A 72,089-nucleotide genomic window follows, 5' to 3' on the forward strand; every position below is an offset into this window, starting at 1 on the left:
ACACGAGCGATCGATACATGAAGAAATATACGTAGATCTGTGGAGAGCCGCTGCAGCGACGCTGGAGATGAACGGCGGCGCTGGGGAGACAAACGGGCGGCGCTGTAGATGGCGGCGGCGGCGCTGGAGACGAACGGCGGCGCTGGGAGACGAACGGGCGGCGCTGGACGATGGCGGCGCGGAGATCTCTGCTCGACGAAGACGAAGACGAAGGGAACTGCCCAGATCCAGGGCGCCGGCGGCTTATATAGGGGCGGACCCTTTAGCACCGGTTCGTGCCAGGGACCGGTGCTAAAGGGTCCAGCGCGCGCTAGGGCGGGCTTCTGAAAATATGTCAGGACCCTTTAGCACCGGTTCCCACTATGGGCCGGTGCTAAAGGCCCATTTTTTAGTTTAGGGTTTTTCAATTGTTTTATATATACAGTTTATATTATAAATTGTATAGTAAATTAAATATTTTGCATAATATTTTTAAAACAGTGATATATATTGTAATTTGTTTTAATGTACACATGAAAATTTTTTAACTTAAATATCTTATTGTATTTTTATAATTTGCAATGATTTTGTAAGAAATATTTAGTATTTTGTTAATGCAAAAATATATTATTCCAATAAATTTACAAAAACTATATCCAATGAACTGGAAATTTATTTTCACATCATATTGACGTAAAACTTTTTATTTTGTTATTTATTACTAGGAATGCTAGTTGGGTATAATTTTCATCAAATAAAAAATCATATAAAAATATATATCTTGATGAACACACCCTTTGACCGAACCCTAGATTGTCCCAAATGGAAAAGTCATGAATACAAAGTTTGCTACACTCATCAAGTTCTACATTTTGTCTAATGGTCAACTTTTCATTTAGAAAAGTTTGAACCACTAAATTTTGAATTTTCATAGAACTCATAGCCACGCAGCGGTTTCGGAACCCTAGATGATCTCGAATGGAAAAGTCATGAATACCAATATTGTTCCACTCATCAAAATCTACATTTCATATATAGACCATTTTTGCATTTGACAAAGTTTTGGGAAGGTGTAGTTGAAAATCCACAATTGACACATATAGTTTCATATAGTTTGTGTGAGATTCAAGAATTGGTGGGTATTGTTAACTTAGACTTTCTCAAATGGAAAAGTTGTGTATATAAAAAGTTTAGATCTTGAAGATATCTAACAACTTGGTATTCAAAATATTTTCATTTGAAGTAATTTAGTTTGTCATTTGACCAAGTTTGACCAAGTTTGACCAAAACCCGTCTTGTATTTTATAGAAATGTAATTAGGATTGGCTCAAAATTATCCAAATGGAAAAATGGACAATATATAAAATATAGATCTTGATGATCTCTAACAACTTTGTATTCAAACTTTTTTCATTTCAAGTCATCAAATGGGTTATTTGACCAAGTTTGACCAAAGTCAAAGCATTGGTTTTTACAAACACACCCTTTGACCGAACCCTAGATTGTCCCAAATGGAAAAGTCATGAATACAAAGTTTGCTACACTCATCAAGTTATACATTTTGTCTAATGGTCAACTTTTCATTTGGAAAAGTTTGAACCACTGAATTTTGAATTTTCATAGAACTCATAGCCACGCAGCGGTTTCGGAACCCTAGATGGTCTCGAATGGAAAAGTCATGAATACCAATATTGTTCCACTCATCAAAATCTACATTTCATATATAGACCATTTTTGCATTTGACAAAGTTTTGGGAAGGTGTAGTTGAAAATCCACAATTGACACATATAGTTTCATATAGTTTGTGTGAGATTCAAGAATTGGTGGGTATTGTTAACTTAGACTTTCTCAAATGGAAAAGTTGTGTATATAAAAAGTTTAGATCTTGAAGATATCTAACAACTTGGTATTCAAAATATTTTCATTTGAAGTAATTTAGTTTGTCATTTGACCAAGTTTGACCAAGTTTGACCAAAACCTGTCTTGGATTTTATAGAAATGTAATTAGGATTGGCTCAAAATTATCCAAATGGAAAAATGAAAAATATATAAAATATAGATCTTGATGATCTCTAACAACTTTGTATTCAAACTTTTTTCATTTCAAGTCATCAAATGGGTTATTTGACCAAGTTTGACCAAAGTCAAAGCATTGGTTTTTACAAACACACCCTTTGACCGAACCCTAGATTGTCCCAAATGGAAAAGTCATGAATACAAAGTTTGCTACACTCATCAAGTTCTACATTTTGTCTAATGGTCAACTTTTCATTTGGAAAAGTTTGAACCACTAAATTTTGAATTTTCATAGAACTCATAGCCACGCAGCGGTTTCGGAACCCTAGATGGTCTCGAATGGAAAAGTCATGAATACCAATATTGTTCCACTCATCAAAATCTACATTTCATATATAGACCATTTTTGTATTTGACAAAGTTTTGGGAAGGTGTAGTTGAAAATCCACAATTGACACATATAGTCATGACAAATTTTGCATTTGATGATCTCTAACAATTGGAAAAGTCATGAATACAAAGTTTGTTACACACATCAAAATTCACAATTCTCAAATATAGTTTCATACAAAGTCAAGCCGACACAACAGTGAACTTCTTCTTGACGTATGACCCTTGGTTATGATCCTGCCGTAACCATGGAGTATCCTCATTGTTTAACAGAATGCTTGGGTCTTTGTTGACTATGAAGGGCGGAATTCGATCATCCCTTTCGTAATCGCCTGACATGTCTGACTTGTCCTCAATTCCGACAATGTTTCTTTTCCCAGAAAGGACAATGTGGCGCTTTGGCTCATTGATGATTGAGTGGTCATCATTTTTTCCTCTCTTTGGTTTCGTAGACATATCTTTGACATAGAACACCTGACTCACGTCTGCAGGAAGGACGAATGGTTCGTCTTTGAACCCACTATTGTTAAGGTCCACGGTTGTCATCCCATACTCCTTGTCGACTGTTACCCCACCTCCGGTCATCTTCACCCATTGGCACCGAAACAAAGGAACTTTAAAATTAGCTGCATAGACTAGTTCCCATATGTCTTCTATGCGTCCATAATATGTTTGTCTGTTCCCATTTGGATCCGTGGCATCCACGCATACACCACTATTTTGGTTGGTGCTCCTTTTATCTTGGCCAACTGTGTAAAATGTGTTACCATTTATCTCGTACCCTTTGTATGTGAGGACATGCCATGATGGTTGCCTGGCCAACAAATAAAGCTGCTCATCAATGTTTTCATCACCTTGACATTTTTTGCGCAACCAATCGCCAAAAGTTTCCATGTGCTGACACATTATCCAAGCTTCATTCTTCCCGGGCCACTGGGACCGTAGGAAATCTTTGTGTACCTCAACATATGGTTCCACCAATGAGGAGTTCTGGAGAACTGTGTAGTGTGCTTTATTGAAGTAATCGTCTCCCGTACCAATATATGTTTTCTTCCCAAGTGTTCCCTTTCCGCTGAGTCTGCCCTCGTGTCGAGATTCAGGAATGCCAATTGGGTCAAGGTCTGGAATAAAGTCAACACAGAACTCTATGACCTCCTCTGTTCCGTAGCCCTTGGCAATGCTTCCTTCTGGCCGGGAACGACTATGGACATATTTCTTTAGGACACCCATGAATCTCTCGAAGGGGAACATGTTGTGTAGGAACACAGGACCGAGAATACGAATCTCTTTGACCAGATGAACTAGGAGGTGTGTCATGATATCGAAGAAGGATGGAGGGAACACCAACTCAAAGCTGACGAGACATTGAACGACATCATTCTGCAGAGTAGCTAGTTGCTCTGGATGATTGCCATCTGAGAAATTGCATTGAGGAATGCACATAGCTTTACGGTGGCTAGACGTACGTGTGGAGGTAGAATTCCTCTTAAAACGACCGGCAGCAATTGCGTCATTAGAACGTGACAGTCATGGGACTTCAAGTTCAGGAATTTCTTCTCTGGCACATTAATTATTCCCTTGATATTGGAGGAGAATCCAGATGGGACCTTGATGCTGCTAAGACATTCAAACATGCTTTCCTTCTCTTCTTTGCTCAGAGTGTAGCTAGCAGGGCTTAAGTAATGACGTCCATCATCTGTCTTTTCTGGATGCAGGTTGTCTCGTTCTTTCATGCGCTGCAAGTCTTGTCGTGCTTCAAGTGAATCCTTAGACTTCCCGTAGACACCCATGAATCCGAGCAAGTTCACACAAAGATTCTTTGTCAGGTGCATCACGTCGATCGCGTTGCGGACCTCTAGGACATTCCAGTTCAGAATTCAACCTTTAGCACCGGTTCAGAGCAAAAACCGGTGCTATAAATGGGCAGAGGGGAGGAGGGAGCCGGCCTATAAACCGGACCTTTAGCACCGGTTCAGAGCAAAAACCGGTGCTAAAGGCTTACCTTTTAGCACCGGTTTGTAACACAAACCGGTGCTAAAGGGTTTGCCTCGGCCCGTGGCTCTGGCCGGTGCTAAAGGGACCCCTTTAGCACCGGTTCTTGTTAAAAACCGGTGCTAAAGGGTCCCTGCCCCGACAGCACATGTCAGTAGCCGTTGGGCAGGACCCTTTAGCACCGGTTTGTAACACGAACCGGTGCTAAAGGGGTCTTTAACCCCGGGCCGCAAAAAGGCCGAGGTTTTTGGCCATTTTGGGCATCGACCAATGCCTCATTCTGTAGTAGTGAAGAAGAAGAAAGAGTGGAGGAGCACTTGGCATTGGAATTCATGATACTGTTCCCCATGTACCCTGTACAAATGGTGTGGACAAGGTTCTCACCATGTTGGAGGTACACATATCTCACTACTAGTGCTCAACAAAGCTCCTTTATACTATTACACAGTGAAGCAGTGAGAAGAAAACATAGCGCTAGCTTAGGCCGGCATATGACTGCGTGAGAGGAGAATATAACAACAGCATTCCATTTCTCTTTTTCTTTTTCAGCTTAGCTTCTTTCTCGAAAGCAGCTCCATACAAGGACACGGTACAGGACAAGAGACTCCAAACGTATCATGCACTATGCTTTGCCATGCATCATGCTACGGGTACATATGATGATATAGCTAGAGGTACCCTAGCTAGCTAGCCTTGTGACATCCAGCTCGATCTCGATCTTTTATCTGAACGTTACAAGATCGCGGGCATTTGACGGCATACAACGATTTTTACTAATCAGGCTAACTTGCACCTTAGCTTACCAATAACTAGCTAAAAACTACTACTGCAAACTGGATCGATCGAGTACACTAATCTGCCGTAATAAGTGGCGGCATGCACACACGGCCAGAGCCATATATAGCTAGCGCGCCGTCACAGGCCGTGGCGGCCGCCGTGGTGCCTGCGGTGGTGGTGGCGGAGGAAGAAGTTGATCATGGGCGACGGAGCCGGAGCCGGGGCCGGCACCGGAGGGAAGAGGAGCCCGCCGGCGGTGGCATTGAACGCCGTCGCCGGTGTCATGGCGGAGGGTGCCGTGGCCATTGGTGGCGGAGGCGTGAAGGCCGGAGCCGCCGGCGGGGCAGTGAGGTGCGGCGGGCATTGGTAGCACTTGGCGAAGAGGCCGAAGGTGTTGACCTGCTGCACGAAGTTGGTTATGCTTGCCCAGCCGCCGAAGCCGAAGCCGACCACCAGCACCCACGCCACCACGAAGGAGTTGATCACGTACGCGCCCGTCCACCCGCCGGCGAACCTCGGAGGCCGCTCCACAGCGTTCTGCAGTTAATTATACATCATATATAATGGGCAAAATGAAATGAAATGAAATAGCTTTTCTCTTTTAGGAAGAAAAAGAAGACATATATAATGAGGTATCCATGCATCCTAGCTACTGATGTCAAAGTGAGGTGTGTCTTTGGATCGATGTGACTGCTGAGAGCTCAGCAGAGGCTCTCTCAAGTGTGTGTTGCTTCCACCACTGCTTCTTTTTGTTGTTTCTCACACATGGTGGAGAGGAGCTAGCGCCTGCTTCATGCATTCATGCCAAGAGCTCCCAGACACCACAAGGTACAAAGGCTCATGCTCGTCTCTGCCACACCCTCTTGTGTTGTGCGCGGCTTTCCAGTACGCTAGCTGGTTTTATTATTATCACCACACACACCACTTGTGCGCTGAAAAAGGGAATTGCGTGCTGTCGTCGCAGCAGTTTTGTCTTGCCTTCAGTGACACGACGCTGACTGCACCAGTATATATGTACTAGAAATGCATAAGTATATTCTACTCTAGTACTAGCTTGTTATATACCAGTACTCATACCCTCATATATGATATGGCACGACCACCCATGGCTTATTTGTAAGTATGTATAGCTAGATCGTCGATCTGTGGATGGATGTTACGATCGAGATCTCGCTACAGGTTTGCATGGACTCCAATCAGTGTGTGCTGTACAAGTAGTAAGACAAGTCATGCATGGCCACCGACGCGCCTCACCATGCATTCAGTCTAGCTAGCTAGCTCATCGATGATTGGTCGGGTTGCGCATACAGCAGCAGCTAACCCAGGTTATGGACAGGGTGGGCCGTATGTGTTTTCTAGTAGCTAGAAAATCTGAGCAAACTGCATGCAGACAGTTTTAGCTGTCCTACTACTAACATCGACAATGCATGGCGACTGCAACGTTAAGCTGTTGGCGACTGCATGCATGCGACAATGGCGACTAGCTAGCTATCTGTTTGCATGGACCCCAGTGTAGCCATGCACGTCCAAGAAACTGTCGCGTCAAGTTGATGGCCGATCGATCAAGACAGCCCGCAGCATGGATGCATGCAGTTATGTACTATATATATACGTATGTGTATATATATATATCGAGAAATGGACAAGAATTAAAGCTGCACAGTGTGTTGTGTGTACTACTAATACTACTGTAGTACACACATGCATGCATGTCGTGGTGGAGTATTAGTATGAATGAGGCAATTAATTAGTACTGTACTAGTAATAAGCAGCAAATTAACAATCCGTATACGTACCTCCCTGGACTGTGGCGACCTGAATGTGACCATGTGCGCGAGCGCCGGTATGATGTAGACGGTGAAGCTGACGAGCAGCGATCCGACGGCGGAGTTGATGGGCCCGAAGAAGGGGAAGATGATGGCGAGGAACCAGATGGGGACGACGACGGGGAGCCTCGCGGCGGCGCGCTTGCAGAGGCTGCGGCAGTCGTGGAGGCCGATGAGCTTCTCCCAGACGAAGTAGAGTGGGGTGCAGGCGAAGCCGAAGGTGATGAACTGGTGGATGAGCATGAGCACCACGGCGGCGTCGCGGAACCGGGTCCGAGGGAGCAGCGCCAGCGCGTTGGAGTGCGTCAGCAGCTCGTCGCCGAACGCCCAGTAGGCGGCCGCGGCGGATGGCAGCGTCAGCGTCAGCACGTACAGCGTCGCCAGCAGGTAGATGGCCTTGAACTTCTGAGGACGCCACATCGCGTGCATGATCTCGCTGCAGTTATTATTAGTAATCATTTCATTTAGCGAATTAAGCTAGCAATTAATATATGATAGTAGTAGGAGTCAAATATAGTATGGCAGGCAGGCAGGCAGGCATACGTGCTGCATCTGCTGCATGGGTCGTCGTCTCGAGAACGAGAAGCAGGCAAGGAGTCATGGGGCCTCGTGGCAGGGTGGGACCCATGTGTCGGTCGCATGCATGCATCTCAGTGCTGTGCATGGGTGTCCATACGGGACGGACGGATTGTTGATCCGTCAGGTCAACTGTGGATGGAAAGAGCCGCTGGTTGGCCTAACCGCACGCGGATGATGCATGCAACGGTCCTGTCCTTGTTGGGGGTCTGTAACGTAGCACCCAAGTGAGAACCGAGAGCAGCAGCATGGGCATGGGCCACACACTAGCTTGCTCAGTCACTGCTCTGTGCTTTGTGCTGTGTCCATTGTTTGTACTAGCTAGATAAGCTAGCTAGCTAGCTAGAGGGAACACTACAAAGGCAGCAGCTGCTACATTATATTTCTTTGTTGTGAACGTTCAGTCCTTGATGTTACAAAAGGAACTAGTACATCTGATGATGCGCGCTACTCCTATATAGGTGTAGTAGTGAATAATATATGACACTATTAGCTAGTTCTAGCTGAAGATGCATGCACGGATAATGTTGAAACAAGTACTAGTACTCAACTTGCTAGTACACCACGAGTTGGGTTTGTAGTACTGATGTGGTTTGGACGGCCCCAAGATGAATCGATCGGCTAGCTAATTAGAGTATAACTATTCTGACGTTTGTCATTTTTTTAGCACCATCATCGATCGCTTTTATCTATCTTTGTCATGGCCAATTAATATAATCCCCCATATGCATGCATGCATGCATGTCAGTGGTCCCCCAGAAACACATGGGGGCCCGCATCATTCCCCGCAGCATGCATGCATGTGCCGGTGTGCGGACAATGTGCCGAGCCGCGAGGGCAGAGCGTGCAGCGTGCGCGCACGGCGCACGCACGTCGCACGCGCGGCAGGCGACCAAAACCATCGCCAGTGACCGTTGCTTTCTGTTAACTACTGCTAGGATATACTACCATTAGGAGTAATCAAGAGATCGACAGATTATTAATTAATAGTACTAAACTACTACTAATGATGTACTGTACTTAATTAAGCAGCAGAAGCTAGCAAGGCAGCTGATATATATATATATATATATATATATATATATATATATATATATATATAGAGAGAGAGAGAGAGAGAGAGAGCGAGACTGGTAGTAACTGAGATGAACTAGCTACTCACACTGTGACTGCGTGTCCCCCGAAGGTGTAGAGTATGTTTGTTGCTCCGGTGAAGTAGAGCACGATCCTAGTGGGTCCCGAGTGCTGGACGCCCTGGACCTGGCCGTGGACGAGGGAGGCGACGGCGATGTACCAGGCGGTGTAGGTGGTCATGACGAGTCCGAGGAAGGACCAGACGCGGTAGTTGTGGAAGGACGGGATGAAGACGGTGGTGGCGCAGCAGGCGCCGAAGACGTAGGTCCACGTCCGCTTGTCGAGCCGGTCGTTGACGTAGTAGATGTTGCTGGCGCAGCCGATGAGCTGGATGACGGAGCCGAAGAGGAGGAAAGTGCAGTTGAAGGCGAGTCCGGCGTTCCGCCAGTGCCGCCCCAGGAGTCCGTCCAGCACCTCGAACCACTGGATGACGTGGTTCCGGAAGTCCACCTTGTCGCGCTCACGCCGGGTGCGGTACTCGAGGTACAGGATGCTGATCAGGTACGCCGTCCAGCTCCCCAGAATGCCGTAGAAGAGCTGGAACAGGATGCCGCTCACCATCCCCAGCTGCGCGAACGAGTAGGGCAGCGTCAGCAGCACCTGCGCCACCTGGTTCGACGCGCAGCTGAACCACGCGTCGTAGGCCGACCCGCCGTGCCACAGAAGACCCGACAGACGGGACTTGACTCCGCCGCCGCCGCCCTTGGTGGTGGTGTTGTTGCTGCTGTTGTATTCCTCCTCCTCCTCCGGCTCCATCGTCATCATCTCAGCCGAATCGGCAGGGGCCTGCTGCTTCTCGTCGGCGATGCCGCCTCCCGCTGCCATTGATGACAAGCTTAATTAATTAGCTTGTGTGTGTGTGTGGTGGTGGTGGTGGTGGTGGTGCTCGCTTGGTTGCTTGGTTGCAGCTCTAGCACTAGTGTGTGTTGCGTGGATTGGATTGCAGGGGAGGGGGTGGTGTCGTATATATGGAGAGATCGACGGAGAGGGAGGCGACGGCCCGCGGGGAGACAGCACTCCAGCAGCTGGGGCATAAAGAAACCCAGCGCCCTTTCTTTTCATGCCGGGGTCCTTTCTGGGGCTGGGGCTGTACTACTATTACGTGCAGTGGCTCCTACCGTACCCTCCTCTCTGTTTTATTTTATTGTTAATTATTATTGTTTGGGTTCACAGCACATATATAGAAGGAGTAGAAGAAAAAGAAAACGAAAGGAGGAGCGACGAGTGATCAAAAGACGGGGTGAAAAAATCTTGTGGAAAAGTAAGGAGGAGAGAGGAGCACTTTGCATTGCGATCGATCGAGCATATACGGAATGAAGAAAGTGTTCTGCCGCCTGGACACATTATAAGTGGTGGTGGTCCGGGGCCGCGCCGGGCAATGTGTGTGCGTGGAGCCATGGACATCACTTTTTTGGGGCCGGGAAAGTATATGGTGTGCATCACTTGAGTGATGTCCCTAAAAGATCCGACTTAACGTGTTGTCCGTTGGATGCATGTTTCATTTCATATATAGCTTAGATATTCTCACCACATCACCATCTTTACTTGTTTTTATTACCACTACATATATATATTTAGGATGCAAGAACTACTTGGAATATATAAGAAATTATATTGATAAATGATTGTTTTCTCTATATATAATTATTATGGTTTGGTACTTCTTGCATTGCATTATTCTACACCAGAGGGAGCATATGCAAGCTTCCTTTCTTTTTCTTTTGTCAAAAAAAAAAATATGTAAACCGGCCAGACGCCAGCCTAAAAATCTGCTCACCTCCAACGCAAACCCATCTTCTCATCGGCGTCTCCCATCCTCTCCTGTCTTTGGCAACTCACTATTGCTAGCTGGGTCTACCAATCAAATTTCGGCTCCCAGCTGATTCATGTATGTTAGGATTCAAGTGTGTAACTTATATATAATTGGTCCAATAATGTCATCGAAGAATTGCATTTCCACAGCCATGGATATCTGACCCATATATATATATATATATATATATATATATATATATATATATATATATATATATATATATATATATATATATATATATATATATATATATATATATATATATATATATATATATATATATATATATAAATATATATATATATATATAATACTATCAAATATATATATATATCTCTCTCTCTCTCTGTCTCTCTCTCTCTATATACATATATATATATATATATATATATATATATATATATATATATATATATATATATATATATATATATATATATATATATATATATATATATATATATATATATATATATATATATATATATATATATATATTATAGGACACCGTGTTTGATCCGCAGTGTAGTGAAAATCCATGTGACAGACCATTGCATGTATATAACTAATTTCTAGTAATAATATACAACATTTATATATAACATTTTTTTTTAAAAAAAGAGCACGCACAAAAATAAGACATGAAACATTCTCTTCAGAACGAATATGTCCTGGTACAATTAAAGGACATCCTGATAAAAGCAGCGATCGATGGTATGTACTAGCTAGCTAGTAGAGATTAATTTCTTTCTTCCATATAGAAAAAGGGTAGTTGCTGCTGCTAATGTTGTCCCGACTTCGTATATTGTATTGTATGCTTACTGTAGGTAGGCCGGGTCTCCAAGACATCCAGCTCCTGCCATACCATTAGCAAGCGGATGGATGCGGGCTCGGAGGAGCATGGCTCTTGGAGACCGTACAAAAAATAATGCAAAGCGCGGGTGCGTGCGTCCCATACCCATACGCGCGCAACGCTGTGAGCCCGCGCGCCCGGCCCCGGCGTGGTCTACGACGCTGCACCTGCGCATGCACGAGCGGGTGGCCGGGAGCGCTCCTCCGCTCGCCCGCGCGCACTCGGGTCCCGCGACCGCGCTCGCGCCGGCAAGCCGGCCGGCCTCGTGGCCCGCGATTAGCGTGTTGATTACAGCGGATGTTGCTGTCCACTCGGGCCTAATTAATTACTCGATCTGCTTAGTGCTAGTAGTAATAAACAATCACTTAATCGCATCTGTTGTCTTGTCTGTTTGCCCTTCCCTCCTCCCTCTCTGGCTTTAGTTGGGGGAATTACGGCAGAGATCAGGTAGGAAAAGGCTGCTGATTATGTCGTCTCATCTACCTTTACTCGCACGTGATGAGGCCGCCAACGGTCGGTTTGGGTCATCAGATTTGTATGTTTTCCCTAACCTGATCGACATACGCTCGCGTACCATATATCCCATCTCTTCAGTATCTTTTTCTTTATACTATTTGGAGAATGTTATTACATATATAGACACTTAATCCCTCTTTGTTACCTATACATATTACCAAGTGGTCAATCCCTTTCTAAGTTTTAACTCACTACTACATAAAGTTCATCACCACCAATTCTAAGACTAGTCTCAATGCATGTTTTATGAGAGTGCCATGCACATTAAATAGGGTGCCACATAAGCAAAATTACTGACTTGGTTATCTAGTTTAAATATGGTGCCACATTAAATGAAGGAGTTTTATTAGATGAGAGAGGAGTTTCATCCCCATAAAACTCATGTGGCTCGGTTACCTAGTTTATAGTCTTTGTAACTTTGCCATGAAACTATGCAGTGAGACTGACCTACCCCCTCCCCCTCTTGGTTATCGTCATTGGTGATGGCCTCGGTGATCACCGCTGCCACTGGTTCAAAACCGACGGTGGTAAACTTCATCACTATCAGATCGGCATTCATCACTATCAGATCGGCATTCAATCGGTTCAGATCTAGCGATGACGATGCACACGTTAACGTCGATCAGTCGTACCATCCAGCAACGATGATGGAGACATCAACGTCGATCTGGCTTATGATCCGAGGTTGATGTATGTACCAACAGTCTGAGGTTGTTGTCTGTACCAACGGAGCCGGTCAACGTGTGATCCGACGGTTTTGATGACAACATCAACACCAGCCAAACATAATATCCGGTGGTATGTCTTGTCCGTCACCGCCACTATTGAGTTTGATCCGGTGGTATTGTCTTGTCCATCACTATCGCACTTGACTTTGATCTGGCGGTGATGTCTTGTCCATTACTATCGCTTTTAAGTTGGATCCGGCGGTAATGTCTTGTCCATCACTATCATGCTTGTGCTATATTTTTCCAATAGTGTTGCTACTATCATCACCGCCGTTGATGGTTGATAACGTCAATTTTTATTAGAACTTTTAGGCTCAAAGGAAAACATGGAAACACATTTGTCTAGGGTTTAAACTGACAATTTCCACGAGTTTTGCATATTCTGTGATTTTCAGGGATTATTTCAGAAAGTGCTGAAAAGAGGGATTTAAGTGCTATTCGACTACGAAACTTATCCGCGGCGGAAGGACGACACCAGAGGATTCAGGAACACTCCAGGAGACACCCGACACAACAGGGGAGCCAGCAACTGCCAGGTGGGGCCGGCCGGCCCCACCCTAGCGCCGGCCGGTCCCCTGTGGCTAGGGTTTGCCCCCCCCCTTCCGGAAGCTTCCTCCACCGCCTCTGAGGAGTCATCTCGGCCGCTTGTTAAGTCAGTTTGATCCAAGGCGCGCGTGCACTCCACCAGGCTATAAATAGAGGGGCAGACCCCCCTCCCAGAGACACCCCAGATTCAGTTCATTCCTCCTACTTCATTTGTCAAGAGTAGTCAGAAGTTAGGGTTTCGAGAGATTAGAAGTAGAGCTCAAGTTCTTCAAGTTCTTAGTATAGGCGTCTAGCAAGGTTCAAGTAGAGATCGGGCGCTCCGCTCGGGATTTCAGACCTGTCTTCTAGAAATTTGGTAATATTATCTTGTATTTCATTATGACTTTCCTCTACTTCAATATATTACTATTTATTCAGTTCTTAGTTTATTCTAGTTGCATATTCGATATAGATGTGGTTTATGATGATTGTTGTTATATGATCGTAAAGCGCCTCATTCAGTACTCGAGTGAGCCAGGTGGTGCACATTATGTAGATGTGGTGTCTAGATATATTGTGTACCCACGGAGGCACCCTGATGTGCCGCGTTGTGTGGTAGTCCGCGTAGGTGACAGCTGCGTTGGTTCCTCTGTAGTCCACCCCCCCCGTACGTAGGACTAGCCAAGCGCGGTCGCGAAGGAGGTGACGGTTGCATCTTAAAACCCTCATTAGTTGATGCTCCTTATGATGTTTTCTGAGTTTATCACACTATAGATGAAAATGTGTAGTATGGCGTAGGCTGTAGACTTTATATTAGTAATTACATAGGTTTTTTTATTTATTTGAATATCAAGATTGTCTTGCTACATTAGTGAGTATTTATTTTCTATCTCTGGAACAACATTTACTTTATTACTCCGTTATCATTTATCATTTATTATATTTTATTGATTAGTTATGGCTAAAGCATTAGTACTATTGGTTATGATAGATTTACATAATTAGTTTTTCCTTAGTTCATACAAGATCACCTAAGCCTAATGAATAGAATGCTGCTTTATCCTTTTGGCATAAAATAAATCAACGATACTCGGAATACTTCCTCGGTGAATTGCTACAACGGAAGAATTATTTGTGCGCTTACGGATATATTCTATTTAGAGTTATTGTGTGTAGATTATTTTTATCCTTGGCTTTGGCATCATGTTAGAGATGACAACTTAATATAAAGTGATGCTAAAAATACCAACAACTGCAAATTAGTTTCATATCACCATTGATTTGGATAGACCAAATAATAATAATAATAATAATAATAATAATAATAATAATAATAATAATAATAATAATAATAATAATAATAATAATAATAATAATAATAATAATAATAATAATAATAATAATAATAATAATAATAATAATAATAATAATAATAATAATAATAATAATAACAATAATAATAATAATAATAATAATAATAATAATAACAATAACAACAACAACAATAATAATAATAATAACAATAACAATAACAACAATAACATGAAATCGATTCAGATAAGCATTAGCAAGATACTCATAATTCAAAGTGACTTTTTGAAAGGTCTCAATATGGCTAGAGGGGGGTGAATAGCCTAATTTAAAATCTACAAAACACTAGAGCACAAGTTAGATAAAACAGTAAGCGAAGGTTTTTGCTCTAGCTCTACCAAGGAGGTTGCAAGCCACCTATATAAGCAATTCTAGTTGCTATAAACACTAAGCTCACACTTGCTAAATCACTACTTACACTAGTGAGCTACCGAAAGTGTCTACACAAGATAATAAGCTACACTAGTTTGCGGTTAGTAAAAGAGAGGAGTGATTGATATACCGCCACATCGAGAAAGTCAACCAATCAATAAGAGACAGTTGAATCATGAGGAGAATACCAAAGATGGAAAGAGACACAAGATTATTCTCTTGAGGTTCACGTACTTGCTGGCATGCTAGTCCCTATTGTGTCGACCAATACTTGATGGTTCGACGGTTAAGAGGTGTTGCACGAACCTCGTCCTCACGTAGGACACTGCAAGAACCTACCCACAAGTGAGGCAACTCATTGACACCCGCAATCTGCTAGAGTTTCCTTTGGCTCTCTATCGGAGAAGACACAAGAACCCTTCATAATCACCAGGAGGTGCCCAAGAACAAACGCCAACTCTTCTACTGCTCCAAGTTATCTAGGTAGCAGCAACCTCCAAGAATAACAAGAACTCACAGCTCAAATGATCCCCAAGTGCCACTAGGTGCAATCACTTACTTGGAATCACTCCTAATCTCACTATAATGATAGTCAATAATGGAGATAAGTGAGAGATTGAAAGCCCTAGTTTGGTTTTGGATAATTGATGAAACCCTAGTACTAACCTCTATACTAAGTGTGTGTAGACTTAATGAGGTTGGTACATGCCAAGTGATGAAGCAAGTGATGATCATGGTGATGATGGTGATGACCACAAGATGATCAAGTGCTCAACTTGGAAAAGAAGAAAGAGAAAAACAAAACCCTTTGGAGATCAAGGCAAAGGTATTGCTTAGGGTTTTGATTTTGGTGATCAAGACACCATAGAGGGTGTGATCACATTTAGAATAGATAGTCGTACTATAAAGAGGGGAATTCTTTGGCTAAGCGGTTATCAAGTGCCACTAGGTGTCATTGTTCTTGTGCATGCATTTAGAACCTAGTGAGCTAACTTAACTCCTTCGAAGAAAATGTTTGTGAAAATGCTAACACACGTACACATGTTGGTTTACACATTGTGGTGTTGGCACACTTTGAGAAGGAAGTGGAGTTTGAAGGGTTGAGAGAGGATGCGCTTTTGAGAAAATGAAGTGCATATTTTCTATTGCTCCGGTGGGAAATTTGAAGAAGTCACGGGAGTGTTCCTTGCAGAGAAACACTCACCGGACGCTGACCGTTGAGGCACCGGACGCAGAGGGTGTGCGTCCGGTGTGCTGTGGTGCTAGGGTTGAGCACCGGACGGTACTCACCGGACGCAGGGTGACTCCTGTTCTTGAGTCCGGTGCTATCTGACTTCTGCCGAAGTGTCTGTCTGGAAGCACCGGACGCTCTAGGAGCGTCCGGTGGTGTGCGTCTGGTGACCTGTGCGTTTTGCAAACCTCTCTAAGTTTAAGACCGGTGAGCACCAGACGGTCCGGTGCTCAGCGTCCGGTGCTCTGCAGGTTACCGTTAGACTCTGACACGTGGCTGACTTTGGAGCACCGAACGCAGGTGTTGAGCATCCGGTGCCCCTTTAAGAGCGTCTGGTGACCCCGTGTTTTGCCCAGTGAAAGAGCCAACAGCTCTATTTGTTTGAGGGGCTTATAAATAGTTGTTGGCTGGCTTGGGGCTCACACTCTTGGCATTCTAGCATACTTGACATCCTTGTGAGCCTAAGCAAACTTCTCCCACTCATCTCCTTCATAGATTATTCATCTTTGTGAGATTGGGAGTGTTTCCAAGTGCATTTGCATGAGTGATTGCATCTAGTGGCACTTGGGGATCGATTTGGCTGCGGTTTTCTTGTTACTCTTGGTGGTTGCCGCCACGTAGACGGCTTGGAGCAGCGGAGGAGCATTGGCACGAGTTGGTGATTGTTCGTGGCCATCTCCCGGTGATTGTGAGGGGTCTTGTACCTTCCCCGACGGAGAGCCGAAAGATAACTCTAGTAAAGTGCTCGTGTCATTGAGTTACCTCACTTGTGGGTAGGTTCTTGTGGTGTCCTAGTGAGGACGAGGTTCGTGCTACACCTCTTAGCCACCGAGCCACCAAGTGTTGGTCGACACAACGGGGACGTAGCGTGCCGGCAAGCACGTGAACCTCGGGAGAAAATGTGGTGTCTCAATTGTGTTTGCTTGGCATTCTCCCGGTGCTTGATTGTTTATATTGGTGATTGGTTCATCCCCTACACGGTGGTATAAATATCTCATCCTATCTTTTGTTACCGCAAACTAGTGTAATTAGTTTAGTTGCATACTTTTCCTTGTGTAGCATAGTTCACTAGTGTAACTTGTAGAGACTTAGTTCTTGTGTGCATAGTGTTTGTAGCAACTAGAATTGTTGGGTAGGTGGCTTGCAAACCCTCTTTAGAGCTAGAGAAAAAAGCTTCGCTCTGTTATTTACTAACCATTTGCTCTAGTGAGTTTGTAGAATTTGTAAATAGGCTATTCACCCCCCCTCTAGCCATATTAGGACCTTTCAGAGGTGTTTGCTTAGGCTTACAAGAATGTCAAGTATGTCAAAGTGCCAAGAGAGTCATCCTAGAGATGACTACCACGTATTTATAAGCCTCTCTATTGATAGTCCTGAACGAATGTCAACAATATACCTTCAATTAATGCACAACATAATGGCACAAGAATTGTTAAAGCATAGTTATAGGGATTATTCTAACAAGTTCCACAAGATGTGTTGTTCTCACTTTTTTGTAGGATTATTGATATTTTACCACATAAAAATACCATAAATGATGAAAATAGAGCACATCATTATGAAGAGCTCGTCAAGATGATCAAAACAGACATATCATTTGCTATATTTTGAGTCCGAACAAGAGAGTCCCCGATGGATACGACTAAGAGTCCTCTGGAATGTTTCGGAAGAATCACCAAACAAGAGTTTTACAGACTAACATGACAATTTCCATAGCTTTGGTGATTTGTGAATTTTTAGGGATAAAAACAGAATAATCCAAGGAAGAGTAGGAGCCAAGAAACAAAACAAAATCACGTCAAAATTCTGCAAGAATTGATGGGAAGGTTCCAGAGGACACCAAAAGACACCAGAGCAAAGGAGAAGGTGACCTGGCTCTGAGCCAGGCCAGCCGGCTTGCCTGCTAGGTGGGGCTGGCTAGCCCAGATGGGTCCCACCTATCGTCCAACTTTGCATGATGGTTTTTAACAGGTCTCTATGACGCATCTTGACCATTGTTTTAAGTCAGTTTGATCCAAGGGCTACGGTTCACCCCCACCGGACTATATAAGCAGGGGTAGACCCCCCTGAGGCATCAATGGTCAGATATCTCATTAATTGATCTCTCATTAATTCAGAAGGCTAGAGAGAAAACCTAGAGTTTCCATGGAAAGATTAGAGCTCCACTTCAAGTTTAGGGATAGATCTAGTTAGATATAAGTAGAGTTGAGCGCGGCCTAGGATTCCAGATCGATGTCAGGAGATTTGGTAATATTTATCATTATATCTTGTAATTATGACTTTGTGCTACTTCAATATTATTATGTTCTTGTTTATTCTTGATGGATTATGAGGACGCTACGCTAGCTAAAAACAAAAAATTCGACCTCATAAACCAAGATCAACTGCTAGTTATAGATCACAGGATTACCACTAGACGCGAAGGTGTAGTGGAAGTGACTCAGTGTAGTCGTGCACGTAGTAGTAGTGCTATGCAGTTGCATGGTCATTTGTCATGTCAATCCCACTCGTGCGGTTTGTCCTTGTGCTCTAGATGTAGTACCTCTAAGGTATCCCACACATACTGTGAAGAAGCGTTGCACCTCCAAACTGCTAGGTCCTCGAGGAACAATAGGCGCGAGTGTGGGTGAGCGGCAGCGGCTGCCAAATGATGTGTGTCAACCCTAGCCGCCCCTACCCTCTCTTTTATAGGCATCTCCTAATCAAGTCTCGAGTTGGAGGCCCAATTAGAAAACCCTAAGCCTTGTCTAATTCGGGTCCAACCCGAATTAGGCTTCCAGCCCCTTAAGCGTGTGAGCCTATGGGTTCACATACATATAGACATGAGCCAAGTACTCCTACTCGCCTAATAGTTGACAGTGGCCTCTAGCAAGGCGTGACAACTCCTATATGCATGCAAAGATCATATCAGATGAACCACTACAAAACACATACATGTTATTCTCTTGCCACATGATATTTGGTCCAACTCATGGGTTAACACTTAACCCAAGCATGGCCATGCATTTGTTGATCCAATCACTTAAGTGATCCAGTGATATCTCTCTCTCACATAGAGAGGGGCAAGTTCCATCTTGATTATCTATGTCTCATAGTATGTTTCCCGACAAACCTGAAGACCAACTATCCTATTATGGAGTAGCGTTTAATACTCTCTAAGTAGGTTGTTTCATATTTTGAGAACATATGACAATCTCAGGTCTAAGGACATAACTTACATGATGCATAAATAGATAATAAGAACATCTCATGTTGGGTCAGTCTAGCCCTATGTCATACATGTGCCCACATTATTAGTTTGACATCACTATATCTATGACTTGTGAAACATAGTCATCAACTAATACATGTGCTAATCTAATATTCATGTGTCTCCTCACATGAACTTTGATCAAGGACAACTTTAGAATAACCATACAAGTAAAAGATTTTCACAAACAATTCACATAATTTTCAAACAATACAAGTTTGTCTATAATGGATATTTATTGAACTCATAATATATGTCATGGATACAATCATAATATCATCAGCTTTAAGATTACCTCTATGGTATAAATTAATTGCACCCTAATAATGATTATAATCAGATTATCCGCAAGCGCACAGATATATACTGATCAACACTACACCAAGATTAACCCAGTTTTAATATCGAATCCAAAGGAATAGTAGGTGATTTATGACTTAGCCTATAATTTATTAATCTACGGGGGCACAAACAATCTAGAAACTATTGATGATGAGAAAATACTAATGTAATCTTGTTCCAATAACCGGTAAACTTTGTATAGTATCGTCTTATCAGGCAAGTAACCTGAATATGGGAAGAATCAGAGTAATCCCCTATCAGGCACCTATAAGCCTATCAATCCTATCAATGGGAAATAGACTACAGAGGAATCAATGCAGCTATAAAGTCACCTACGTGAACTACCACTGTCCGGGTGATCAGGGGACATTCACAAGCAACCATAGCCCAGACACCTCGTCTACGCTACGAATCACTACTCTGGCCTAGGAGCTACCCAAATCATAGTACTCAATATAATATGAGCTGCAAACAAAGAACGAATACAAACAAGTTGCTAGTACCTCAGAACACGGTTCTAGGCGAGGGAGCCGAATCTAGACAAATACAGCTCCTAAGGAAGCTCCGATTGGCCGGGACTCCTCCAAATCTCTACTCCTCTACTCTATCTCTCTCTAATCTCTATCTTGATTGCTAGCCTAGATCTAGTGGATCTCTATCTAATGCTCTGACTCTTCATCTCTTGATTTGGCCTCCTCCAGGGAGGTCTTGCATTCTATTTATAGCCTGGTGGGGTGAAGACGCGCTGTTGGATCAAACCGACTTAACAACCGGTCGAGATGGCTCCTCAGAGGCGGTGGAGAAAGCTTCCAGAAGGGGGGGAGCAAACTCTAGCAGCAGGGGGCCGACCGGCGCTAGGGTGGGGTCGGCTGGCCCCACCTGGCGGCTGCTGGCTCCCCCCATGCGTCGGGTGTCTTCTAGAGTGTTCCTAAATCCTCTGGTGTCATCCTTCCATCGCGCCTAAGTTTCGTGGCCAATTAGCATCTAAATCCCTCTTTTCAGCACTTTCTAAAATAATCCTGGAAAACACATAATATACAAACTCATGAAAATCGTCAGTGATAACCCTATTCTAGTAGATATTCATTTATAGTGGAGAAAAAAATGCTAATAAATTTTGTAAGTTAACAAGTGTCAACAACCTCTAGGGCATATTCCCAACAATTATGCTCTTAGCTTATTCTAGTTTTGTCTTTGATATAGTCTTGATTGATAATAAGTTTAGACATATGCTCGTAGAGCGCCTAGTTCAACTTCGGATTGGATTAGGTGGTAGAGGTAATGTAGACATTGTGTCTAGACTATATTTACCTACGAATGCACCTTATGTGGTAGATCACAGATGTAACAACTTTGTTGAGTCCTATGTAGTCCACTCCTTGAATCTAGGACAAGTAGAACTCGATTGCATGGGGATGGACTGCTATGTTCTTGAATTTCCTAAAGTAATGTTCCTATTGTTTAGATGGAAGATTTATTTTGCTATAAATGATAAAGAGTAGAATAAAAGCCCTCAGACTTACTAGATAGGACGTAAACCTACGAATTAAAATCTCTAATCGTATCACTTTATTCTACTTTACTTGATCCTACAAGTCATCTCTAATTATGGATTCCCTATCAATATCTCATTATCATTTTTATCACCATTATCTGCCTTACCCCTGTTTAGATAGAAGTGATTAACTGATTTGTATATAGAGTATGTGTTTGTAATTCTTATAGCCATATCAATTTTCTCTTCTAGACCCCTTCTAGAAGCTCCCAGTGGTAAAATTATAAATAACGATACCTGGAACTTTCCTAGGTGAAATGCTACAATGGGAGTATTTTATTTGTGTGCTTATGAATAACTTTTATTTCATATTTTATAAGTGCCATGATTATAAGTACAACCACATTTTTTACGTCGTGTTAGAGATGACAAACTAGTGAGTGCGGCGTAAGAGATGCCAACACTCTCAAACAAAGAGAGCCGTTTGCTCTCTATCCTCATATAAATCGACGCTACTAGACATGCTAGTTAGACTGATCGGACATAGGCTCCCAGCATGTGGTCCACAGATTGCTGCCATGTGTCCTCTGCCTTTCAACATCACGTGTTAGATCTCAACGGTCAAGTTCTCATCAGACATTCTTCATAAGATGACTAGACTCTGGACCCAAGGTCCGATCGCTACTTAGAGAGCTCCAAAAATGTGATTTTTCCACCAAATGTGTCCAATCCCTAGTGCACTGACTTAGTCTAGTGTCAGGTCCTTCCTCTTATCCATGCATGCAAAGCCATGTCACCACAACCTGACAATCAACAATGATCCGCTAGAGTCTGGCTGCATGCGTCTGATCTAGGTTAGAGAGTGACTAGGCGCATAGACACAACGTCTGATACTTACCCTCATGAACAATCTTTGAGTGTTGATGGAAAACACTGACTAGATGCATGACCAGTCTCCAGTCCATTCGACGCTAGTGTCCAGTCAGTGTTTCTTAGCGAGAAACACATTCGCGACTTCACCATCTTCCCAACCCTTGCTCAAATGTTCTAACCACCAAGTGTATCACCTTGTAAATGTGTGTTAGCACATTTTTACAAACATTTTTCAAGGGTCAATGTTAGCACATTAGGTCCCTAATGCATATGCTCGCACCTAGTGGCACTTGATAATCGCTTTAGCCATGAATTTCCCCTCTTTATAGTATGACTATTTATCCTAAGTGTGATCACACCCTCTATGGTGTATTGATCACCAAAACGAATACCCTAAGTTATACCTTCATCAACCAGGTTTTGTTTTTCTCTTTCTTCTTTTCCAAGTTGAGCACCTGATCATGTTGTGATCATCACAGTCATCACCATGATCATCTCTAGCTCCACCACTTGGCATGGAACCATCATTACATGTCTACACAGTGGCGGAGGGAAGGGGGGGCTGAGGGGGGCCTGGCACCCCCCAACCTTCCCATAAATCCCTTAATACACCCCGTAATTAGATGCTTAATTGTATAATTAGTTAGTTAAGGATATTATATGTACTAACAATTTTATTCTTATTTCACATTAGTCTCTAATATATAGTTTCTTATACATATAAAATCTAGATCTTTCTAATATTTTCTTCATATCTTTTATTTTTTATTATTGTCTATCAAACATTAGTTTGTCCCCTACCACACACTCTAATTAGCTAGTCAATTGAAAATCAGTGTTTACCTTGTTTAATCCTTCTGAATTGATCTCCAACAATGGGATCTATATTATTTAGCATTAGTCTTTCTATTATCTCTCTTATCTCCTATATTTCTATCATTATTCATCTAAAGTCTAAATGGCCATTTTAGCCCATGTACTCAACTTTTAAACACTAACAATGGAATGGTGTTTCCGTTTAACCTTCTATTTAAATGATCATTTTACCCATTTAAGTGATCGTCTTGTTTGAGGCTAAACAATATGTAACTGATTGTTTGCCATTTGATATTAGGATCTAGTACTAATTAATTTTGCCCCACTTAATTAGTTGTTTTTATTGTGGTTCTTTTCCAGGCCAAAGAAATAGATTGATCAGGTGAAGGTTAGATGCTTCAGACTAATTAAATTTCACTTTATTTCTAGTTTTTCTGTTTTTTTACTGCAACGCAAACGTTTATTTTGGTGTTATATACATCTTTGCCATGTAATATTTTTACACATATGATTGTTCTTAGTTTGCACGGCCCCCCCTATGTTCAAATCCTGGCTCCGCCCCTGTGTCTACACACTCAGCATTAGGATTAGTCCCTAGGTTTCATCAATTATCTAAAACAAACTAGGGCTTCCAATTTTGGATATGATTTCTTGGATGCGAGCTTTATGAGACTTCTATTGGAAATCCTTTTTCCACAATACTCATCCTCGTCGTCACTATTTTAGTGTGTTGCTGGCTTCTTCTTTTTCTTTTTGGACCCACACTTCTTATTCGAATTTTTAGTTACACTTTGGTTTTTTGAACAAAGGTTTGCTGTTGGATTTATCCTATCTTCTTTCTCTCCACCTGCTTCTTTAACACAACCAGTTCATTTTCTTCATCACCTACCCTTCCAAGACTATCATTTAGCCTCATGTGGTAGAATGATAACCATAAGGATTAGGCACCAATATCAATTGAATGGATCAACTAGGCCTAAGGGGGCAGAGTGGCTAGTCCCTAAAGATTCAAAACAAACTATGAAATTAAAATATGGATGAGAGGTGTGGTTTTAATCGGATATCCATCATTCAAGGCCTCTAGGTGAAGCAATAAGATATTTCCATGTGTAACCTACAACAACAAATGTCTTGTACAAGTAGACTAGGGATTCCTTCCAAAAGTCAACCACACACTAGCACGAGGATGTATAGGACAAAAGAACATGAAGAGACATAAGATTCAACCCAAGGTTCGAGCAATCCACAAAGGAATGTCTACATCCTTAATGTTGAGAAAGCCTCTAGGGCTTGGTTCATTCTCCTATCCACTTCTCAACCAATTCACCAAGATCAAGTTTGAGTTCTTACTAGAATAGTTGGAGTGCTATAGACTTCCTGGAGCACTCTACAAAAAGGATGGATGCTTCAATCGCGCAACTCCTTGATAGATTGGATTCCACAAATTCAATAGTAACAAACTCAAACTCATGCCTTGAAGGAGTTTGTGAATGTTCAATATGATCAAAATTGACTTCTTGCGCTCAAATCTCTTACCCCAAGATTTCCCACTCACATACACTCTCCAAATCTCAAATCCTACAAGTTGAGCTCAACGGGGTGGACAAGAGGGAGGAATGACTACAATGGATAGATTGCCTCAAAGTGGCTAAAGAGTTATAAGGGAGGGAAATGGGATTATCAGATATCCAAAAACTTGCCATTATTGTGGAGGTGCATGCACTATTGTGTCTCTGGTCAGGTGACTAGATGTTCAGTCCTAGACACAAAAACATGCATAGAATGAACACCAAACTGGACCTCTAGCCAGAGACATATGTGTGATGAACTAGACATAATTCACAAATCGGACCATATGTCTGATGAACTAGACAAAAACCCCAAATCGGACCTGACACCTAAAACATTATTCCCACCAGACCTCCGCTCCGGACCAAATTCCTGGCCCCTATGTGATAAAATCAGCACTGTAAGACCAAGAATGAGTTAGTATCTTATAAATTTATGTTTGAGATCCTCGATCTCTGAGCATGGATACACCTACAAGAAGTGTGAACTTGAATCTCGCTTTATAGTGTCATGCATTTTCTATAGCTCAACATCAAAATAGAAAGACATTTAATCCTTCTACTCTTCTTTCCATATGTCGTATCTCATCTCATAAAGGAATAGGGGGGGGGGGCTTGGGGTTCGATAATTGTTAACAAATTTATTTCATACTTCATCTGTCCATGAAATAATCAATTCCTAGAATCCGTGTCACTCCAAACTTTTAAAAGTTTGACAAACTTTATAGAAAAGAGTAATAACATCTATGACATAAAATGCACATCTTATAAAAATATATTCTATGATAAATCTAATGATACTAAGACCTTGTTTAGTTGGCAAAATTTTGGGATTTTGGGTACTGTAGCACTTTCGTTTGTTTGTGGTAAATATTGTCTAATCATAAACTAATTAGGATCAAAAGATTCATCTCGTGATTTACAGGCAAACTGTGTAATTAGTTTTTGTTTTCGTCTAAATTTAATACCCCATGCATGTGCCGCAAGATTCGATGTGACGGAGAATCTTGAAATTTTTTGCGAAATAAACAAGGCCTAATTTGATACCATAAATCTTAACATTTTTTCTATAGATTTGGTCAAAGTTCAAAAAATTTAACTTAGTATAACTCTGGAATTGATTCTTTCATGAACGAGGGAGTACTTCATACTTGTATAGCCTTTCGAAGCGCTTAGTACGAGTGTTACCTCTTTAACTGTTTGTCATTAATTAGTCCACTAAAACCTAATGCAAAGGTAGATGCACTTTTCTAGTGCATTTATCTGAACTATAGATTTTAATATATTTTCTGTAAATTTGATCAAAATTAGAGTATTTTGACTTTGATAAAGCTGATATAAACTATAATTTAGAATTTTTTTTAAACGATCGGAAAACTATAATTTAGAATAGATAGCGTAGTTGAAAAAGAAACTGCATGCCTGCGGTATTATCACTGACAGTAAAAATGATGGCATATTATATATATATGCTTGAGAAACCATGGCCGGGGGCCCGGGGCCGACTGCCTTTGTATATACGGTGCTGTGGTCGCTGCCCTGGAGATGATGTATTATATGTATACTCAAATCAAACAAGCTAAGCCTTGTATTATATATCATTCCGGTCCCCCTATTAGTGTATTATTATTTATCTGATTCCGTCTCACGAAACGGACCGTAGTTTGGCTTAAGAAGGCCGACTTCATATATACACAGTACGTAGTACGTGGCAGCTGATCATGTGGCTGGCTGGCGTGTCGAGCTGGAAGAAGAAATGTCTAGTGTGTACGTGTCCGTGCTGCACATAACTACGTACTACACAGTAGCAGTAGTGGGGCATCGACGAAACCGGCCTGGCACGCCGTGAGACAAGGCTCTTTTTTGCCGATGACTTGGAACTCATCAGTTTCACGGCGTGCAGTCTGGATGCTAACCTAGAGGAGACAGGTGCCCACGCATCGTAATGATGGGAAGCAAGGGCATCAGCAGAGCAAAAAGAATCTAGGCCCCTCAGCTCCACGTTAGCGAATGAAAACCCCTATTCCAGGCATGCTCGCTAGCACATCGATCTGAAGGGAACTTGGAACGTGTTCATGTCCTCCACTCGATCCTGTTGTTACGCAACGACGACCGCCCGCCGGCTCTGTTGGAGCTTCTTCAATTCGTTCGTTCGGTTCGTACATCAAGGATAATTTTTGTTCATTATTCATCTTAGTTTCAGGTCGTCATTTTGCAAACCCTGAAGATTGTAGTAGCTAGATGTTCTAGTGAATATGGGATATATATATATATATATATATATATATATATATATATATATATATATAGTTGCTAAGCTTATAAGTAGCTAGCTCTTGGTTTGCCAGATCGACTATCCAAACAAGAAGAAAGAGGGAGAGAGCAGTGCATTGGAGCGAGGACCGGATGGCATGGAGAGCAGAGAACCGCATCATTGCGAGCGAGCGTGTTATCAGCTTTTGAGACAAGTGCAATGCCATTTAATTTCCTCCTTGTTTATCTTTCTTGGACTTGTCCGCCGGCCTCTGCGGAGTCCGGAGTCGAGTAGCACCCACCCCACCGTGGAGCATCTCGCGCGCGCGCGGCCTCCGCATCTATCCAATGATCCGTGCCAATGCCATTGCCATGCATGCTCCAAACTCCAAAGGCACTTTGCACACATGGAGAGACCAGTGACGACGACGACGCTAACACACTCATGCCTTGCACGCAACAGCTAGCCCGTCACTCACTGGCACCGGGCCCGGAGGCATGTCTGTGGGCCCTCTTGCTATTCATGAAGGGGGTAGGGCCCAAGCGTCAGCAAGGGAGGGTCCACGGTAGTCCAGGCGACGAGCGAGGCAGGACCCCCGGGGCCACGCACGGCGGCATCGATCGCGTCCTCCTGGAGTAGCCGCCTAGGGCGGGGGACATTCCTTCGCTGCGCTCGCCACAGTGTCTCCGCTTTCCCTGCTCTCTTTTGGCCCTTTCGATGCAAATGCTTGGAGCAAGTAGAATTTGTTGTTCCTCGAGCCTACACCGTTTAGATTCCGCAGAATATATTTAGCGCCCACAACCACGCAACACACTGCAACTTGCCCACTTTTATATTTTCTGGCACAAACAGATTACTAGTATTATTAGTTGCTTCTTGCAAGGGGTTTTAGCTTTTCTATCCCAAAGATCTGTGTCAAACCATGAGTACCAAAACTTAGTTACACAGATGATTTTTATGATCGCCTACCTTCAAATACTCTTACATTTTATGATTTGTAGCTTATAAAGTAAAAAAAATTTAAGAGTTTGACACAAATGATTTTTAGAAGGCAGACGATCATAAAAATCATTTGTGCCAAACTCTTAATCACATTCCTTGATCAAAACTTCTGGAACCTATTATTCTGAGAACTATCATAAAAATCCACCACGTCTCTTATTGTCGTGACTCTCTCCTGCATCTCTGCCCTATTCCCCTTCCCTGGTGAAGCCCTCAGCACGGCATGGCTCCCCTCCCTAGCGCCTATCCTAGCTGACGTCCATCTCTAGCTCGCCAATGCTCGGCCTGTGGGCAAGGCTCATGCAATGCGGCTCCCCTCCTTATTGCGAGGCACTCGACAGTGCCACATCTCCCTTCCTTATGTCATGGACCTCCCCATGATATCTCCGATGCTCATCACCACCCTCCCCCACGCCACATAACTCAATCATTTGAAACAACAATGGGTGTAACTAGCCGAATGACAGGTGGGTCTTATATGTCAGTATCTACTAGAATGGATTGAGGGCTATTGTTGGAGTATATGCAAAAAAAAATCCCTCAAGAGTAGGGGGATCCATCAAATCAAAAGTAGGGGTCCTAATTTGAGGGCTCCTAGACACCGTTTAGAACCTTATAGAGCAAGACACATATTCTAGGATTTTGACTTGACCCTAGTTATGAGTCTCCTGTTTTAGCTATGGATTATGTTGTTGCAACGTCTTCCACCACCAAGTGTGGCACTACTTTGCTACTAGTGTAGTGTCTTGTGTTGGGGGTAGGAGTATAAAATGTCTGGGAGAACACAAGTGAAATCCCAAAGAGTTAAATGTTTAATTAGCACACGAACTTGGCAAGTGGATGTACTGGGATGCATCACTTGCAAAATAGTTATCATCTAGTTCACAATCTTGGCTTGTGGGTGTACAATTCATCATAAAGATGACATGTGAGCAAAACTTGATACACCACTAACATGATGTCGTAGGTAATTTGATCTGGAAGCTAATAGGGTAGCTGATGTGCTTATACTAGTCAAGACAAGGGGGAAGAGTGAGCTAGGGGAAATAACCAAGCCCCTCATTTATTTCCTAATTATTTAGCCCTCACATACAAGACAAGACATGCGAGGGTTTAGGTGAATCGAGGAAAGACAAACGACTATGCCCCCAGCGCAATTCTCAATCCTGAGAAGAGTAGTTGCATGAGTATGCAGGCACTTGGTTTAGGGATTTGGGGTGTTGGGGAAGAAGACATCATGTAATTTACAGAATTATGAGAGGATAATGAATAAAATGCAAAGATGATAATGGCATACACACAAGCGCTAGGTCAGCTACCAATGTGCCATTTTTCTTTCCTATATCATGTTCATACGTAGTTTTTCACCCACCTACCAAGTTATTGAACTCTCAAATGATTAAGAGAGATGATGTACTTAAGTGCACACACATGCCAAGTTCATATTCTATTTATGCATATAAATCAAATCCCAAACCTAGAACTTGTTAGGGGCCTTTTTATTTGTTTTCTGATCAAACAACACTAATAATGCCTCTTTGCTGATATAGTAGAGTACAAGCAAGTAGTGCTAGGAGGGTGGATATAGAAACAACAACAAAACTTTATTGTCGGCAACAACAATCATGCACAAAACAATCACCATCACTCCCCACTACAACCATAGGACACTCAAATTGCAATCCTCGGTCACACATCAAGCCTTCTATATTGCCGAGATACTCGACACAAATGTGTGGTCCGTGAATACCATAGTCATGGCTTCATATATTCAAAAATTGAGATAGAACATACCACACCACACAGAAAAGGTTTCCGCTATGTGGGGGCCATCGTTGTACTACCCTTGTAGCTACACAGACCCTATCCAACGAAAGCATACCACTAGATGTAGACTTCTCACAAAGCTATTGCGTAGTCGCCACCATGAGACCACAACACATGATGACCTCAACAAATTCGCCCTTGTAATCCACACCTCACTCTCATCACCTCGAAAGATACCAAAGAACATGGAGGCCTCACAATATCTGCCGCTACACACCATGTTAAGAATCTCCAATAGTCACTAGGTCAAATAGTTCACACGAGACCTCAGTGGCGCCATGCGTGACTTTCGACCTACAATTCATGGTGTCGTGCCACTGCATCTTGGACTAAAAAACAGATCAAACCATGATAGCACGTATCTAGCCACAGGCCTCCTAGATCCACCTCCTCAACTTGCATTTGTCATTGCCTCTATCTCTACCCATGCAGCCCTTGCAAGTGTCGCCATCGTTGCCAAGGACAACATGGGTGAGCACTGCCTTGACAAGGAAGCAATAGAACCTAGTGGCATCAAACCCCATCCATGCACGCGGCCACCTCTGAACCACCAAAAGCTCCACTCTGGCGCAATTTTGGTCGTAACAAGTCATCGCCCATGTATAGATTTGATCCTGACAGACAAACTCTAGGCCTGAGCCCCGTCACCACTTTCCTAGCAAGCCGCATGGGCCTCTAGCAGTGGCGAGGCACAAAAGAGGGAGTGTGGGGCACTAGGGTTGGGGTGTGTGCCTAAGTCGCCCACACGAAAGGCGATCCGGGAGGCAAAGGGACTCAACCTAAGGTGATAGATGTTGGGAGCCATTTTATTTGAGAAATGGGTTATTTGGCAATGTCAAGCATATATGTTTGAAAGTAATTAGATTATCTAGCTTATCATGAATACATGTGTTACAAGTTCCTTTGCATGGTTGAAATTTGAATAGAAAGTGTCAATCTTGTTGATCTCAAATGAAAGGTGCCAATGTGAATATGAAGTTTGTACCTTTTTTATTTGAAGTGAAATAAAGTCACAAAACTAGAAGTTCAATTTTTCAGTCCTAGTATAAAATTGAAATTTTGCTTGGATCCTGATCAAAGTGAAGTTCCTGAGAGTGAAGGTCTCTCTCTCCCTCTCTCTTGATCGGGGAGGTTTCTCTCTTTTGGGGAATATAATGTAGGTTAGAGTCCTAGAGATAAGTATCTACTCACTTGAGGTCACGTACTCATGTAGTATGCAATAGACATAGCTTTCTTTCAGCAAGAAAACAGAATGACCTAAACAATTTGGGATATTAGAGGGTACAATTCATGATAGCGGTCAAACCAAAATTTAAGATCATTATAATTGTTGGCCGTGGACGCTATATATCTAGGCAGCACTTGGACTAGGCAAGCTATCAACTGGGCATTCATACCCCTAATTCTAGGATCCTAGAAATAAAAGGACAATGACGCTACTACATAGTCCCAACCTGCATCTTAAGTTGAAGTGGCACGCATGCCCTATAGTATATATTGGCTATTGAATTGCGTGGGTGTCCCCCTGGCTATGCTAACGACAAGGCATGTTACTAATGTTATGACCGGTCAAAGTGAGAGGTGAGGCTACAAGAGTACAAGGTGATGGAGAATTGGAGATGGACTATATGTCGTTTCCGGAATCCTCTAGCTTGGCTCCCCGCCAATGATGACCGCATGTGTTCAGGCCGACACCCCGGCCGTCTCCTGCCGCTCTGCTTCTAGTTGTAGTTAGCAAGTACCTGGTAGGATTTAATTAATTAATTTGGATCCTTAGTAAACTTTGATGAGCAGCAAGATAGTAGTAGTAGGTTAGTCATTATCAGCTCCTCAACTTGTTATTAAAAATGCATGTCTAATATATATGCATGGTCAATTCCGTAGCATAGTAGCAGCAGTTCATTATTTTGAATTCGAGTTGGTTTGTTGAAACTGATCGAACTAGCTAGCTATATCATTGAGGGTCCGATCAATCCGGCCCCACATCAGTACGCCAGTACGCCGTCTGTCTGATATCATCTCTGGTGGTAAGCATATGCACGTAGTGCCATTTGAAGCTGTAAATCCAGCTAGCCCAGCAGCACTACAGGCGGCAGGGCGTACAGCGGGTCTGGCCGGCCGGCCCTGCATGCTCATTGCACGCAGCGACGATGGATGAGACGAGAGCAGCAACAAGGCGGAGGAGTAGGAGGCGGAAGGGGGACATGATGCCCGCCGGGTCTCGTGGGCTGCCGGCGACATCCTCTCCGGCCGATCGACCGATCCCTACGTACTCGAGACAAAGCGGGTATTCTGCGCCTGCCTTCTGCTGCAGGCTGAATGGCCACATGCCACTACCGTATGTTTCTACTCATCACGAATCATGCATTGCATTGGATGCATACCCTCCACCAGGGGCGGAGCCAGGATTTGAACATAGGGGGGGCCGTGCAAATCAAAAACAATCATGTGTGTCAAAATATTACATGACAAAGGTGTACATAGCACCAAAATAAATATTTGCGACAAAAAAGCAGAAAAAATAAAGAGAAATTAATTATTCTCAAGCCCCTAACCTTTACCTGATCAATCTATTTCTTTGGCCAGGAAAAGAATCACAGTAAAACAAGTAGTTAAACGGGGGCAAAATTAATTAGTACTAGATCCTAACATCAAATGACAAACAATCAGTTACATATCTTTTAGCCTCAGACAAGGCGATCACTTAAACGGGTAAAATGGTCATTTAAATAGAAGGTTAAACCAAAACACCATACCACTGTTAGTGTTTAAAAGTTGAGTACACGTACTTAATGACCATTTAGAATTTAGACGAATAATGATAGAAACATAGGAGATAAGAAAGATAATAGGAAGACTAATGCTAAATAATATAGATCCCATTGTTGGAGATCAATTCAAAAGGATTCAACAAAAAAAAACACTGATTTTCAATTAACTAGCTAATTAGAGTGTGTGGTAGGAGACAAACTAATGTTTGATAGGCAATAATAAAAATAAAAAATATGAAGAAAATATTAGAAAGATCTAGATTTTATTTATATAAGAAACTATTAGAGATCAATATGAAATAAGAATAAAAATCTTAGTACAGATAATATCATTATAACTAGTTAATTAGACAATTAAGCACCTAATTTAGAGTATGTATTAAGAGAGTTATGAGAAAGTTGGGGGGTGCCAGGCCCCCCTCAGCCCCCCCTTCCCTCCGCCACTGCCCTCCACCTCAGCTCCAGCTCCACCTCCACTAGTGGCAGCTGGGAACTGGAATCTCCGTCCGCCGATCGATCCTCATGGCGCAGGGCTGTCGAGTCTATGGTGGCTGACCGGCTGTAGAGCACACAGGGATAGAGTCATCACACAACTGCATCAGCATGCATGCCGGCCTCTACTGCTGTGATGTGTGGTACGCGGTAGTCCTATATGCATCATGCATGTATGTGCGTGCTGTACTACCATACTGCTAGCTCTCCAACCATGCTGTGCATGATGCATGAGAGAAAGACAGACAAACAGACGGAGAGATCGAGGGGGTTGAAATGAGTGTATCCATCACCACACGCACACTGCTCGTGACAACACCCCGCCTTAGCTTTTGGAACGTCTAAGCTAGTAGTACGTAGTAGGTGTATAGATGAGACAACGCCTTTGCCAAAAGCGCCCCCGACTACTACACTTTATTTGTTTGCTGCTAGCTGCAAAAGTAATATATATCGAACGATACGTCAGGGACGACATTGACATATATATATGTACACTTGGTCGTAAAGGTAGTACCATACCACACCAGCTGAGGAGCGAGTGAGGAGGAATCGATCCATCGAGTATTATACATGCAGGCCTGGCTGCTGCACCCAGTCCTGTCGACGACACCCTTGCTAGCTTCTTGCATTGTGTGTGTGTGTGTGTGTACTTTATACTTTTGGGAGATCCTGCCCTGATCTCATTCACATATATTCAGTCCTCGCATGACTCTCACAAAGATATGGAGCGTTATGAGGCATCATGCCTTTGTATCTATCCTTCTCTTCTCTCCTGCTTTTTCTGTCATCGTCTGCATTGTGCATTGGTTTGCAAAATCCTCAAGCAGGTCGCCCTGATGATGATGCATGCATGCATCCTATTCAAAATCCAACTGATGGTAATAACATGCATGCTATACGTACGTTTATTAATCGATCATTCCCTCAAGAAAATAAATTAAATGTTTTTGTTCAGGATGCTGTAATTTGGGGTCCTTGTATTGGTTAATACAATCGACTCGATGCTTATCAAGCAGCTATATATATCGACACAGACTCCGTTTGTTGCCACACGTTACAGTGTTCTCCAAAAAAACATCTTTAGCAAATTGAGCAGCTCTTCAGCTTTGCTGGGCCTGGTGGTGGCACAGCAGGAGCAGGAGGAGGAGACAGCAAGGCCAGCATGCATCGACATCGATCAGAATGTCACATGCACCACCAGCGCCATACACTTGCTACTAGCTGCTTGATGCATTGCAAGGAGCACCTGCACTTGGGCTCCGAATTCTGTCCGTCGCTGCCTCTCTGCCTGTGATCCCGGCCAATTCTGCATGCAGCAGCATGCTCGATCGATCGCGCTCATGCATGCATCATGGCTGGTCCAGTTCCCCTGTCTCTTCTTTCTCAAACTGTGGAACACACACACACACACAGGAATTGAAGAAGCGGCCGGTATAAGCGCGCGCGCACACAAAGACACAGACACAGGAATGCACAGCACAGAGAGGTAGCTACCCTACCTGCTGTACCTGATGGACCGCTAGCATGCAGTAGCAGGCCTGGCCCTGGCATGCAGCTAGTACTCAGCTAGCAAAGCAGGCTTTGCCGCCGTTGCAGCACAGCAACGCAAACGTGCATCATTAGGTGTGAGGGGGCGTTCGTCATCGCCTCTGCAAGACCATCATTTTGCCACCCCTGATTGACACCTGCTTTACGCATGCTTTGCTTCACCCTTCACTGATCCACTACCAAAGGATCGGAGAGCTCCTTTTAAAGGGATGCGTCTTTCTTGTTTTTATTTTAATTTTTAAAACAAATGTCTTCCCGTCAGTCAACGTATATGGTGCGTACTACAATCCACATAGCTCGAAAATAAAATACACATATATATATATATATATATATATATATATATATATATATATATAGGACTGCGCTATTGGGTACCCTGGGTACTGATTATTATTCAGTACCCGAGCCCCAGACCAGGTCGGCGTTTTCCACTGCCTGCGCCCGCGGCAGGACCAAGTTTTTCCAATTTTCTTACGGCTGATTATTTTTCATTTTTCTTTCATTCATTTCTCAATTTTTTTCCAATAGTTTTCTTGGGCTGGATTTTTTTTTCCTTTTTTCTATCTCATGTGGAGCAGTGGTCGGTTTTGTATTAGTCTGATGCCTTTTTTTGCGTTTTTCTTAGGGTTGATTTTTTTTCGTTATACCTATCTCGTGGAGTTATGGTCGGTACATAGCTTGATCGTGTATTATACTTATAAATTTTTGGAAGGTAAATTTTATATTGAGATAGGTGAGACAACGAAAAAAGTCTCCAACAATAAATGAATCATACAAAGCATATTTCAATCTGTAAACCTTTTTTTTCACCAAAAACATATCTTGAGTAAATGAATCATGAAAGATTGAAATACACTTTGTGGTTGAATACACATAGTTTTGTTCCACAAAATCACAGTACAATTTATGGCAACTAAATAACCTTTCATTGAGATCATAAATATTGAGGTTGCAACAACTCACACCAAATTATATTACTTTTTTATCTGAATGAAAGAAAAACAAAACAAAACAAATGCATCCCTCTCTTCTTATGCCCCTCTCTAATGAGGGCCAATTGCTTCACCTGTCAAAAAAAGTGAAACAAAAGAAAACATTACAAAGGAGCTTTCATGCATAGATCTTAATAAGATAGTACGCGAAGGGGACAACATCCACTAATCATTCAGATATGATACAACTATAGGCCCTTCAAGCCAACATAAATAGGAAATAAGTATGCAAAAATAATTCAGTAAGCCAAGAATACATTATAGATGCTCCAAAAATGGTGAAAAATAAACATAGTTACTGAATTAATAATTATATACTAATATAATAAATGGATCCAATGGAAGTCTGGAACCATCGTTAGTGACTTGCAAAAACCCGAATCAAAACAAAAAAAGGCCAAGTATAATTAGGCATCTAGGCGCACACACAGCTCTTGTCTGGACGCCTAGTCCCCTTTGAAACCATGATTATTAGTAGAGAATCCATAAATAATTCCAAATCAATCTTTTATAGCACATGTAATGGAGGATATCAGAATTCCAATAGTTTATTAGAGGTAGGCCATGGGGTGACCTATGTTTGTGGTAATCAATTGAAAGCATCCATCCACATTAGGGTTGTTGCCTGTAAAAAAGGAAAACATAAAATTGGATTGAAAGAGAATTTAGAATGCTAGATGAAGATAATCAAACCAAATAAGCGACAAAAGTTACTCACTAGAACATCCAATTCTGCAGTAGTCCATAGTGGACAAAACAAGTTTTCCTATGAACTCGATCAAGTACTGATTTGTGCTTTCTTAAATAACTGGGAAAACATCAATGGATCAACATTTTTTAATGGGAAAAGGAAATATGAAATCTACCAAAGAAAAGCAACTAAAGCTGGGAGGCACCACCAAATAGCCCATGGAATGGACACTAGGATTCTCTGAACCAGATGTTACTGCATAATTAGAATTTGAACTACAGCCGAATGCATTAAAAGACTAACCCAGCCATGAATGCCGCATTATTTAGGAACACTTCTTTCCTTTAAGGCAATGACGTGTGTGTTCGCCAGGAGAAAATGAACTGCAGCATTGGTAAACGTCCAAAATGAACTGCAGCATTGTTAGTGCATAATTAAAATTTGAAAAAGATCAAACCAGCAACATTGGTACACGTCCAAAATCCTAGAGAACATTAGCGAACTTTCAAATGAAGGAATCTACACAAATGAAGTCAACGAAATTTTATTCTAAAGTACCAAAATCTAAGCTCATCTATATATTGAGCCTAAAAAATTGCAAAAATCATGCACCCAAGGAAAACAAACAAGATAACAGTGAAACACACTTTCCAAACAATCGAAGGGAGAAGCTTGCATAAGTGCTTCCAATTGATTTTTGTCAGGAAGAAGAGCTTCCATAATGGAACAGATTGTGCTACATCAGCCACGAGTGTGAAATGATGATGCATTGCTACCATAGCTACATATGCTCCGCAATCAGAAGCTATTAGACTTGGTTTGCTATAATATATTTATTATGGACTCGAAAGCAATAGTATTAATAGTCAATTATCACTTAATTTGGCCTTTAAATTCAACATAGCTAACTGGACCTTCTCTATGGTTCTTGCTAGGTAAATAAGACAAATAGTGCAAATTCAATTCAAAAGGGAAATTGTTACCGAGGTAGAAATGAAATGGCTCAATTTTCATAAGGAGAAAGTGCCAGTGATCTGCTATGGAAAGTGGGAGCTATTTTCAGAGGTACAATATAGTGCAGTCTTTTTTTTCGAGTGCACTATAGGACTTTGTTTCATTACTAATGCTAGTTTAGTTGTTCAATTCAAAAGGGAAATTATTACCTAGGTACAAATCAAAATAGAGAGCACAAACAACTAAACAAATTATTATAGCAAAGATGTAAGAAGGCAGTAAATGAATGGAACCTCTCTTTTTCCCTGCAGCAAGTACCAGTTCAAATATAAGCCTCTCCTGTTGCCAAGTTCTGCTACATCCTGCGGCTTGCAACAAGAAATGTGTAAAAAATCTCATGAACTCATTCTACAAAAAAGAATAATTTTCCTCAAGCTGGAACATAAACATTACTGGACCAGGGACCTGTCAGACCTGGTATTGTGCATGTAAATGTGATCATTGGAACCATAATTTTTTTCTAAAACTACGAGGGAGAGCAGCGTGTCATTTCATTGAGATCATGTCCAAACAAGCCGAGCAAAGCAAACAAAAGGGAAGACAATCTGGAGGGCCTGGAGGACTGGATGAAGGAGATCAGCACTTTCTAGGCCTACTACGCTAGATCGGTCGCTAGCATAGTGATGAAGGCTCAAGTCGACAAACACAGGAAAGCAGGACATGGCAGAGGATCTGTGCAGAGGAGGTAGGTGGAGCTGGACGTCGCCGCTTCGACGCCACTTGCAAAGGGGGGCAGAGGGCACTGTCACACCACTGAGCAGAGTAGGAACTGCCGTTGCCCACAATGGCAAAAAAGGATGGAACACCCCAAAAAAACCGGCAGGCACGTAGGGGAAAATGAAGTTGGGGTGAATACAAACATGTTATGCTTCATGTAATATAGAGAAAAGAGTTTTGATAGTAAACGAAGCACACAAATTAGTGTGCGGGCACATGGGTCGTTGGCACCGTAAATATTCTTTTTCCAAGTAATGTTCTGCAAAAATTTAAATCATGGAGGCCTCAAGATATGTGTTGGTTTACTCTTATTCATTCATAAACATGGCAAGGTTTTTGCCCAATTATATGCAAAATATAGGATCAATACAAACCCCGAGGCACATAGAGCAACAGTTACACGAAGAACATACCAAAAGATCTATAATAATATCCTCACCTCCGGATGACATGAAGCAAAGTCATCCCGATTAATCTAACGGTTCATTAAATGAGATTTCAAGACTGCAACAAAAATATTCCCATTGAGATACCAATAGAAAGCTTCTCTACCAAAATCAATGGCCAGTGCTGCATATTAGTCTAGATGAAATGATAGATCTTCATGAATCAGGCTTCAACTAAATATAAGACTTCAGATAGCTGACCGCGCATTCAAAACTCAAAAACAGATTTCAAGGAGAAGTAGATCACACATTAGGCTCTAATAATTACCAGCACACTCATAGCAAAGTAGCAATATCTCTATCATTTAGTATTTGTTAAAACCTGAAACTAGGAAACTACATAATAGTTTGTATAAAGCATTCTGACAAAACACATGAAGGACACTCAATATTGCTAAATAAATGTTTCCATGTTTGTACTTTGTGTGAACATTTTACAAACAAAGTTCCTTTAAGTGTTTGCTCTGTCTAATATTGGTTGGACTAGAGTTTGTAATAACAGAGTTTAAACCTGAACATAAACAGGTAGCTTGAACAGAGAAGAACAAACAATGAAACAAAGGGCTTACCAATAAATTGTAGCCTGTAATAAAGCCAACCTGGAGACGCCAATGAATTTCCGCAGCAGGAAGAAGCACCCAACCTCCACAATGACGGGCTCATCAGTGAGTCATCTGAACCGCAAGATACTACTCAGTAGCTGATAGACAGTGGATAACTACTGCCACTATGCCACATGTAATTGACAACACAATTTCAATAGTACTAACAATGATTTTTTATTCAGTAAGAGTATATATAAGCCATAAAACATCTAAATCAAGTGCCTAAACAAATTAGAAATCATGTATAAAATCTATTCAGGTACACATAGTTAAACCAAACTGAATACAAAATTAAATTGCTTATTTTTTCCAAATGGCCGAAGTCCATAATTTGCTGGAGTTGAAGCAAACCAAAATAATGTAGTGGGTCAGACTTACTAGTGACCGCTGGATCCACTGGATCCACTGGAGATGGAAAATCAATGATCAACACCAAACCTGCAGAGAGTGTCCAATAGCCTTGCAGATAGATACCAAGACATATCTAGCTTCACTGGTTGAAAAAGAGTCCTAATTTTAGGCTCCTGTAGTAGATGAAAAAAAAAGAAACTTATCATAATTTTGTGTTTTGACATCGGTCAGACTAATGATACCTACTTCAACTTGCTCTAAACAAAAAAAAAAAAAGCTGCAGCTTCTGCTTTTGTTAGAAGATTAATGATAAAATAACTAATTCTCCTCTAAATTGAATTGTCAACTGTTGCATATAAAAAATAATGCACACAAACAATGTAACAAAAGGTTGGTTTTAATATGAGGCACGACCATAAATCACAGGCAAGTAAAAATGATGTGCCAACATAAAAAGAAGTTGATTTGATTCTACAAACTCTAATGAAACAAAAATACAAACAAAGCCCATAATCAATTTTCTTAACTCAAAAATCCTATGAGCATACAGTTTGCTTCGTGACGTGGAGCAGCTAGCTAGGTAAGTTGAAATTGCCTACGATATCTTCAAAGTGAATATGAAAGGTAAATCCAATTTGGTCAAAAGTAACCTCTGGGCTAGAATTGGAAGATGTGAATTAACTAAGTTAGTTTTAGTCACATAAATTTAGTGGAAAAAACACACGACAATTTTAGTGGAAGAAACCAGAGGCAGAAGAAAACTACCTGCAGGGTTGACGTGGACTATCAGGCATTCGGGTTCTTGCCATGACTATTAGGCACAGCTAGCGTGGGCGGGTTGACGTGGAGCGGGCCAGCATCTAATGATGCCTGGTAGTGCCCAAGCTTTGCCAACACCCAGCACCTGCTGACATGGACCGTGTCCGGCAACGACAAGGCAAGGTGCCACCATCATCTTCATTGAGGAGGATGCAAAGCATGGCGGAATTCAGCCAAAATTTAGCTGTTGCAGAACGTGAACACATAACTAACATTATAAAAAATCACATACACATCACATTCTCATTGATATCCCACATGAACGGATAAGATATGACAAATTTAATCTCTTAAAGAATAAAGATGGTACCTACTATTAAAAAGCAGTCGTTCATAGCAAGCTAGCAGCGCCTTCATAGAATTCGTTAATTCAACATACACCAATAGATTAAGATTCAACTATCCAAGAGCTAATAAATCTGTAAATTAAAGAAAAAAATCAATTACTGTATGATATGTGATAATACATTTACACAGCTATGAAAAGACAGCACTAGTGCATTTCGATAACAGATTGTAACACTCAACCGGTAAATCATGAAATCAGCTGTCATTAGCTATTCTATACCAATATGGAAATTTTCTATTTTGACATTTTCCCCTACACAGAGGAAGACAAAAATTCTCTGATAAATCCAATCTAGTCACTATGTTGCCTATGCGAACCCTAGTTTCGACACACTAGGTCATCAGGAGCCAGAGCTTTCCCATCCCAACAGATTCGGAGCAAAAAGAGAGTAGCAGGGTGGGAGGGGGGATCGAGCTAGCGGACCTGGTACATGGGTTTGGGAAAGCTGAAAAAATCATGGATGATGTCGTTGCTGCAGCAGAAGACGCTGACCGCCGGCGTGGCCGTCTCCAAGTCTCTCAACATGAGGAAGATGGCACGTGGTGACTGGTCGCCCCTGACCGACGCCAGTAACGACGACCCACGGCGCTACGGCGAGCGGCGGCGCGACGCCCTGATGTGGCGCCGAAGGGGTGGGGAGTGGCGCCGGTGGGATGGGAGCGGTGCCAGAGGGGTGGGGTCGTGAGGAGTGGCGGTGGGATGGAGCAGCGCCGACGGGGCCAGAGGCTCGGAGTAGAACGGTGGTGGGGAACCGCCGCTTGTAGGCAGGATAAGCGACGGTGATGGTGGCGAGCTGAGAGCTCGTAACCGGTGTCTTCATAGCTTCTCCCACGATCTAGTCGAGATCTTTTTTTATTTGATTGCCGATCTAATAAATAAATAAATAAACAAAAAAAAGGAAAACTAGGCTGGGTGCATCGGGTTGGCTCGGGTGCTTATTATTATTCAGTACCCAGGTATAATATAGAGAAGATATATATATATATATATATATATATATATATATATATATATATATATATATATATATATAGTAATAGTTCGTCACGTACAATGAGTTTGTAAACCTGTGCAACAAAAAAGGGACATATTTGATTATGCCAACTATTTCTCCTATGGATACACCGCAGGGACGAGCCGGGCAAAAGCACGGCCTGCTGTGGCTAGGCCAGGCATGCCGCACGTTGTGCCACCGGGCCGGGTCGACAAGATGACTAACTCAGGCCTTGTTTAGTCTCTAATTTTTTTTTATTTTGACTACCGTAACACTTTCGTTTTTATTTGATAATTACTGTCTAATGATGAACTAACTAGACTTAAATGATTCATCTCACGATTTACAGGCAAACTGTGTAATTAGTAATTGTTTTCGATTATATTTAATGTCCTATGCACGTGCCGCAAAATTCGATGTGACGGAAACCTTGAAAAGTTTTTTATTTTTAGGGTGAACTAAACAAGCCTTGGGTAGGCTAGAGCTGCAACCGTCGTCAGACAAATACGCCTCAAAATGCTCCTTTATAGAATCTCTATTCAACAATTCATACAACGGATCAATATATTCACATTTCATGCAAGTATATTGTACTAGTACAATTCGCGCGCCCTAGCGCGCGTAGGTAAACATAATACACGTTTTTTACATGAAATTAGGTAAGAAAATTTACAAAGTATAGTAGACAAATATTTATAAATTAAATGTAATATAGGTTTCATACACAAGGAACATATGTTTAATTTTTAGGTTGAAAAAGAACTACGAACAGCATACAAATATATACAAAGATATCTATAGCACAGTGAAAGAGATAAAGAACAGTACATAAGTACTACTGTCTCTAAAAGTTCACCCAAAAAAAAGTGAAAGGAAAATTATGCTTCATGGTGAGCACCGAGGTGGTTGCCGAAGAGACATGGGCTAATGAGTGTGTCAGGCTTCTTCCTACAGAAGTTTAGTGTTAAGTACTGCAAGATGTATTTCGATATATGCTAATTATGATGCAGTTATTGTAACCACAAATTTGCTAAATAGTGTATCTAAAAGAGAATATTTAATGTCATAGTAAGAATGAACGAATTTAGGAATTGTTCTACGAAGGAGACATCTCCTTTGGCAGTTCCATGGAAGCAAGAAAACGCCTAGATATATACTCCTTTAGCAGTAGACTCTAATCAAGTTTTGTGAAGGCAACTTTTTCATCATATTGATGTAAGAATTTTTTCATCCAGAATGACTCTATGCAGTGTAGATACTTTTGTCAATATAGATATAGCAATGTCTGAGAAAAAACATGGACATATAGAGAAGATGCAGTTGAAGCAAAACGAGGAATTGACCAAGATTGTAGCATCATTTATAAAATGAGGAATTGACCTTAATATTCAGAAGTTGCAATGAGGCATATTCTTTGCCGTGCTGCTTGCTAAAAATTGTGAAAAGGTCCCCCATCTACACGCACATGTAAATGTATAGTGCACAAGATTAATGACTCAGAAAAACAAACATGGAAATTAGATTACGACACTATGATGGCTCCATGTTCTCAGATAGTGGCGATGCTGTCATCGATAGAGACATAACGGCTGACAAAAGGTCCTGAAGAGAAGCCATGGAACTATTTCAGCAGGTCCAGAATTCTTAATTATATAGCCTGCAGTTCAAGTTCAGGCTAAAACCAAATTTGGGCAGTACAGATCGAGGTGGTCCATCCCTCCTGCACTTGTGTTTTGCCGCTCTCCTATTCTTCTCAGATGGACAAGCACTTTTCCTCTGCTTCAAAGACACCTCTTCTCACGGCATGGCTCCATCCTTGTATAAGTCTGCGAAACTGCAGAGTTATCAAATTTAAGTGGCAAGGCATGAAATTAAAGGAAACTGTAATGTAATAGATATTCAGAGCCCATCACATGGCCTGGAACTATGAAGTACCAACAGATCAGATGCCCAACATTATCTAAGTCCTCTATATAATTTACATTCCCTTGTTGCTAGATGTTACAAGGCGTCCTATCTCATGTTATTTTCTTTGTCCTTATTTTATGAAGGCAAAAATTTTGTAATGAGGAAGTGGCCTTAAATGCTGATTCTGCAAGTGTACAGTAGGAAACACAAGAGTTATAGAACCAACACATGAACAGGGGTAACATACAAGAGAAGAAATGGAGGAAAACCAAATCTATGGTTAACACCTTGTAGCAGTAAGAACCTTGCAAAGAAGCATTATTCATAAATGCGTTGTAATAATAGGATAAAAAGCAATCAGATGCATACCCAATGATAGACGTGTTAGTAAAAAATGTAAGGACCAGATTAAATATGCCCCAGTGCAATTTAACCTCAATTACTAAACTTGGAAATTGCTAAATCTGCAAACGGGGGGTTTGTGGCATTTTTTTAGGATAAAATTCTTCACAGCGATTCAAAACATAAGAACCACATTAAATATACCACAGTTCAACTTAACTTGGGCCACTGATTTGGGAAACGACGTAATTTGCAAACGGGGGTTTTCGTGGCATTTCTTTAGGATGAAATTCAGCACTGCAACTCCAAACATATCGGTACTGTGGGAGTGCGCTAATGTTAATACTGTATTTTAGAACTGAAATACACATGCCATGTATATGGCATCTACCTGATGCTACGGCCCATGTGTGCTCTATGATGTTACTCAGACGTTAAGGGACATGAGTGGCCAGACCAAGCTTCCTTTTAAAAAAAATTGGTTCAACATTAGAGTAGCGATTTTAAAATGCCTATGGAAATTAAATTCGAAAAAGGCATGAAACGTTACCAGGTATTGTGTGAATTTTGATAACACATTTACAGCAAAATCTATATTGGAAGGACAAAGGCCATGTGTGTCAAACCATTTTATCATTTTATCGAAAATAAATTTTTTAGTGTACGACAACAAAACTTACTGGTTAACTTGGCATCATGAAAGTGATATGTATGACAACAAATTTCTTGTTTGCATGTTTTGTATGTACAGAGCCAAGTGACAAATAATTGCGTCATTGCATTGAATGTGTTACCTTGAAGGTCGACAATGGCATGGCTAGCTATCTCCTGCCAATTTGGGAATTTCTCAAAAAGATATTGTATTAGCATCCCAAACTGCATGATAAGAAGTATGATTTAGTTAGTATAGCAGTTAAAAGTGTCAATCTTTGAGGCCACATGCACGAAACCAAGGTACAAAATTTTGAGCCAGACACAATGTAAGCATAATTTTACTTCTGATAAAATGGAAATGTGTTCATAAGAAAGCGGGTTATAAAAAGAATGTGCAGAACATAATGGGGAATGCACTGACATGAATTGGCACATGGTTAGAAAGTTGCCAGAGCTTCTTAGAGGCCTCAGTAATGTGTCGATCATCATTTGTTCATGAATCTGGAGCTTAAGGGCATGCTAACAAATGGGCCACTCTCCAAAAATTGCATAATACCGGTAAACAGGACATGCCCACTACCTCACAGGTGAACGAACATTAGATCATATCCTTAAGCAATAGATACAGAATTTTGATCATAGGTATATAATGGGCATGCGTTTGAGGTAACAAATTGTGGTGTGTGTTTGGAGAAGGAATTTTTAAGAAGAAAACATTAGAACATAAGCAGACACAGGCGGGAGCTGTGCAAGTAGCCCATCAATGTTCTGCCGCATGAGTAGGTTCCTGAAATCCAAAACAAGGTAGGCAGGGCTGAGAAACTGATAAAAAAATCAACGATGCAAACTCATACCTCTCTAATCAAAACTCTAAAAGGAAATCTACGTACGCTGGCAGTCTGACATCAGTTTTATTGACAAGACCCATGAAAGTACAAGCTGTGAAATTATATAATTCCAAGTATTTCTACCATGAAGATTTCTAAAACCAGCTGAGAAAACAAAAAAGATTGAATACCCTATCTATCCATGGAATGGGCTCTGGTTGGCACCCTACCTTGTCTCTGCTGCAGCAGACCTGCAATGCTTGTTTCTGCTTCAATCCAGGTTGTGGAAGATCAAATCATTTGACAGAAATAACAAAGTGCATGAACAATGGCATGCAATAACTCTTTACCTTCATCGATAATTCATTAAAGAAAATGTATGACAATATGGCAATAAAATATATTACTATAATTAATTTATTTCATTAATATATAGTATCCTATAACACAGGTTCCATTTCCCCTGGTGTGGAAAAGGTATTTAATCTCTCAAACACCAACAATGTGAGCTGTTTAAAAAATCTATGACTGAAACATTACCTGTGAGTCTGTGACCAACAAGCTAGCTAAAAGGGACATGACATGATAAAGAGCATACATATAAATGCATTTGGTGACACAAATCTGTCATGGAGCCAAGGAAACCATGTAATCTCATAAAAAAGTGTATCATAATAAAGGATCACCTAGTGTATAAAAGTTATCAAATATCTCACACAAGGTGAGGTGATTTGAAAATGTAGAGTCATACATTTTTATTAGTAACAATAAATAGCAGAGACAAGCTAATTAGAAGGGACATGTAGTGGTAAAGAACGTACATATAAATGCATTTGTTGACACAAAAAAAAATATCAAACCAGATCAAACCCTGATGTAACCAAATGAAGGCATGGAGCTAGAGAGGGGACAATGTGGGATTGGTTGGGGCCTGCACGCGGCTGAGGCTGAGGGCAGGCACCGTCGTGGCCCGCCAGGCGTTGGCATCGCCGAGAAGGGGAGCGGGCACCGCCGGTGCTACGACGATGGCTACAACCACCGTCTGATGTAACCGGATGAAGGCATGGAGCTAGAGAGGGAAGAAGGTGAGATTGATTGGGGCTTGCACACGGCTGAGGCTGAGGAAGGCACCATCGTGTCCTGCCGGGCATTGGCATCGCCGAGGAGGCCGGAGGGGGTGGCCACGCCGAGGGCCGGTCGCCACTGGTACTACGGCGACGGCTACAGCCACCGTCGGGGCCCAGCCGCATCGGTGTGCGACCACCGTGGTCCATGGGTGTTCGGCAGCTGCAGCACCACATCGAAAGAGAGAGGGAGAGGGAGAGAGAGACAGAGAGCCACGCACGGCAGGGGGGAGACGGAGGGGGCAGCGACCTCGACGGCTCGACCGTGCCGATGCGCCGTCACCCCGGAGGACGGCCACCGCGGGGCAGAGAGAGAAACACAGGGGAAGACTGGAAGAGGGTGTGCGCAGCTGCTGCGTCGGATCTAGAGATAGGGAGAGATTTCTGGAAAGTGCAGGCGAGCATCTGGAAAGTGCAAGCGAGCAGCCGGTAGGCGGAGGGAGCAGCGAAGTGGCAGGTAGATATTTTTTGCCATGGCGTGAGAAGGATGTGGCTGGTATTTTGAGAGCGACGTGGAGAAACAAGGGCCAAGCAAACGTTCTGTGCAAAGCTGGACCAATCCAGAGAGCCGTAGGTGACGTGGCGCTGAAGTGGTCCAATGAGAAGATTTGGGGCGACGTGTACTCCCTATCTGTGCGGCAGCAAACATAGATTTGTAGAGGTAATACGACAAAAACGCAACGAAATTGGGATGATAGGGTTCAGGTGAGGGTTTGGAGTTCACTAGAACATTAGGCACCCTTTGGGCGCCCTATCTTGACTGGATTAACATAGATACTAAAGTATTTAACCAAATTTATAAAAAATAATTTTCTATTTTCATAAAAAACAAAATTAAGAAAATTACGTGTAACATAGTAAGGGGCCATTTAGATCCCTTTATTTTAGAGGAATTAAAATCTAATTAATGGGTCAGGCTATTTTGCTTGGAATTTGACAATCTACAATTTTTTAGGCTCACAAATAAACATATCTCAAATTCATAGGGTGGAGATAGAAATAAATTCTATATATCACCAGCTATATTTATATCCTTCAACCTATAGCACACTCTTTAACTCATTTCCCTGCAACAGAAGTGTAATATAAAAAGTATGACCCTTATATGGCTAACAATAATATGCAAATATATTTCATATACAACTATATTAGCTTAATTAATCTATAACTAAATTATAATTATTAGAATGAATTTAATTCCAAGGATCCAAATGGGCCCTAATATTCTTGCACAATAAAAGAATTAAACCATCAATGTCATCGGATATATTTGAAAACTCTTACATCAGACAGCACTATAAAGGGTCATTGTACAATCTCAATGATCATTTTGGGGCGAGAACCATAATATACTTCGAAAGAGTTTGTCTTGAACTTGGTCGAAAACAAAACTCGTAGAATCTCTAATTAACGTGCAGTTAACATCAATTTATACTCCTAAACCCCTCAACGGCGGCTGTGCAGAGGAGTCACTTAACTGCAACACCAAGTCTTTACTGCATCTTTGTGTTCCTGCTTCACAACTCAGCAAGACCACAAAACAAAGTATTGATGCAAAATTTGATCTGCAAACACAAAGGGCTAATACCCGATTCAAACGTTAATGCGTGCCAGCTCAAAATGGCAATGGGTACCCGAAACCCGAGTACCCGACGGGTTTTACCCGATAAGAACGCGGGTATGGAATGAATTTTGTACCCGCGGGTACGTTGTTGGGTGAAATCCTTTACCCATCGGGTATGGCGGGTACGGGTGTGGAATAGTAGTACCCATACCCGCGTATCCGTGGGTAAGAAATACCCGCAAAATGAGTAAGCAACCTACGCAATTTAGCCCATATAGCCCATGAACTGATTGGCTGAACGTGGGAAGTATTGAGCGTCTGGTGTGCTACTAGTGCTACTATTAATTTGCTGGAAGTTGTTATGTTTAATTTCCTATAAGTTGCGATATTTAACTTGCTGAAAGTTGTTATATTTCTATTGAACTCGGGTATATTTTCGGGTATGGAATACCCGTCGGGTAAGAATTACCCGTCGGGTGCGGGTACGGAATGAATTTCTTACCCGTCTGCTTTCGCGGGTAACCCGATGGAATAGATTTTGACTTGGCGGGTGCGGGTACGGGTGGCAAGTACCCATCGGGTACGTACCCGATGCCATTCCTAGTGCCAGCCGATTTGACCTCACTATCGGCAAAGGTGATAACTCGAACACTTTGGTCCCGACAACAGCGATGTGCCTGGATGTCACGGCCAAGAGGTGCTCACACGGAACTTCAGAATGCGCCGAGCTTAAGTCGACGAATTCCTAAGAACTCGTAGTAAAAAGGAAAATATGACGAAGTCGTCGAAAAAGTAGATGCTGGAATATGAGTAAAAACTTGTATTTTATTTATTGATCCTTTATTACAAGACCCTAGGGTCTACATTTATACCCTGCTCAAAGAGCTACAATCAGACACGACTTGGACTCGAATTCCAAATTAAACAGAATCCGTATACAAAACGAATTTAAATAACTAAGGAAAACATAAAACTATCCCCTTGTAACCGGCCGGGACACCGCCACAGATCAATCGGCAATCTCCACGCTTTCCTTCCGAGTCATCGGCAGACCTCCTGTTATTGCCATCGGCAAACACTAATACTGATCATCGGCACGAACACGTCACCACCTCTGAACTTAGTCATATTCGGTTGTCCCTTCATCGGCAACTTCCCTGCAGACTAGTTACCGTTGCTCCATCTGCCGATCCATATTTTACTGATCCCCGGGTACATGTCCAAAAAACGGTGTCAACACATGCCCCCCAATTTCGGAGTATAAAATCATTAATGCTCCGAAATTCTCTGCATTAATGATGCCTTTCCGCAATTAATTCTCCCAATCTGGTAACCGTTCATCAAATCCGAACAACCTCGGCCCGATTCTCTCGCACATTCCTCGAATTCCTCAACCTCCCGAACCGAATCTCTCCACTTTATGCGCCCATCGGCAATATTACCGTTAGAGAGAGCTACCGATGGACCGACCAGGAGATCTTGTACAGTGAAATATCTCCAAAATCATGACCGCTTGCTGTCAAATCACCTGCGCAATCCCTTGATTACCGTGCAAACAGTTAGCATATCCACCTGAGCACCCTCGGATTTCATGGATGCGGAAAAGAGATAAGTCAGATCTGCCCCGGCCCGTTTTGTCCTATAAATACTCCCTTCTCGGGTACTCCTTCTCCATCTTGTCATTCTGCAACCCAAAATCCACTTTCACGGCGGCGGCACCACCCGAGGACTCCAAGAACTTCAACGAAGGCCTTCTTCACCAATCTCCCAAGTCTTCGATCTTCTCCCTTGCGAGAAAATGGCCATCAACTTCAACGTCCCCGAGGTCAGTTCACTATCCTTCTTTTCCGCACTTCTACTATATTCCTGTTCATCCGCAATTCTTTTACTGAATACTTTTTTCCTTTCTTTTGTCCTTTCTTTTATCCTCAAAACTTTTAGGATTTGGCCGATAAGATCGTAATCCCTACCGATCAACCTCAACTCCAATGTCTTGGCTCGCCAGAAAACCCAGATCCCACCGATCTGATAAACGCAGAGACAAACAGAGTTCCTTTTAGAGCCGAAAACTTCTCCCTAGATCTCTGGAAAGATGCCTTCCGTTCCTGGCCTAGCCCTACCAAGGGATGGAAGGATTGGTTCTGGAGAGTCAGCCACTCAAATGAGGTTCAATGGGGCGAGCGAAAATTGGACCAGTGCATTAGGTTGTCTCTTGCCGATATGGAGAGGAATGAGTCACTGCTGATCGCTGCTTTATACTTTTGGTCAGACACACTTAACGCTTTTGTGTTTGGCCATGGTCCTGCTTCTCCCACACTTGCCGATGTACTTATGCTCACCGTCTTAGATATATCCACTGCCGATAACAGCCACCTATTTGGCACCAAACCTAGTGCTAAGGTGGAAACTTGCGCTATCGGCGGCTGGTCTGGGTACATTAAAAAATATCGAAGAACTGGGCCTGTTAATGCAGAGGAACAGACCACTTTCCTGAACATGTGGCTGGATAAGTTTGTATTCTGCGGCCGATCGGCACAACCAACTTCTGTTTATTTATCGGCAGTAGAAAGATTAGCCGATGGCGGCCGATTTCCTCTTGGCCGATACCTGCTCGGCTCGGTTTATCACCTCCTCCACCAAGTAGCTAGGAAACTCCTGCTCGGCCAACCCATCAACAACTTAGGGGGTCCTTGGTGGTTTATCAACATGTGGCTTAACCTCCACATGCACAAGCGCCTTGAATTCGACCTCCTTGCACAACGCTTCCCCAGGGACATAGCCGAGGATTATGAACTGGATAAAGAAGAATCAGCAACTCGCTCCCCTCTGAACTTTGGTGAGGCTGCCATAGGTTTACCTGGCACAGGTGGTAATGAAGACCAAGTCAGCCGATTCTTCCAAACTCTGTATGAGGGTCTGACCAGAGAACAGCGGGCATGGATGCCTTATGAAGATCCAGACACCAGATTCCCCCTGACTTTCCACCCCTTCAACGATGCCCTCAACAAGGACCGTGACGTGATGATGGCAATTATCACCCCAAGAGCCATACCGGTGAACTTCTTTGGCAGTGGGAAAGCTTCTAATCTGACTTATGAATTTTATAACCCATCGACACTAGCTCGTCAACTGGCTTTCGGCCAACTGCCGATTGCACTTTGCTACGCCGATGTGATAAAGCCAAGGGAGACTATCACCAACAATCTTGAGTGGATCAGGATAGCCCAACTCCCGTCAAATGCCGATACAGATGTCGATCTATCAGCTTGGATCCCAGCTCTCTTCATTACTCAAGCATACAAGCAGTGGTGGGAAGAATGGAAAGAGCATCTTTTCTGCAGATCGGCCCTCACATACCACGGCATGATCGACCCCAAATACAAAGTCCCTGATAATACTGTAAGTACTTCAAAACCGATGTTTCAATCCTTCCACTTTTATTTTCCATCGGTAACTTACTTTCTTTGTTGTATACAGGTCGATGATACGCCACCATTAGTCAGCAGGAGTGGCAGGCCGATTGAACTCCTTCCATCGGGCCCGATTTCTTTGATCGGCAACAACGCTCCAACTTTGGCTGCCATAATGCATCGGGGTGTGCGTCTTAAGAAAGTCACCACCAAGCGGACGAAAACATCCCCGTCGGTAGCTGCTACTACTTTGGCATAGGCCTTCAAGGTAAATTCTCAAATTCTTTAACTTATGCCGATTCCATTCTTATACTTACACAATTTTTCAGGACACATCGGCTAGCATGGGAACCTCATCGGTAACTTTATTATTTTAATTAGAACCTCATCAATACCCTGTTACACTTGTACTCACAAAACTTTCATTATTGTATCAGCACACTGGCCAATCGGCAAAGACCAGAAGTACGACTGCCGTGCCCCCCAGTCCAGCCAACCAAAGAGAAAAGGTTCCAAGAGCACCAGAACACAAGCTAAGCGTTAGAGAACAGCAACGCCTCCCCCTCCTCCAAGGTCACCGATCCCGGTGGAATCGTCTCCCTCTTCTCCAGAAACTCAAATACAACAAGCACCGTCTCCTCTTCAGCCACAAGAAGAACCCCAAACAGAAGAACTCCAGCCAGAAGATCCTCAGCCAGAAGCATCGGCTGATGTACACGAGCAGACCGCCGATCCAACAAGCTTGATCATAGCATCGGTAGTCTCCTCGATTCAGACAAATACTGCACCCCCTCAAGGTAACATACTTTCTATTTATTGCCGATGAGCCCACTTTTCCATTTTATAACCACCTCTGTTAATCTTTCTGCTGACACAGTCTCATCGGCAATTCCAGCCGATCAGCCTGTGGCCCCATCGGCCTCAACTAGTCAGAGGCGAGAGATAGCTCTGAAACAAGTAAGTTACCTGATCTATATTTTTATCATTACCAGTACTTGATAATAAAATAACTTATCTTATCTTCCTTTTCAGGAACAGGATTCTCCCGACAGCTTGTTTTCCTTCGCCATCGAAATCTCTGAGGATGAAGGCGAGGAAGCAAGTTCTTCTCGATCGGTTGGAATCTCATCGGCAGAGATTAGAGCAAAGTTGGAAGATTTGTCAGCCCTCCTTCATCAAGACACGGCTCAATTGGTTGATGACTCCGATCCGGCCAAGGCCCTGTTCAAGACTCTCAGAGGCCAAATTCCTGCCGATGCCGAAGAGATCCTCTTCAAGGCTGCCCACTTAGAGAGTCGACAGCTTCAGTATCAAAAGGCTGTTCAGCGCCTTGCCGATAGAGCTACTCACGCCCAGCTTTCAGAGGAAATGATGAAAGTAAAGCTCCTTGCCAATGAAAAGCATAAGAGCATCGGCATTCTGAAATCTTCAGGAGACGTGCTGAAGCAAAAGATCTCTGATCTATCAGCAAAGAGAGAAGCCCTGTTGGCAGAACTCCAACAGGTGGAAGAAGCTCTGTCCCAAGCTCAACAGGAAGAAAGCCAGCTGCCTGAAGCAATCAAGACCCTTGAATAGGAGCGACACACCCAAGCTCGCAGGGCATTGCAGATGAAGAAGAAACTGCAGCCAGTGGAGGGCTCTGCCGATAAAGACATGAAAGAGATAGAAGAAGCCGACCAGATTCGTCTGCGCGCCATATCGACGATCCAGGCTCTGTTGAACATATAAACTCCTCATCGGCGGCATGTCCTATTCTTCTTCTTTTAAACACTCCTGATTATTTTGGTCTAGCCGATAGGACTGATATCGGCACCTTTTAAAAACATTAAGTCCGGCCCCAGATACACTTTAATCCAGCCGATAGGAATGTTATCGGCACTTAAACTTTCATGCATCGAGCCATATGCTAGGATAATATTTCTTTAAGTATTTGCCATTTAATGCCCTGGGAAATTCAACTCCTTCGAGAGTTTCTAAAATTTAGGCATTACCAGGAGCAGATCGGTTTATCCGATAAGGACCCTCCCAATTGGGAGACCATTTTCCAAACTTTGAACTTTTAGTCCCGATCGGTAAAATTAGTTTACATACTAAGTCTCCATTGGCAAACTCCTTAGCCTTTACTTTCTTATCATACCATCTGGCAACTCTCTTTTTATTTTCTTCTATGCTTATCAAAGCCCTCAGCCGATGCCCTGCTAAATCATCCAACTCGTCTTTCATCAAAGTAGCATAGTCATCAGCAGTCAATTGATCTTGAAAAGATAGTCGCCTAGATCCAGTTTTAACCTCCCATGGCAATACAGCATCGTGCCCATACACCAACTGATAAGGCAAAACTTTGGTCGATCCATGACAAGCCATCCGATATGACCATAAAGCTTCATTCGGTGATGTATGCCACCTCCTAGGATTCTCTTCAATCTCCCGTTTAATAAGTTTGATGATTCCTTTGTTCGATGCTTCGGCCTGCCCATTAGCTTGAGCATAATAAGGAGAAGAATTCAACACCTTAATTCCCATACCGATTGCAAATTCATCAAACTCGCCCGATGTGAACATAGTACCCTGATCGGTAGTAATCGTTTGAGGAATACCAAATCGGTAAATAATATGCTCCTTTACAAAATCAATCATATTGGCCGATGTGACTTTCTTCAAAGGAATAGCTTCAACCCACTTGGTGAAATAATCAGTAGCAACCAAGATGAACTTGTGCCCTTTGCTAGAAGGTGGATAAATCTGGCCGATCAAATCAATAGCCCATCCCCGGAACGGCCAAGGTTTAATAATGGGATTCATTGCCGATGCGGGTGCCCTTTGAATATTGCCGAATTTTTGACATCCTTGGCACCCCTTGAAGTATTTAAAGCAATCTTCAAGTATGGTTGGCCAATAATACCCATTTCTCCTGATCATCCACTTCATCTTAAAAGCCAACTGATGTGCTCCACACACTCCTTCATGGATCTCTCCCATCAAACTTTTAGCTTCACCATCGCCTAAGCATTTGAGAAGAACTCCATCGATTGTTCGATAATATAATTCATCCTCGAGGAGCACATACTTGGTAGCTTGAAACCGAGCACGCCTCTCAACCTTCTTAGATGGATCCTTTAAATAATCAATGATTTCTTTTCTCCAATCATCGACATTCATTGCCGATAACGTATTCAATATGGGTTGATATCCCGTGGCATGCTGAGCCAACCGATTAGCCTCTTCATTATGCAACCGAGGAACATGCTCTAATCGGAAATCTTTGAATTCCCTTAACAGCTGCATACTCTTTTCGTAATAAGTTATCAGGACTTCACTTCGGCATTCATAACTCCCAGCCAATTGATTTGTAACCAGCATAGAATCCCTGAAGATTTCAACAGCGTCAACATGAACTTCTTTTAACAACTCCAGCCCCTTGATTAAAGCTTGATACTCGACTTGATTATTTGTTGATGTGGCAACAATCGGCAGAGAGAACTCATACTTCCTTCCCTGGGGGGAAATTAACACTATGCCGATTCCGGCCCCGCGGTCACATGTGGATCCATCAAAGAAGAGCGTCCAAGGCACAATTTCCAAAGTTTCCACTTCGCCACGATGTTGGGTCACAAAATCGGCCATAATCTATCCTTTAACTGCTTTAGCCGATTCATAACGCAGATCGAATTACGACAGTGCCAAAATCCACTTACCGATCCTGCCACTCATGATCGGCATAGATAACATATACCGAACCACATCATCTTTGCATATAACAGTGCATTCGGCCGATAGTAAATAGTGCCTCAATTTAATGCAGGAGAAATATAGGCATAAACATAATTTTTCAATAGCCGAATACCTGGTCTCAGCATCAACCAATCTTCTACTTAAATAGTAAACCACTCGCTCTTTCCCTTCAAATTCTTGGATTAAAGCCGAACCGATGACCATCCCATCGGTAGATAAGTATAATCTGAAGGGCTTTCCTTGCTGAGGTGGAATCAAAACTGGAGGATTTACCAAGTAACTCTTGATTTCATCTAAAGCCAACTGTTGCTCTTTCCCCATATGAACTCTTGATCGACTTTCAATTTAAGCAAAGGACTGAAAGCACGAATTTTACCACACAAATTAGATATAAACCGTCTGATAAAATTTACCTTGCCGATCAAGGATTGGAGCTCAGTTTTGTTTGTAGGGGCAACAATTTTGTTGATAGCATCAATAGATCTTCTACCAATTTCAATTCCTCTCTGATGTACCATGAAACCAAGAAACTGCCCTGCCGATACACCAAATGCACACTTATTGGGATTCATCTTTAAACCATGTTTCCTTGTGCATTCCATCACCTTTCGCAAATCGGCAAGATGCTTTGTGAAATCTCTAGACTTAACCACCACATCATCAATATAAATTTCCACCAGCTTGCCGATGAAATCATGAAAGATAAAATTCATAGCCCTCTGATAAGTAGCACTAGCATTTTTCAAACCAAAGGTCATGACTATCCATTCAAACAACCCAACATGACCAGGACATCTAAATGCAGTCTTTGGAATATCTTCTTCAGCCATAAATATTTGATTATATCCTACATTGCCATCCATAAAGCTTATGATCCGATGCCCAGCCGCAGCATCAACTAGTAGATCGGCAACTGGCATTGGGTAACCATCCATCGGCGTAGCTTTATTAAGATTCCTGAAATCAACGCAAACCCGAAGCTTCCCATTTTTGTTGTAAACTGGAACAACATTGGAAATCCACTCGGCATACCGACACTGCCGAATAAATTTAGCTTCGATAAGTTTGGTTATTTTGGCTTTAATATCAGGAAGAATATTAGGATTACATCGGCGAGCTGGCTGTTGATGTGGCCAAAATCCAGACTTGATGGGTAACCCATGTTCAACAATCAATCGGTCTAAACCAGGCATCTCAGTATAATACCAAGTGAAGCAATCTTTATATTCCTTTAACAAATCGGTTAACTGCTGCTTACACTCAGAATTTAAATTAGCACTAATAAAAGTAGGTCTAGGCTTATCTCCACTACCTATATCTACCTCTACCAAATCATCGGCCGATGTGAACCCTTGGCCTAATTTTCCATCATCGGCGAACCTATCCATTAAAACTCCTCATCAGAACCGACTGCTTGGATCGGTGGAATTTCATAATCGGCAACTTTGAGGAAGTCCTTCTCCCAAATCTCTCCCGAGATGCACCTAGTCCTTTCATAAGTGTCCGCTTCTGCCGATGCAATTACATAAGAAGAATCTCCCGGGACAATCTCAATCTTGTCACCTACCCACTGTACCAAGCATTGGTGCATTGCAGACGGGATGCAACAATTGGCATGAATCCAATCTCTCCCTAGCAGCAAATTATAGGCACCTTTTCCACTGATCACGAAGAAAGTCGTCGGCAAGGTCTTGCTGCCGATGGTCAACTCGAAGCATATTGCCCCCTTAACTGGAGACACATTTCCTTCAAAGTCTTTTAGCATCATATCGGTCTTAGTCAAATCTTGATCTCCTTTCCCAAGTTTCCGATAGACTGCATATGGCATGATATTAATAGTAGCCCCACCATCAACTAATATCTTGGTCATCGGCTGCCCATCAACTCTTCCTTTGATAAATAGGGCCTTAAGATGCTGCCTTTCATTGTCGGCAGACTTTTCAAAGATAGCCGTCATCGGATCCAGAGCCAGCTGAGCTATCTGGTCAGAAAAATCCAGCTCCTCATCATCACTGGAAGGCGCAAGGAACTCCATCGGCAACATAAATACCATGTTAACATCTGCCGATGGCCCTTTTCCCTTAGGATCCGGTTGCTGCTGATCCCCAGGTTGGCCAGAATTCTCGCCTTTGTTCAGCTCTTCTCGTCTTTCGCGCTGCAGCCGTCTTTTCTGTGTCCTAGTCAATCCTTATGGACACCATGGAGGAAGTTGTGGCTGCCATACCGATGGGCGATGATTTTCCCTTGACTCCACACGATAAGTATTGGCGTCCCTACAAAATATGAACTCGTCGGGAACTCGAGCATTTGCCATCTCTTCAAGTTCCTCTTGATTCTTAGGAAAGTATTCAATACGATCACCAAGCCTATCATGTACGCTGAGCCTGCCCCCTAGCCGATCATGCACTGAAGTTCTTCCCCTAATCGACCCATCAAATCGGCAGTCATTGTTCTGATACTGCCGATCCGATCTGTCATACCGATCATAACCATTGCATTCGGGGCAGTCTCTGACAGTAGGAAGCTTAATATTTTGTTCCCAACAATGGATAAAGAACAGACAATTCCAATGATCTCTATGCCGATTCCACTCCTCTCGGCATCTTTGCTCTTCCCGACGATAGTCTTCTTGCTGGCGCCGATACCGATCCTCACGTTCCTGCCAAGTCTCCCGAGGACTTCTATGAGTTATCACAATACCGGATCGGGGAGGCCTTCCTAAGCTACTTCCTTCCTGGATCAGACCTTTTCCTTTAGCATCGGCAGCAGTGATCTGATGCTGAGGATCCACCGATGCACTTCTTTCAGCTGCTTCTGACGTCAAGACCTTGGTTTTCCCCTTAGCATCCAACATGTTTGTCGGAAAAGGGTGCTGATCAATCTTCATCGGCTTTTGAGCTTTGGAATTGTCAAACTTGATTCTCCCAGATTCTATAGCCGATTGCAGCTGTTGTCTGAAAACCTTGCACTCATTTGTGCCATGAGATGTTGCGTTATGCCACTTGCAATATTTCATCTTCTTTAATTCCTCAGCCGATGGAATCACATGATTGGGTGACAACTTGATCTGGCCTTCCTGAAGTAGAAAGTCAAATATCCTATCGGCTTTGGTGATATCAAATGTAAACTTCTCTGGCTCTTTATGCCCCAAAGGGCAAGACATCGGCTTCTTATTTTTCACCCACTCTGCCAAGCCGATGACTGGCTCTTCATTAGAATCTGAGCTTGCTGGCTCATCAACAAATGACACCTTTTTGTTCCAAGCTCTCTTAGGTTCAAAGGGCTTGATATCCTGGTCAGAAATCCTCTGCACCAAGTGACTGAGGCTCTCGAACTCTTGAGAAGCATATTTGTCCCTGATGTGTGGCAACAAACCCTGAAAAGCCAAATCGGCTAGCTGCCGATCATCTAGAACCAGACTATAGCATTTATTCTTGACCTCCCGCAACCTCTGCACAAAGCTTTCAACTGATTCATCATTGCGCTGCTTCAACCTGACTAAATCGGTAATTTTCTTCTCATGAACTCCAGAGAAGAAGTACTTGTGGAACTACTTTTCTAGGTCGGCCCAAGTGATCACTGAATTGGGAGGTAACGATATGAACCAAGTAAAAGCCGATCCAGACAAAGATGATGAAAATAGACGAACCCTCAATTCATCCCTGTTAGCAGCTTCCCCACATTGAATAATGAACCTGTTGACATGCTCCATAGTTGATGTATCATCCTGCCCAAAAAACTTAGTAAAACCCGGTACCTTGTACCGATTTGGAAGTGGAATTAAATCATATGCAGGAGGATACGGTGTCTGATAAGAGTAAGTGTTGACTTTGGGTTTTATCCCAAATTGGTCTCTCATTACTTCAGCTATCTTATCGGCCCAATAAGCATCGGCATCATGCCGATGAGGCGGTTGTGGATCTAGCACCTGTTGATATGCTTCCACGTGTCTCTGAGGTGCACGATCTGGATGGAACATGGGGTTGATCATCTGACCACCAATCTGTTGACCAAGATTCATCGGCTGGTTAACCAACCCTTGATTCTGGAACCCGGGTTGAACTTGTCCTTGTTGGAACCCTACAGCCTGATGATTCTGCTGAGGCATCTGTGGAAAGACTGGCTGCCCTGTCCATCCACTGTTAGCATTCATCGGCATAAACCCTGCCGATGACTGGAAATTGGACATCATCATTGAATTGACATACCCTGGCTGAGTCATAAATCTCTGCTGCATCGGCATCGAGTCTGCCGATGCGTTAGGCATCTAGAACGTTGGAGCTTGAGAATTCTCAGTGTAAGGTCTTGCAGTAGTAGTTGTAGTATACTGGGGACTCTGATTCATCGACAAATTTGGAGGTGCCGATGCCATAGGAGCCTTGCCTCTCATGTCAGCCGTTTGAGATGTGCCAGGCGTCATCAACATCATCTCTGGGGGCATACCATAACCCCACCAGTTGGAAGGAACAGATCCTGACATTGTCGATGCTAATAGATCTGTGGCAAGCTTAATTTGCTCATCTGAAGTTGATGGATTGGTCGTCATCGGCGTAGATTGCACATTAGTGAGCCCTAATATGCTTGTAGGACAAGTAACCTCCACACCCGCAGCAGCTGTTGTAGCCGATGGAGCTGTAACCACTGGTGATCCCGGCTGATGATAGACAGGGCCCACATAATTTGGTGACAATTGTCCTTCTTTGAAAGTTCTAGCCACGGCATTGAAAACCGTATTGGACAGCACACCAGCTTGATTGATCAAGACACGATTAATAGCATTATCAACCATGTCTTGAAGTTTACCAGGATTGGCTTCAAAAGTAACCTGCCGAGGTGCCGGCAGTGCTTCTTTCTGGATTACTTCGCCGCTCCTGTTGATACTGAAGGACTTCAAACATTGCTGCTTGTAATCCTCCATGGCTTTTGCAATAGCTTGCTTCTGCTCATCTCTGAGATTGGCTTCCGTCACGGGGATGACGTTCTCTAAGTCGAAATCGGTGTTCGACATGTTGATCTTGATCTTGAATCTTGTACCACCGGGCATGCCAAAAGATGTATTGATGCAAAAGCTGATCTGCAAACACAAAGGGCTAATACCCGATTCAAACGTTAAGGCGTGCCAGCCGATTTGACCTCACTATCGGCAAAGGTGATAACTCGAACACTTTAGTCCTGACAACAGCGATGTGCCCGGATGTCACGGCCAAGAGGTGCTCACGTGGAACTTGAGAACGCGCCGAGCTTAAGTCGACGAATTCCTAAGAACTCGTAGTAAAAAGGAAAATATGACGAAGTCGACGAAAAAGTAGATGCTGGAATATGAGTAAAAACTTATGTTTTATTGATTGATCCTTTATTACAAGGCCCTAGGGTCTACATTTATATCCTGGTCAAAGAGCTACAATTAGACACGACTAGGACTCGAATTCCAAATTAAACAGAATTCGTCTACAAAATGAATTTAAATAACTAAGGAAAACATAAAACTATCCCCTTGTAACCGGCCGGGACACCGCCACAGATCAATCGACAATCTCCACGCTTTCCTTCTGAGTCATCGGCAGACCTCCTGTTATTGCCATCGGCAAACACTAATACTGATCATCGGCACGAACACGTCACCACCTCTGGACTTAGTCATATTCGGTTGTCCCTTCATCGGCAACTTCCCTGCAGACTAGTTACCGTTGCTCCATCTGCCGATCCATATTTTACTGATCCCCGGGTACATGTCCAAAAAACGGTGTCAACACAAAGTTTAATTTTATCCAAACTTGAAAAGAAACATCTTACAAGCTATCTAGAAAATTAGCTTTTCTGCAAGCTAGTCCAAAATTAGTGGTAACAAGGCCACTGAAATGGTATACATGTTGTATAGAGTTATAGCTGGGTAGCTAATTTTGCCAATATAATGAATGCTAATGATCCAGGATGTAATTTGTAGTGAGCATGTAATTACTAATCATAAAAATTAGAAATGCAAGCAGCAAGCCAAAAGACATGGTAACAATCACTAAAATATTGCACAAAATAAATTGAGCAAATCTTATATATAACTGTATGATATACACTCTACCGAAGACAGGCTATACACCTATTGTTGTTGTAAGCTAGCATTGGTCCAACTAAAGTGATAACCATTGATTAAAGAATAAGTATGTGCTGAGAAATAGTACTATTTTCTTCAATCAAAATATTGTGTGCTCGTGTCTGAGCTGGTGCAAAGAAACAACTCAATTCATTATAATTGTAATTTTAGAACGGTTCAGACTTCTGAATGCTGGCAAACAAGAAAGAGAATAGAAGTATTAAAATACATTAGGTTATTTTGTCATGTTCACCGGATAGCATTTTGAGTTGATACATGCAGAGGTATAGGGTGAAAAAATGTAAAATTGCATCAGCAATTCAGGGAACACAAAAATACCAATTCTTGAGAACTCAAATCCATCAGGCAAATCCAATGCAGGATTGGAGCAGGCTAACACATTGTGTTACTTGCCACCATGTGAAATTATTGCCAGTTAAATCAAGAAGTCTGAGATCTGAAATATGAAAAACAGCTATCAGAATAAATGAAAACCTAGAATTCAGTGTGAATGCTGAATTAAGCCCCTATAGAAACAACTGAGATACTTCTGTCTTGTCGAGAAGGTACACATCTCTTCTGAATGCAGAGAAAAATATGTAATCAGTGATTGTTATTAACGAAATCTAACAAAATGCAATGATGGTTGCACAAACATTTACTTTTCTGAAAGGAAGCAATGCATTGTGACACTAAAATAAATTACAAAGGCGCATATTCATGCTAGCTGTTATCATGCACTGCACTAACCTTGTCATGGATGCGGCAACAAAGGAGGAACTGGAACCAAGACAATCGAGTCTACAAAAAATTGTGAGAGAACTCAGAAATACATAACAACTTGCTCATAGGGCAAGAACTTGCATCACCTCGACCCGGCAAACGGCCGAGATCTAGCTTGTTGTCCTACTCCTGGCCGCTAGATTTCTCCCCACGCTAACACAACTGGGGCAGCTCGCCAAAGATGAACGATACCCGTTCAACTCCACACACATCCACGGTGCCTAAATCGGGATAGAGGTGATAACGGATCGATGGATGGACCAGGAGCACGAGTGTGTAGAAGGGGTGACACGTACCTGACCAATGAGTTCGAGATGGACATGGCGAAAACTTCCTCGTGTGCAGGGAAGCAACCTTTGTCTGCACCGTGCCAGATCTGGAGTATGAGGTGTCGGCCAGATCTGGAGGAGGACGAAGCTACCGATTCTCATCGCAAGTGGGGAGCCTGGTTGCGTGCTTATGGGGTTCTCGCAATGAACAAGCACATGCGTTGCGGAGGCCGGCGAGTTCCACCTTATCTTGGCACCCCAACTCACGCAGCTTCTCGTGCCGCTGTGTGCATGAATAGCACAGAGCTTGCGCAGGGCCCGTGTTGTGGCGATGGCGGCGCCAGGGAAGCACATGTGGCAAGCAGCAAGGGGTGATGGCATGGACACAAAGGGCGACATCGGAGCTTGTCTGGCTCTCGACGGCAGTGAGGAGATGCGCACATAGCAAGCAGCGAGGGGCAGTGGTAGTGAGGAGAGAGAGATAGACAGGAAGGATAGGGGGATCAGAATGGAGGTCCAGGGTTCACGTCGGTGGGGGATGTGGGGGGCTCTCCTGCAAATCTCTCACGGGACGGCAGGTTAGTTTCATAGAAGATGAAGGGCTTTTCTGAAAAATAGACAGAGACATGTGTCTCCATGCGAATGAGCCACCCATGCTCTGAATTCTCTCGTTGCAGTAGAATCGAGTGGGTTTTAATCAACCCCGATTTCATACGTGCGCATGCAACCGAAGCCTAGTGCTGGACAAGACAAGCGAGACCTCGAGGAACAAGGGCACATGAAACAGAAAAGAGTGCAAGCAGCAGAAGACGGACGGATAGGGATCGGACACAAATGACATGGTTGAGGTGATACTGAGAGGACAGGGAATGTCGGAAGAGACGGGGGAGCGCAAGGGATGTGGCTGATGATGTTGAGGTTAGGACGTTGTGAGAGGTCGGAGTTGAGACATTGAGAAGCAGAGAGAGTTGAGAGTGTCGGAGTGAGAGTGGGGGTGGAGAGGAAATGAATTAGGGTTATGAGTGGGGGTCGAGAGACGCAAAGGCTTGGGTTCAGCCCTCCTGTTATTTATTGGGCCAGACATTACTATATGTTTTATTTTACGCAACGTTTCACATAACGGTTCCGAGGCGGACGTCACTTTTGCCCTCCACGGTAATTCACGGCCCGCTGAAGCCGGCCAGCCCACTAGACAAACCGCCACGGTTAATAATTAACCGTGATGAACATTGTAAGGTAACCACCACAGTTAATGAGTTATTAACTATGGCGGGCATATTAACCGTGGTGGTTGCTTATAATGCCCGCCACGGTTAATAGCTCATTAACCGTGGCGGTTATGTTAAAATGCCCGCCTCGGTTAATGGTTACAACAAAAAATAATTCATCACTTTTTCATAAGAATTCGGATGAAGACAAACTTTATATCAAAATTGTAGCTCTCAACATGATCTACACTTTGTAGTTGAAAGGTTTATGAATTGAAACTGTTTAGGGTCCAAAAATATTATTTTAAGTGTACAGATTTTGAAATTTAAAATTTATAATTATCAAACAATCTCAGATGTTGACATGGTCTATACAAAAGTTATAATTCTCGATAGAATCTACAATTTTGTAGTTAAAAAGTTCTCAACCACGCCACTCGACCTACCAGCCGCTCTGTCGCTGCATTGAGCGAGTCATGCCGTCGTCCTCTGAGCGCGTAGGCAGGCAACCACATGAGCCAGCCATGCTGTCGCTGGCCAAGCACACGAGCAGGCAACTGCATTGAGCTAGCCGCATTGCTGTCGGCTGAGCATGCAGGCAAGTTGTGTAGGGGGAGCTAGGTGCGGTGCTCGACTAAGGGGCGAACACTACTACAATATTTTTTAAGAGGCCGGCAAAAAGGCTTTTCAAAGGCGGTTTTTAGAACTGCCTCAAAACAAAGGTCACGGTTAATCAAGGCCTTTACCGAGGTGGTTTGCCTGCCCGCCTCAGTAAATCAAAATAAAAAGTGAAAAAGAAAAATCCATGGACAGGCCCAGCGAGCCCATGCATAGGCCGACCGAGCCCATCCACAGACACATCGCTATCGCATCCGCTCTGTCGTGCTTTGAATTAGATCTGACCACCATTTCCCTCGATCCGTAGCTTCCTTCCTCACCGTTGCCATGACTGCCTGGATGTTACAGCACACTGCCAGATCTAAGCGACCCTCGTAGCCGCTCGCAAGAGAGAGAGCTCCACCGCCTGAGGGAGAGGGAGGGAGGGAGCATGCCACCACCGGCCATCTGTTGTTGTCCCATGTTGTTGGGTGGGGCTGAGCCGTCGTGCACCAATGAAGGGCTGAGCCGTCGTGCGTGGCCATTGTCGGGAGGGGCTAGGGCCATGGCCGCCCCACGCCGACGCCAGGAAGGGTTGGCTGCCCCGTGCCATGGTCGGCCCATGCACCACTGGGAAGGGTTAGGGCGTCCCGTGTCAGCCGTCCCGCTCGTAGCTGATGGCCGACCTCTAGGAAGGGGGGTATCGCTGGGGAATGGAGAGGAGGGCGTCGTCAGGGAAGGGAGGGAGGGGTGGGTTGGGGAGAGGATAGGAAGGAGAGGGGATGGAATAGGTTGTTGGGTATTCTTAACATCATTACCAAAAGTAGACTGTTTTCTAATTCTAGTAACGGTGCCAAAAATGTCAAACCTATCCCTCATACCACTTAAGCCAAGTTGTCATCCCCAGCATGACATGAGAGACGCGGTATTGAAATATGCAATTGCTCTTCTAAATAAATAATGAATGGGATCTGCAAGCGCACAGATTAATACCGATGTAGCATTTTAACCGGGAAGTATTCCAGGTATCGTTATTTATATTTTTACCACTAGGAAGGGATTAGCAATCATCAATATTGATTAGAATATGAGATTGAGTATCTATCATTGCATATATAATTGAGAACATTTTATTAAAGCTAATTTGATTCTTGATGGCAGTAGAGAAATTATCCATTCTATTGTTTATATTTTCTAGCATTTTATCATTAGATGCCAATTTCTTAGATAGGTTATCCATTAGCTTTCCTTGATTAGACACTAACTCTCTCAGAGGTGGAAAATTATTATTATTGTTGTAAGAATTATTACCTTGATAATTACCTGAGTAGTTAGGTCTCTGTTGATTCCATCCTTGATTTTGTTGAGGACGGTTGTAGTAGTAGTTGTTGTTATTGTTGATGTAGTTCACATCCTCAAGCATCTCAGGGCAGTGATTGCCTGAGTGTCCAGTGTCTCCACACTCCTCACAAGTCATGTGAGAGTCGTAGATGTGCATAACTTCTTTCTTATCTCCAACTCTATCATCGAGCTTCTTCATGAGCAGGTCTAGCTTTGCAGACAGCATGTCTACCTCCTTGAGCTGATGCATACCTCCACCCTTCTTGCATGTCTGGGTCCTCTCTTCATTCCAGCCTTGATTCGACGCCATGTTCTCCACAAGAGCTGTGGCTTGTGATATGGTAAGTGATAAGAATGCTCCTCTGGCTGCAGCATCCATGGTTTCTCGGGCACTGTTGCCGAGCCCATGATAAAACGTCTGTATCAGTAGCCAACTTTCCATTCCATGATGGGACATTCTAGGTTATAGTCTTGAAAGCGCTCCCATGCTTCTGGAATAGATTCATCATTTTGTTGCTGAAAACTTGTAATCTTCCCACGGAGAGCATTGGTCTTGCCCATGGGAAAGAACTTAGCTAGGAAGTTTGTTGAGCAGAGTGCCCACGTAGTATTCTTCTCCTTTGTAGCGTAGAACCACTGCTTCGCTCTTCCTAACAGTGAGAATGGGAAGAGGCAAAGTAGTATAGCATCTCTGGGGACTCCTGATATGGTAAATGTGCTACAAATCTCCAGGAAGTGTTGCAGATGAGCACTAGCATCTTCGTGTGCCTTCCCACAGAACTGGTTGGATTGCACCATGTTGATAAGTCCAGGCTTGAGCTCAAAGTTGCCATCGATCTCTGTAGCAGGTCCAGTGCGGATGTTGTCCGTAGTGGGAGCTGAGAACTTGCGGATTGATTTGTTCGCCATTGCTTCGAACTCTGAAGACAAGTTCCAGTGATCTTCTTGATTGGATGAAGCTTCTTGCTGAAGTGTTGATGATCTTCTCTTGAGCTTGGTTCTAGTTTTTCTGAATAATGCTTCGGGATTGTCAACAAAATTTCCTAGAAGATGTCTTCTATTCATACATTACCCTGCATAAGATAAAATAGAAAAATATCGAGGTAAAACTGTATTTGAGAATAGATAAGCTCAATCATATTAGTGATGCAAATGATAACTCGAAAATCTATATCCATTCTTGATTAGTAATCAACCTTCCCCTGCAACGGCACCAAAAATGCTTGTTGGGTATTCTTAACATCATTACCAAAAGTAGACAGTTTTCTAATTCTAGTAACGGTGCCAAAAATGCCAAACCTATCCCTCATACCACTCAAACCAAGTTGTCATCCCCAGCATGACATGAGAGACGCGGTATTGAAATATGCAATTGCTCTTCTAAATAAATAATGAATGGGATCTGCAAGCGCACAGATTAATACCGATGTAGCATTTTAACCGGGAAGTATTCTAGGTATCGTTATTTATATTTTTACCACAGGGAAGGGATTAGCAATCATCAATATTGATTACAGAATAGAATACGAGATTGAATATCTATCATTGCATATATAATTGAGAATATTTATCTAACTCTTTCATACAGGGGCAAGTGTCACATAAAAGATATATGAAGTAATGAATAGTGACAAAGATAATTAGTCTGATCAGCATAACTAGCCACATATAAATATGATAAGCACCTCAATTAGATACTCTAGAAAGTCATTAGCATGGAATTAGAACGAACTACAAGAATATTTCCTAAGTTATTCTCAACTATATAGTCTAGCATTATCATAGTTAGTGCTAGCATTCTTAGCAATCATTGTGAGACAAGACTACGCCCATGCATAGTGATATTAGCAAGGTAAATGAGAAACATAGCAATCACTCCCCTGTAATAATATTGCTCTGCCAGCCCAATACACGAGTGGGGGACTATATAAGAATCAATGAAGCTGTCACTATCACGAACTATCCCACGATCTGGCATATTGGGTACAATCGCAGATAAATACGGTATAAGCACCACGCCTACACAATATCTATCATTTACCCATGGATCCGATGGATAAACGCTATACGATCCTAATCATGTATATAGATCCAATCTAACTAAGCCAAGTACATAACTATGATAAACTAAGAACAATATAATCTTGAATATAAACAAGTACAGCAAAGTCATAAGCAATATATTGAAGTAGAACAAAGTCATATTCATAATATTGAAGAACAAAGATGATTAGAAAGCAATTAGAAGCACAATTAGAGAATTACCAAGAATCCTCTTGACAGATCCGGAAACCAATCGAAGATTGACTCCTTCTAGTTCTAATCCTATGTAGCTATGCTAATCTAGATGTCTAATTGATGTGGTGGCTCTAATCTTGATCAGGGGCTTCTTCTCCCTTGAGAATAATGAATTAGGTTTGAGAGGCTCTCTCCTCCAGGGGCCAGGGGGTCTGGTTTTATAGTCCCTTCAAGTGAATATGGGCCGTTGGATCAAACCAACATTGATTGAAATGTTATCCTTGATCCTTTAGGTCGGTGGAGATCTTCCCCAAAAGAGAGTCCTGTTTGGACTCCAGAGGTGGGCGGGCGCCTAGGGCAACTGGGCGGGCCCAGTGCCTAGCCCCGTTCGGCCTCCGCTTCCTTCCCGTGGCTTCTGGAGTCTTCTAGATGTAAGATAATTGCGTGGCACGTTGATATCTCTATGTAATCCCGACGTGTGGGCCTTTCTTCCGTATTTCCTGATAACCCCTGCAGAAATAGACAAACACCAAAACTCGTCCCTGAGCAGAGATAGATTAGAAGTTGCTGCAATACTTTTAAAAATTGACAGTACACATGCTTTTAAATAAGGTCTCATCTCTGAGTTAGAGTAAACTGTCAAGACTTAAAACTTACTTACTTTACCTTTCACCATGGGACTTGTAACCGTCACTTCTGTCTTGAGTAGTTAAAAGATAGAACGGTCTAATCAAGTGCCATGTCTCTTATTCTTGATCAGCTATAGCTCTGGAGCTTTTGCAGATTTTCAAATAAAACTCAGAGATTCCTTGTATGACTCTCTCATATCTCTCTTTTATGGTATTTCTGGATCCTTATCAAGGCAGTGATGGTATATGCCTTCTCTCAAAATATGTGGTATTTGTGGTATGAGGCATAATGACATTGCCTTCTCTATCACCCTACTCTAATAAGGCTTGATATCTGGAGCTCATAGGTGGGAGATAAAATATACATACTTACAAGACATTTATTGTATAGTCAAACCATGGATCCAAAGAAACAAATCAATAAGTCAAATCAAGATGTGCATGTGTGGCGAATGAATGATGTATGGTGATGATGGTGATAACAATGGTGAAAGTCTAATTCTACTTTTGCTCTTTGAGGGGATACATACCTTCCTTGCTTTTCGAAATTTTGTGAGGAGAATGAGATGCTCTTCTTTTTTTTTCTTTTTCTTTCCTCTCAGGTGGGTATCTTGTACCCCTAATTCTACTATCGGACACTTATCCATTTTTACCTCTCGTCTCACTTTTTCTTTTCTTTCGAGGTTCCGGGCACTTGCCCCTTTTTATTTCCTCGTATCTCTCTTTTTTTAGAGCACTCATCTCATGCGATAATATAGCAAGTGGTAGTAACAAGATAACTTGAGCATTTATTTCACACGGGAAAAACATAAATTTTTTTGGTTATTCTCTCCGGGATTAGGAGTAGAATATTTTTGGGTGATTCTGGAGATGGAAATGGGTGGATATATGTGGATGGTACTTCCGGAGTAGAAGTAGCATATATGAGTGAACATGCAAGTGAATCTTGATTTAACCATATGACAAGCTCCTAAGGGTCTACACAGCTTGACCACACTCAATGCTCATAAGCAGTAAATAGTAAATGTGTGGCTCAAAGTCTAGCAAGCATGTATATATGGCTGTGGTAGGAATTTAAACTCTCATCATACAGGAACTCATCATGTGTTATAAATTTTCAAAGATAAAATTCTCTAGAATTCTAGCATCTCTAGGAACTGATAAACAGCAGCTCAACCTTCCCATATCATATCCGTTAACAACTTAGACTTAAGATCAAGTTTTCATCCCACAAGTTTAGGTTTAGAGCAAGCTTTAAATTATAACAGTTATGTCTAAACTAGTGAGAGAACTTCAAATTTGAAAATTAGGCAGAGCAACTATTCATCATATCCATGCTAGAGTTTTATTCAGATACAGTTTAGCATAGCCACTTTATTTATTTATTAAACACACTAAGCAAAAGATATATATATATATATAAGCATAAAATCTTTATTTGGTTTTTCCTAGTTATGTATATTTATATTCTAATATAATATAAGTATAAAGATAGATAGAAATACTTATCGGGATAAATGGGGGTGCTCTCCCCCAAGCTGAATTTTGACGTAATTTCTCTTGATGTAGCTAGCAGGTGGTAGAGGTGTATATAAGCATCCTGACAGCGATTAGAATGTCCTCCGTCTGCTAGTCTTCTTAATTCTTAAATTCTGTGGAGCTCAAATAGACAACAAAGCTTGTGGAACTAATTAAGTGTTAGCATAAATATCTAGCCTTCATCATATTGAGACTCCTCAATAAATGTTACTCCCTGTTTTTATATTTTTATTTTATAAAGCAGAAAAGAAATATTTATTTTATTTTTATGCCACTACAGTGAATGTACTTATGAGTTTTATGCCACTCGTATACTCACATGGGGCTTACTGTTTTTTTAACATTTTTATTTTCTTTTTAGGATAGTATGATTATAACCAATTAAGTAAAATAATTGAAAGAGAAAGGATAACTACCAAGTTTACCTCTTGGCAAGGCATTCAGTGTTTTTAAGTCCTCCGAACGGGACTCTTCTCTTTCTCAATTGTCCTGGGATTCATTGGGTGGCGGAGTCGGTACTTCCGGCGGCGCCTCCTCTTCATGTATAATTATCTTCTCTTTCCATACCTGACTTGGTGCTTTGGTCTCCTCTGGATAATTCTGTTTAAACTCTACATCTTCTGACCTTACAACTTCTCCTTCGTAGTCTGCCCATCCGTCCTTGATGATTTGCCTCCTCTGGTTGCGGTTGCGTCGTTTTCTTACCTGCTTAGATTCTTCAACGATATAGTTAGGGTCAGTGAAATAGCGGCGTACCTTCTCTGAGGGGAAGTGCATGTGGACTTCTCCAGTTCCAATGTAAATGATTGCTTTAACGGTGCTGTGGAACGGTCTTCCAAGGATGACGGGTGGATCGTACTCGTCTTCTCCCATGTCAATAACCTGAAAGTCTGTGTAGACAAAACGATCGTCTATTTTGACTGGGACATCAGTTACTATTCCTTTAACTTCTCAAAACGTCTGATCTGCCATCTGGAGCTGAATGTATGTTGGTTTTAAGGGCATGGTTCCAAACAAGAGCCGATAGGTGACTGTGGCCATTATGTTGACGCCCGATCCGGTGTCGCAACTCGTCTTGTAGAAGTTATATCCATTTATGGAGCAATAGATGCTTGGCATTCCTGGGTCATCCTTCTTGGTCAAAAACGGTGACTTAAGTTGATGATCTTGACCTCCATGAACTGCAGTGACCATCTTAGCTGACTCGGTCCACACGTGCTTGTTCCAGTTCCTACTGTTGGTCCTCTTCCTTGATTCACGTCTGGATTGATCTGGGATTTGTGTAGTCTTGTTCTTGAAGGAAAACGTCTCCTTTCTCCCTTTGATGTAGAAACTGATCTTGGCAGCACTAGCGTAGATGACAGCTCCCGAGGTGTTCAAGAATGGCCTCCATAAGATGATGGGTGCTCTCTCATCATTACCGGTCTCTATCATCACGAAGTCTGCTAGGGCGTATAAGGTACCATCTCGGACACAAAGGTTCTTCAATATTCCCTTGGGGAAACTTCATGCCTGATCTGCAAACTGTAAACACATGGTTGTTTCTAATAAAGGATATGTAAAGAATTTTTCATAGAGTACCCTGGGTATAATGTTGACGCTGGAGCCAAAGTCACAGAGTGCTTCTGGGACGTCCACCATGCCGATGGAGATCGGGATGACGGGGCGTCCTGGATGCCTCTCTTGACCGGCAGAAGGTCAGTAGTAACTTCAGTGACGGGGTTACTCCAGTTATTACCTGCATCAAACATGTCTACAAGATTTACAGATTCTAATCCTTCCGGTTGTGATGGTATACCGGGGTTAGTAGCAGGAACAGCAGCAGCTATTTGATTTAACTGAGATTCAACCATTTTATTAAAGCTAATTTGATTCTTGATGGCCGTAGAGAAATTATCCATTCTATTGTTTATATTTTCTAGCATTTTATCATTAGATGCCAATTTCTTAGATAGGTTATCCATTAGCTTTCCTTGATTAGACACTAACTCTCTCAGAGGTGGAAAATTATTATTATTGTTGTAAGAATTATTACCTTGATAATTACGTGAGTAGTTAGGCCTCTGTTGATTCCAACCTTGATTTTGTTGAGGACGGTTGTAGTTGTTGTTGTTATTATTGATGTAGTTCACATCCTCAAGCATCTCAGGGCGGTGATTGCCTGAGTGTCCAGTGTCTCCACACTCCTCACAAGTCATGTGAGAGTCGTAGATGTGCATAACTTCTTTCTTATCTCCAACTCTATCATCGAGCTTCTTCATGAGCAGGTCTAGCTTTGCAGACAGCATGTCTACCTCCTTGAGCTGATGCATACCTCCACCCTTCTTGTGTGTCTGGGTCCTCTCTTCATTCCAGCCTTGATTGGACGCCATCTTCTCCACAAGAGCTGTGGCTTGTGATATGGTAAGTGATAAGAATGCTCCTCCGGCTGCAGCATCCATGGTTTCTCGGGCACTGTTGCCGAGCCCATGATAAAACGTCTGCATCAGTAGCCAACTTTCCATTCCATGATGG

At 42.6% G+C, this 72,089-nt stretch overlaps 1 protein-coding gene and 1 long non-coding RNA gene across 29 annotated transcripts; both read right to left on the reverse strand.

Moving 5' to 3' along the window:
- LOC8083850 (auxin transporter-like protein 3) lies at positions 4,892 to 9,674 on the reverse strand. Its single transcript, XM_002467305.2, has 3 exons — positions 8,720 to 9,674; positions 6,952 to 7,417; positions 4,892 to 5,692 (listed from the first exon to the last, which is right to left on the reverse strand). The coding sequence occupies exons 1-3, from the start codon at positions 9,514 to 9,516 to the stop codon at positions 5,294 to 5,296; spliced, it is 1,662 nt and encodes a 553-aa protein (XP_002467350.1). The 5' UTR covers positions 9,517 to 9,674; the 3' UTR covers positions 4,892 to 5,293.
- Positions 35,167 to 41,196, reverse strand: LOC110431648. Of its 28 annotated transcripts, none has more exons than XR_002449071.1 (7): positions 40,752 to 41,196; positions 40,294 to 40,398; positions 39,926 to 40,163; positions 39,188 to 39,333; positions 36,055 to 38,878; positions 35,911 to 35,961; positions 35,167 to 35,410 (listed from the first exon to the last, which is right to left on the reverse strand). It is a non-coding gene; the product is annotated as an uncharacterized LOC110431648 (long non-coding RNA). The 28 variants fall into 28 exon arrangements; XR_002449068.1 differs by having other exon boundaries at positions 35,172 to 35,961; positions 36,055 to 36,144; positions 36,331 to 38,878; XR_002449073.1 differs by having other exon boundaries at positions 35,172 to 36,144; positions 36,331 to 36,410; positions 37,275 to 38,878; positions 40,752 to 41,195.

The sequence above is a fragment of the Sorghum bicolor genome, chromosome 1, assembly GCF_000003195.3.
Source record: "Sorghum bicolor cultivar BTx623 chromosome 1, Sorghum_bicolor_NCBIv3, whole genome shotgun sequence".
Classification (NCBI taxonomy): Eukaryota; Viridiplantae; Streptophyta; class Magnoliopsida; order Poales; family Poaceae; genus Sorghum; species Sorghum bicolor.

What these genes read in the sequence shown, in the direction of transcription:
- LOC8083850 (XM_002467305.2), bottom strand. Translation starts at nt 9,516, where the DNA reads ATGGCAGCGGGAGGCGGCATCGCCGACGAGAAGCAGCAGGCCCCTGCC. An exon ending in GGGGGACACGCAGTCACAGT is followed by an intron (nt 7,418 to 8,719) that starts GTGAGTAGCTAG and finishes TAATAACTGCAG; the next exon opens with CGAGATCATGCACGCGATGT. An exon ending in GGTCGCCACAGTCCAGGGAG is followed by an intron (nt 5,693 to 6,951) that starts GTACGTATACGG and finishes AATTAACTGCAG; the next exon opens with AACGCTGTGGAGCGGCCTCC.